Here is a 67,919-nt window from a genome sequence, read left to right on the forward strand (position 1 = left end):
AATGAATTAATCAAGAATTTATATCGAAACCTATTGCTGAATTGATTCTAGCAAAACGCCACTTATTGGCATAATAGGTATAGTAACGATTAATGTTACTCCTCGGCATAGTTTCACAAATTAGGATATGGTAGCTGAATAATGTCACTCATTAGGATATGTTAGCTGTATAAGGTCACTCATTAGGATATGGTAGCTGTATAACGTTACTCATTAGGACATGGTAGCTGTGTAGGGTCACTCATTATGATATGTTAGCTGTGTAAGGTCGCTCATTAGGATATGGTAGCTGTATAAGGTCACTCATTAGGACATGGTAGCTGTGTAAGGTCGCTCATTAGGATATGGTAGCTGTATAAGGTCACTCATTAGGATATGGTAGCTGTATAGTGTAATTCATTAGGATATGGTAGCTGTATAGCGTCACTCATTAGGATAAAGAAGCTGTGTAGTGTCACTCATTATGATATGGTAGCTGCATAGTGTAATTCATTAGGATATGGTAGCTGTGTAGCGTCACCCATTAGGATATGGTAACTGTATAGTATCACTCATTATGATATGGTAGCTGTATAACGTCACTCATTATGATATGGTAGTTGTATAGTATCACTCATTAGGATATATTTACATTTTCACTTCACTCCGCCTCAATGAACATAGTAAACTCAGATCACTTCATTTTCCGTTGAAGATTATGGGTCGCGAGCTTCTGTTCTGAGAGACGAATCACTTTCTTGCCGGCGTGTGAATACATTCACTGAGTTTACAATGGCGATCGAGTTCTGTACCGCCTCAGACTTGAATGCACGTTCATTTTGTGAATTGTATAACATTGTTATAAACGTATATAAACACAAGTGGAATAGCCGCTTTATGTGCTAATAAAAATGCCAGAAACAGGATCTGACAGAACACTGACACTCCCGATAGCACCGAGCTCATGACCTACGTAGCGCAGTAGGTCTAATGTTAGCTGTATCTCGAATGCCATGCTTGATACCATTTTAGTGGTCAGAGAAAATAAACTTCAATTTTAACACTATTTAACAACACAAAATAGACTGTAGCAGCAGTATGCTATATCGAGCACAGGGATACATTATTGTCGTAATTTGACTCAATCTAAACATATGGAGGACAGAAGTTTCCAGCTGTCGAATACCGCGATTTTCAAATCAATGTTTCTTTACTTACTATTATCAGAATTTACATCCCAAAACGGCAGTACGACAATGAAATCCAATATTTCAAGCGCACAATCTACATCATCAGCTAACCTGCGACTAAAATCCACATTGTTACACTTTTTCTGGAGCTCTGAATATCCCGGCTGGACTGCATCACATACGGTCACAGGGGTTCGGCGTTAAATTGTGAGTAACATATGACATCTATAAATAATCGAAATACTAAAATTCCAACATTCATTCAAATTATAAAACCTTACAAAATATTTTCCCAAAGGCTTTAGAGAGTATATAAACTATGTTTTTAATGTTGTGATAATTCACTGAACAGCTGTCGTCACGTTAACCTTGTGCTCATTTTTTTTCCGAGTCCCTGTGTCTCGAGTGACCAAATCACACATATACTATACTGTCAACACTACACTTTAAATTCGTATTCATGTGGGTATTGCTAAGTTTTTATTATACAATATCATAAATATTTGTTATAAATTAATATTTTACCTTGAATATATCGTATTCATGTGTATTAACATCGTAATAATCAAAACGTGTATTATACTATATTTTGTGTCGCCTTGGCGACCAGAATAGCTGACTGTCTGCTGTTCCACTACTGTGCACACATGTACGATAAATATAATAATGTTACAAAATGACATACTAACGTCACACCGTTGTGACTGAATTTTGCAATCTGGTGGCGAGGCTTTTAATTTGGTTAACGTAAATATAAGGATTGATTGTCAATTTTGTTGCTTGCATGGACTGATGAAGGGAAGTGAACCTCGTGCAAATGGTACATGAACTGCTTCGCAGTTCGCTTCATTTGCACGAGGTTCACTTCCCTTCATCAGTCCATGCAAGTAACAAAATTGACAATCAATCCTTAAATGGTAGCTGTATAGTGTCACTCATTATGATATGGTAGCTGTGTAGCGTCACCCATTCTGATATGGTAGCTGTATAGTGTCACTCATTAGGATATGGTAGCTCTATAGCGTCACTCATAAGGATATGGTAGCTGTATAGCGTCACTCATTATGATATGGTATCTGTATAGTGTCACTCATAATGATATGGTAGCTGTATATCGTCACTCATTAGGATATGGTAGCTGTATAGTGTCACTCATTATGATATGGTAGCTGTATAATGTCTGTCATTATGATATGTTAGCTGTATAATGTCTGTCATTATGATATGGTAGCTGTATAATGTCACTAATTATGATATGGTAGCTGTATAGCGTCACTCATTATGATATGGTAGCTGTATAGTATCACTCATTATGATATGGTAGCTGTATATCGCCACTAGGATATGGTAGCTGTAAATCGCCACTAGGATATGGTAGCTGTATAGTGTCACTCATTATGATATGGTAGCTGTATAGTATCACTCATTAGGATATGGTAGCTGTATAGTGTCACTCATTAGGATATGGTAGCTGTATAGTGTCACTCATTAGGATATGGTAGCTGTATTGCGTCACTCATTAGGATATGGTAGCTGTATAGTGTCACTCATTAGGATATGGTAGCTGTATAATGTCACTCATTAGGATATCACATGTATGGTAGCTGTATAGTGTCACTCATTAGGATATGGTAGCTATATAGCGTCACTCATTAGGATATAATAGCTGTATAGCGTCACTCATTATGATATGGTAGCTGTATAGCGTCACTCATTAGGATATGGTACCTGTATAGTATCACTCATTATGATATGGTAGCTGTGTAGCGTCACTCATTATGATATGGTAATTGTGTAGCGTCACTCATTATGATATGGTAGCTGTATAGTGTCACTCATTAGGATATGGTAGCTGTATAGCGTCACTCATAAGGATATGGTAGCTGTATAGCGTCACTCATTAGGATATGGTAGCTGTATAGTATCACCCATTAGGATATGGTAGCTGTATATTGTCACTCATTAGGATATGGTAGCTGTATAGCGTCACTCATTATGATATGGTAGCTGTGTAGCGTCACCTATCCGTATATCTTAGCTGTAAGCATTTCTTCCTAGCATAATAGTGTGTCTCATTTTTATGTGGTTGCTACATAGTTTATCTAAACTGCATAGCGCCGTTCCTTAGGACAGTATAGATACAATTCATTTAATTAACATTAGTATTCTATTTGAATTATAGGAAACGAGTTATCGTGTTGCTATTAATGTCGTGGCTGTCACGTTTATGTTAATTATCCTAATATGATCATTCGACATATTATGTTACATATTAGGACGCAGAGGTAGGAAAAACAAAGAGAAATATCGGTATATTTCATATTTAAACTTTGTGTTATTATCATTCAATATTGAGAAGCATTGCTGCATAATAATTTTATTACTTAATTGAATATATAAATATATCATCGTTAAATTCGATAGAAGTCTATAATTCAGTATAAGAAGACCTGTCAAGGAATTCCAGTAATCGGGTCGTTGTATTGTTTTAATTACGTCTTTTGACATTTTAGCGATTGGGTTAATATTAATGGTATATACAGAGTTTAGTTTTCTATTTTTTCCCTATAATTGTCTAGATATGTCTGTATGTTGAGATATAATTTGTTTCTCGTCCATTTTGACATATGTCAATAGGTTTGTTTCTGTTGAATATATTTGTGTACATACTATACTATTTTACACACAAACTTCATTATCCGTGCGTGTAGATCAAGTATTTGAATTGAAATTTGAAATGCCCCTTTATATTGAATTCATCATAAATCACCCTTCAATCGCCCCTTATTTAATATTGATTATCACAAGACATAAATCATTTCAAAATATCATATTTATCTTAGAATGTTCTTTTCCAGGTCAATGTATTCGTTTTGACTCTCACAATGGCCGAAAGTAAACGTCCCCCGGACCTAGAATCACATTTACTGGAATGTCCCATCTGTCTGGAGCGACTTCAGATACCCGAGTCCTTACCCTGTATCCACTGCTTCTGTCAGGAATGCCTCGGGACCTACATCACCAAGGAGTTGTCAGGGAAGATTGCGTTAGAAACATCCTTTCCTTGTCCTGTCTGTAGGAGGGTGACCCCCCTATCAATCCAGTGGAATCTAAGGACAAATGGGCAGAACAGTTCCCAACTAACTCTGTGATCCAAGACCTCATTCAGCTCAAGGAACGATCGTCTGAACCACTGTACTGTTAACCCTGTCAGACAGATAATCAACGAGAAACAACCACGACGTTTCCCTGGCATTCAACATGATATAAACTTGTTAGAAAGCAAAGTGAAGGAAATCGGAAAGTTCAACATAAAGATTCCGTCAGATAAAGGTAATTGTTGTGCCCGTAGTGTTGTGTACCTTCAATGTGACCAAATAGTGGTTAGTGATGACAACAACAAAAAGCTGAAGCTGTTTACAGACACAGGACAGTTCTTGGACGAGTTGACCATTCGAGGACGTCCCAATGATATGTGTCTGGTAGACAACAACACTGTGGCGGTCGCTGTCGACATTCCTGGTGGTATACATCTCGTGAAAGTCGAGTCATCAAAACTCTCCATGTCGTCTGAGATCAGGATGCCAATCGGTAAGGACTGCTACGGTATAACACATACAGACGGGAGGTTTATCGTGGGTACAAATGAAGGAAGAGTATACAGTGTAACACAGGACGGCGTGGCTGACTTGTTACATCAGTATAACAGTAACTGTTACTTACTCACACATGACCCAGTAAAGGGAGACACACTCGTCAGTGTCAGTAACGACACCCCTGGAGACGTCGCGGTGTCCAGACTGTCGGCTGACAAAGGTCACACGGATGTCATGAAGGTCGGCGTCGTGAAAGGTGCCGTGGGAATAGACGTAGACAGGGAGGGAAACATCTACGTGTGTGGTTATACATCACACAACGTCGTACAGATGTCTGGGAACGGGACACACGTCAGAGAACTACTGACGTCATATGATGGCATGCACAAACCATGGGCAATATCTGTAAATGGTGACAAGTTTGTGATCATTAATTTAACGGACAACCATATCTGGGTCTTTGAGCTTTACTAGCATTAATAACAGACACAATCACGAGCAGATCACTTGATATGTATGTTTACCGTAACAATCGAAGTGCATTGTGACATGTTATGACTTAAAACAGTAATAACAGCGTTTCATTTCCAACTTCAACTGATACACCATCGCCGAAATCGCCGGTTTCCTATTAAATATTAATTAATTATTCCTGTTATCAGACGAAATGCAATACCATAGCTATGCTTATCATTTAATCGTAGTCACAAACAATTTCCATTTGATTTTAACCTTCATATCAATAGTTCGAAGTATATGTGTATTAGTCTGATTTTGTGTTGTACAAACTTGTAGATTGGGTAATATTAATATCATCCCTTTCACTCAGTAAGGTGAGGATTTAACACAATATAAGGAGCTGGGTTGTCTCTCATTTTATATTGTCATATGTAGAGTCACACATCAAGAGATCAAACAGCCTTGTTCATATATAAAATTTGTTTCAAATTGACAGATTGCATTCGATAATAACGTTAACAGATATCATAGGTTACCATAGTGGTTTTTTTTTTTTTTTTTTTTTGCATTATTTCGATTTTTAACTAGTGTGATCAGTGCCATGAGTGATGTAAACAATAATTAAACAATCTCTATTTCATTTTATTATGTTTTTGTCATTATTTAGTATCATTTGTTCATCAGTTATCATCTGATTTTGTGTTGTAAATTGGATACCGGTGACCGTTTTCCTCCGTCACCATAACTTGTGGATTAAATATGACATATGGGGCTAGAATATCACACATGAACGGAAAGCTATACATGATTGAATAAATACATAGAAATATCTAGTTGCGTAATTGGACCATATAACCAGTGACCAAGTAATGTTACTTGACCAGGTTACAAGTGACAAGGTAACGTGACTGGACCGGATTACCAGTGATCAAGTAACGTGACTGGACCGAGTTTCCAGTGACCAGGTAACTTGAATTGACCCGGTTGCAAATGATCAGGAATTGTGAACAGATCTGGTTACCAGTTACCAGGTAACGTGACTGGGCCGGATTACCAGTTACAAATTATCGTAATTGGACCATGTAACCAGTGACCAAGTATCGTGACTTGACCCGGTTACAAGTGACAAGGCAACGTCACTGGGTCTGGTTACCAGTGATCACGTAATGCAACCAGCCCTGGTTTCAAGTGGCAAGGTAACGTGACTGGGCAGGGTTACCAGTGACCAAGTAACTTGACTTGACCCGATTACAAATGATCAGGTAGTGTCACCGGACCTGGTTACCAGTGACCGAGTAACTTAACTGGACCGGGTAACCAGTGACCAAGTAACTTGACTTGACCCGGTTACAAATGATCAGGTAGTGTCACCGGACCTGGTTACCAGTGACCGAGTAACTTAACTGGACCGGGTAACCAGTGACCAAGTAACTTGACTTGACCCGGTTACAAATGATCAGGTAGTGTCACCGGACCTGGTTACCAGTGACCGAGTAACTTAACTGGACCGGGTAACCAGTGACCAAGTAACTTGACTTGACCCGGTTACAAATGATCAGGCAGTGTCACCGGACCTGGTTACCAGTGACCGAGTAACTTAACTGGACCGGGTAACCAGTGACCAAGTAATGTAATTGGACCCGGTTACCAGTGACCAGGTAACGTGACTGGACCGGGTTACCGGGTTAATACAAAACATAATTATATTTAGGTTAGTATGCCTCAGATACGAGAAACACATTTTAAATATCTCTAGCAAAGAATACAAAAACATATAATTAGGTACACTACGTAGTTAACAGTTCAAAATTCTTTAAATATAAAAGAATATGTTGATCAACTTACCGCTTCAGTGAAACAATAACTAAAAAGCAGAAATCGCGTATAACGATATAACTGATGTAACGGAGAATGTAATAAATAACAGAATCTTTTATTAATAAAAAAACTGATAATGTAATCGATAAAGAAATGAATAACGTAATCAATTATGAAATAAATAATGTCATTAAGACGTTACTATGTATGTCATATTAACAACGCAATTATTATTGTATTTACTGATGCAATTTAACATTCAATTTATAACGAAATCAATAGTGTAATTGATAACGTTATTAACACCCATGACCTTTAGAATTCAACGTTGTTTGGGTTTAATATGATAAACATAGAGGCAAAATGGTCTTAATTTTTTGCTTCATGTATTCACAAGCGGTCTAATAAGTCTTTGTTTGATTAACCATTGTCTTTCTGACAGTGTTAAACCATTGCTTATCTAACAATAGGTATGAATCACAGGTATACATTCATGTGTATGTAAACGTCCTGTATTACGTCACGTACCCTTACAAGGAGACATTACTATGATACAGAACTATCCAAGGTAAGTGAGATTTACTTAGAGATCAGCGTTTCACTAACATTGTACAGGTACACTAACTATATATATGACACTTATCTTAAAAGTATCAAGATAATACGTATTGTTTTTTGAATGTGTATCTACATCACATCATACGTCTGTTAACACTGTTTTAAATTGTTATTTACGGATAATTGTTTGATAAGAAGGCAATTATGAAAACCAATCCTAACAATGACTAGATTGAATATCAGTTAGCCTGTCCGTCGAGAGGAAAACGTCACCACGATAATTCATAAAAAACACAGGTGAATATATATTTCTGGCCAATCCATTATAGTCAATATGACCTGGTAATATGATTGTATATGCATAGGTAAGACTTGGCGCTGTAGTAGCTATGTACCCAGACATTTAATCTATGTATAATCTCCCAAATGTTCCTTATAGGAAACCCGTCGTAATGTTATACGTAGTATGATATCTGAACCAACAACACCTGTACGTTTACAATGTTAAATATCGTAACCCATTATTTAAATTGAAGTTTGTCTCGTCAGTCAGATTATTCGATACGATTTTAGGTTAGGTATTTTGTTCACCTATGTAAAATAAAAAATACGAAGATTTGAACTGTTTCTTTAAAGCCCATGAGAACTTATGCAGAGACAAAGCTGTTATATGGAAATGAGCTGCTAAAGGTATGATTTATACAAAGCTCTATTGTGTCTAGGTAATACACAGTCTTCTTGCATACAAAACTCAACTGGAAACTTACTGTTCGTTTGAATGTATTCACACAGGACATATTGGAAAGAATCTGGCCGCATTATGGTAGCCAAAGAACAAGCGTCACCACGAGTGACCTGTTCCCCTGCATTTATGAGGGCAAACTGGACAATGAGACCCCCATCCGTTTACCAAAATCCTATGTATCTGTATAGACAAGCACATATTACCCCCAGCCCACCTCGTTAAATTCATGACAAGGTGAACTTCTCCCTCCATGGTACCAAGGAGTGAGTGAGTGTGTGCGTGTGTGTGTGTGTGTGTGTGTGTGTGTGTGTGTGGGGGGGGGGGGGGGGGGGGGGGCATAAGGTACCGTCAGAAATCCCATTCTTCATGTCAAAAAAACCAACAACCTGCTGTAAATCAAAGCTGGCATGAGTATTTAGGTGCAAGATCCCATGTGCCTCTCCGTCTTCCTCTGGGTTCCGCCACATGACGGGTTTTCATCGTCCCACATCCATACTGCATATATATATATATCCCCATAATTTAACCCTACACTGCCCATTTCTTTCTATACTAGCAATAATCGCGGGGTAGTATTTCACGCCAAATTATAGTAGTAAGGGGAGATAATGCAGCAGCCCTTAAGAATGAACACTTAATTGTATCTATCCAATCTTTTCCATTAAAGTTAACAACATCATTAGACCAGAGCTGAACCAGATCATCTCTGGGGGAGGGTGTTTTTCTAGTTCATTCTGCACTAATGAATCCAATTCACTTCAGCTCATCCCTCTACGTGTCTTTCAATGAATGGATAGCCCTTTTTATCAAGGTTAAGGTTAATACAGCCTGGTCTCCCGGCAGACTCCTTCATACCCCAGTATGGAATTAAGGATCATATGCCCCATATATGGGGTGATTGACCTGGCAATATCTGATGATGTTTGAGATAACTGCAATTCAGACTTACCGTATGTGACGTTATAATTGTCATTAGGCATCAACATTAACAATTAGTGGTTGGTACATCAGGTATATGAATTGGATTTAAGATTAGGGGGGTTTTAACCTACAACACCATGAGGGGTCAGCTAAAAGGTATATACTAGGACGATTGCGGTACTTGCTCTTTACTATAGTTGGAAATTGTCTCCACTTGGAATCTATATAATGAGAATAAACCTTTGATTTCCATCTACCCCACGTTTGGAGTTTTCGCTCAGAGATCCCTCGGGAAGCTGCCTCAGTCGTAGCACCTATTCGAATGGAGTGAGTCCTGCATCGGGCCCAAGGGACACGAGCTAATTATAAAGTTTTCTGTAACATAGTTGATACTTGGTAACGAGTCACAGGTGAACAATTCCTATGTATGAATAATTGGTGATCTGATGCTTGTGGACGAATTAATAAGTATTCATTCATAAGCGTCACAGTACAAATATTTATTTCCGGGTGGACGTTAATATGTAGTGATACCGGGTGACCCTTTTGGTCTGTCTTTTCCGAATAACTACTTTTAAGTGTCTTGATGGAGAGTAAGCTATAGTAATATCCGACACAGACAAGTGGCGTGGATTATATCCATTGATACTAGAGACTAAACAAATTACCAACCAAGAAATACAAAAAAATGCTATATTGATGACCGCGGTGAAAAGGTCTGACTCAAATTTAGATAAACAGACAAATTGAAGGGAGGTAACCAATTGCCTGAGCTGAGGTAGGATAATAGGGAGACACCGGTCCACCCGCTTGTTACTCCGCTGTGTTCCACCTAGTTTTTTATAACAATAAAAAACTGTGTAGAATCCTGCTGACCTTGTATTTTTGTTCATGGGCTATTCCACTAATGTCTGTTGAAATTGTAGATGCTGAGTATCTTTGCAGTGACACATATAATATATATTGTATTAACTGGTGTGGCTGGACAGGCCATGCACATGACAAATTATATGAGGACCTGAATGTTTGGAAGCATTGCATATGTACATTTTCTATGTATTATCAACTATAGCAATTTTAAGCAATATGTTAGCTTCTGTAGTTCATATTTCCCATAGATGGGCAGTTATAGGGGTGGAAGAGGTGCCGCTGCTGGAGCTGCACGACAAAATTTTGCCTACTGTTGGCGAGAAATGGCATAAGCTATAATATTGTATTTGCAAGAAATATTTTCGGCCCTGGTATTTAAATTTAGTTATAAGCTCAACAAAACTAACGGCCGAATGATAGACATAATATCTTTTGATTTTGAAGATTTTTTTTATTGATAATTTTCAACACAGCCTCATTTTCACAATGGATCAAGACTTATTTATTTTTCATCTTACAGTCCCATAAACTGATAGATACATAAACTGGAATTAACTCTAAAATGGTTATATCACTAAGGAAGCCCCTACTTAACCAAGCTGTAAGCCATGATCCAAACGCCCATGCACATTGAAAGTACACACCAAATCTTTTTTCTGGCCACCTGCACTATCAGTGTATAATTCTGGAGATCCTGAACATTTCCATTGTCTATCAGGAATTACAGTCACACCATTATACTTTTCTTAATACGATAGCCAGCGTTTTACATCTGTCTTCATTGCAGCATTAACTCTTTATTCTATGATGCGGCAGATTCACACCAACAGTAGTATCAATGATACGTCGACAAAATGCACGACCAGGGGAGATAACTCGGCATGCATTTAATGTATGTGTGTTTAATTATACATCGTGTACAAAGACATCTAGTGTATTTGTGTCTAATTATACATCGTGTAACAAGACATCTAGTGTATGTGTGTATAAATATACATCGTGTACCAAGACATCTAGTGTATGTGTGTATAATTATACATCGTGTACCAAGACATCTAGTGTATGTGTGTATAATTATACATCGTGTACAAAGACATCTAGTGTATATGTGTCTAATTATACATTGTGTATAAAGACATCTAGTGTATGTGTATAAGTATACATCGTGTACAAAGACATAATTTATAGTGTATGTGTGTATAATTATACATCGTGTACAAAGACATATAATGTATGTGTGTATATTATACATTGTGTACAAAGACATCTAGTGTATGTGTGTATAATTATACATCGTATACAGAGACATAATGTATGTGTGTATAAGTATACGTCATGTCAACAGACATCTACTGTTTGTGTGTATAATTATACATCGTGTACAAAGACCTATAATGTATGTGTGTATAATTATACATCGTATACAGAGACATAATGTATGTGTGTATAAGTATACGTCATGTCAACAGACATCTACTGTTTGTGTGTATAATTATACATCGTGTACAAAGACCTATAATGTATGTGTGTATAATTATACATCGTGTACAAAGACATAATGTATGTGTGTATAAATATACGTCGTGTAATTAGACATCTAATGTAAGTGTGTTTTAGTATCCGCTTTGTACTAAGCATCTAACTGTGTGTTTATATTTATACGTCGTGTACCAAGCCATATCAAGCTTTGTTGTAGAGACCAACCAACCAATTGTTTTCCCATAGACCTTAGTGTTAACGTTTTGGATTATTTCATTCAAATTCTTGAATTGAATATGACAATTATGGTTTATAACAAAAGTTTAGGGTCTGATATAACACCTAATCAAAAAAAAAGTTGGGTCCTTCAGCTCAAATTTTCTCCAGGGTAGCCATTTTGAAAATAGGTGAATTTCGCAGTAAAAATTCTCAAAAATCTTAAATTTTTACCTGTTTACTATTATTACGTGAACTTTTGGGAAAAAAACCAATCGGACTTCAGAAATTTATATCAACATTTCTTATTGATAGTTACCTATCAGGCTACATATCTATTTTCTCACTTCATAACATACTGGCCAATCAGTGGCTGCCAGACATTTTATCCTTGGCTGAACGTTCTATACACAGGGGCTGTTTCAAAAATATATTTTTTCAATTGGTTGGTTGTTCCCTGTATGGTCGAAACCCAAATACAGGTAAAGGTGGGATTTTTTGTTCAGTGTTTGTTTCCGTAACCTTTGTTTTACATATATAATGCATTAAAACCATATACAGACTTCTGATTGGTTAAGCTTTAATATTGACAAATCTTAATGATAATCCAGATATTGAATTTGTCTTTCGATATCACTTATTGATACATGATTTTCGAGACCTAAAAGTCATGGGGTCAACTGCTCGAACACATTGGTTTTCGTTTTAACCTGCTTTCCTCACACCATGTGACCATTCACATGCTTCCATCCGGTCCAACGTGCAATTGTGATTGATATATTTTGATAGAATGCTCTCTCCTTTGTGCGGGATGCGTGCGTGAAGAGTGTTCGTGTATGATCGTCTCCTTGTGGTAACATGACTTGATATACTTATTGTTTCTTTTTGTAAGGTAAATTAATTTAACATTTACAACTTGTGGAATGTCAATTAATGATACGGTAGGTTACGTTTAGCACTTTCTTTTATGTATGTTTAATTTGTTTTTAAATTTAAAAACAAATGAGAAATAATTTGAGAGGAAAATGAGAGAGAAAGGGTGAGTGGAAATTGAGCGAGAAAAGGGAAGATGAGATTGAGAGAGAAATGTGGGGTGGAAATTGAGAGAGATGTGGGGAGGGAATTGTGTGATAGGTGGGGAGGGAATTGAGTAAGAGAGGGGAAGATGGAAATTAGAGAGACAAGTTGTGTTGGAATTGAGAAAGAGGTTAGGAGGGAATTGTGTAATAGGTAAGGAGGGATTTGAGTGGGAAATGGGGGAGTGAAAATTGAGTTATAAGTGGGGAGGGAATTGTGTGATAGGCGTGGAGGGAATTAAGTGAGAGAGGGGTCTGAATATTGAGTGAGAGATCGGGAGTGAGAACTGAGTGAGAGGTGAGGACAGAATTGTGTTCGAGAAACGTTAATCCGACCTATGAGAACCCGGTAGACCAAACTAAATTCATGTCGCATAACGTAGGGTTTAAAAAGCCCAAACGGATTGATTCTATTTTTAGGTATAACTGTCAATGTTGTTTTGGAATTTCTGCTTTTACGGTATTATATAGATAATCGAATAGCATTGACATACCAGGTTAACGTTATACATACAGACACGAGGTAAGCAAAACTGAAATTATTGAAATTATATTTAATATGGTAATTGAGACATATGTTGTCATATCCGGAATTATGATACCGCCCGCCGCCAGTGATCTGTATATTATACACAACAAGGAAGTAAAGGAATGACTCGTCGCTTTGAAACGATCGATGGCTTTATCGTAGTTTAAAGCATTCTAAGGTGAGTATTACGTCTGACAATGACATTGATACTCAGACGTATTGTATTATAAACAACAGTGTTGTATACGAAGCGAATGCTGGCCGAGTTTAGACGGGTGGCTCAGTAGCACATTGTAACAAACGTTTCTTTCACCTAGGTAGACAGGGTCCGATTTTCTCTTCCCTTTTGACTCCGGCTTCCCCCAACCATATGACCCCTCACACGCTACATTCTGTTCAATCAAGTGTGATAAATTTAATTTGAAAAAAAAACTTGCTTGGTTTGTTTAGTAATATTTAACGTCCTATCAATAACTAAGATAACGAAAAGACTACGGCCTTCTATATGTGCGAGACACATGTGTGAGGTGTATTTGCTTGATGAACTTTGCGTGCGGAACTGATATACAAATTGCTGCGTAATTGTTAAGTAAATAAAGTTTTCATTTACAGCTGGTGTAATATTACTTATTAGGATATGGTGGCTTTAGTTCAGCACATTGTTAGGTCGCCTGAGACAAAGTCTCAAGTGACCTATTCTAATCGCCTTTTGTCCGTCGTCATGCGTCGTCCGCAAAACAATTTACATTTTCAACTTCTTCTAAACTAAATGAAATATGGCAGGAAGCTTCGATGGCCAAAGGTCAACCAAAATTGTGAATTGACTGACCCCCAGGGGCTGATGGGTAGGGCCAAAAATGGTCAAATTGACTAAAATTTCAGACATCTTCTCAACTTCAAGATATCGTAGAATCAACAACCCTTCACAGATAGAAAATTCTTAAGGTGCTTTGCCAAAATTGTGAATTTCATGACCCTGTGGTCTCAAGTTTGCCCATAGAAAGGGGGTAAACATTACTATAGTTTATATTGGAAAATCACATTTTTAACTATCATTTGTTACGTTTCTAGTGAAATTCATTCTAACTTGTGTAACATTATCTGCACGGGATGGCGGTTTAATGGTATGACCATGTTGGCCTTGACTGACCCCCAGGGGCTGATGGGTAGGGCCAAAAATGGTCAAATTGACTAAAATTTCAGACATCTTCTCAACTTCAAAATTTCGTAGAATCAACAACCCTTCACAGATAGAAAATTCTTAAGGTGCTTTGCCAAAATTGTGAATTTCATGACCCTGTGGTCTCAAGTTTGCCCATAGAAAGGGGATAAACATTACTATAGTTTATATTGGAAAATCACATTTTTAACTATCATTTGTTACGTTTCTAGTGAAATTCATTCTAACTTGGTTAATATTATCAGCGGGGGGTGACGTTTTGTTAGTATGCACCTATTGGGCCCGACTGATCCCCGGGGCTGATGGGCTGGGCCAAAAAATTCAAATGTTTATTAAATGAGAGATTATGAGGCCCGGCAAGTCTCGGTAGAAACAGATAAATCTTCATCACACTCTCAGCCCTGGTCGATATGTCATCACAGACAAAGGATAAGGTGCAATAAGGGCCATTTTTGGCCCCAAAATTTAGAGAAATAAACTGTGACAATTAGTTTAAGTGTATGCCTCAATAAGAAGTTGAATAAACGTAGTTCTAGGGGACAATTTTCGTTTTTTTTTAAATAATTGTCAAAATCTAACAAAAAATGAGTTTACTTGACGCCGATATGCGGGATTTAGGCATTTTGTTGGAAATTTCACTCAGAAAAACTTAAATTTGAGATTGGCCGCATGGATGTCCCAGCATCATATTTTGCCAATGGAATAAAATAAAAATGTTACGTGCATGTGTTGAATTTTATGCTGGGACATCAATGCGGCCAAATCCTAAAAAGAAAAAACGACGATTGCCCCCGACGCTGTTGCCATGAGGTATACTGTATTAAAAAAACGACCGGAAAGCACGGTTTTCAGAAGTCCGGAAGACAACTCAAATAGAAAATAATCATCTTGTTAAAATCAAAACAAAATTCATTTTATCCGTATTGTTGTTCAAAATAATATGTATAATTTATATTTTCGAAATAAATATAAAATATTGACTTTCAAGGCATATTTTTATCTCGCAAAACATAAACTTAATTCCGGAAAGCGTCACCACCATGGCTGTTTCGTTATATTGTAATAGACCGGCATCGAAGACGTGTTTGTTTACATTATTTCGCGATGACAGAAGAGAGAACTGATCGTCCTCCTTGAAGTTTGGCTGATGGATTTGTTCAACAGAAGATGTTAGCAGTAGAAACAGGTATTTAAGCGTTGATCTGTTCCCAAAATCTGACCAAAGTGCAAGTTTCTTCCGTATAAAGTGGCCTTTTCTTTCAGTCCTGTCATTAACATACACATACAATGTACAGTGCTGCTTTCGATCGCTCGGTCGCCGTGGCTTTAACTACGACAGGCCCAACAGTACATCCCCTAGTGTTTGCTGTTTTTCGTTATCAATAAAGAATTGTTTTTATGTTATTATCATGGTAGATCTATACAAATCATTTGAAAAGAAAGAAAATTATGTGTTTCTTCTGCTGCCCCGACGCGGGCAGACGACAGCTGCAAAGTGTTTCAGTGTTTACATCTTCAAAAACGGCTACACTGACCGTCGTAGGACAGGTTTATTAGAAGATTATGTATAAAATACCATGATTTTTACAATAACTGTAATGTTAAGGTACTCGCACAGTTTAAATAGTCGAAAATCGAAAAATGTGGTTGTAAATGGAACGTGAAAAATTTACGCTGCTGGCTTTTACTTCCAAACGTATAAATTGCATTTAAACTTTGAATTATGACATTCCGCCAGCGTGGTCGAGGGGTTGAATGATTGGCCGCAGTGCACAAGATCGCGGGTTCAAGACCGCTTGACGTCATATTTTTTTTCTTTTGGAAATTAAAATGACCTTTTTTTCTTTCTCTCTCTTTTTTTTTTAAATCTTCCAAGTATGTCTGTGAAATTCGTTTTATAATTTAATATTAAAAAATCAAATAATTTTACTTCTTTTAAGCCAAATCTAGATCAGAATTTTGTCTTTTAAAAAAAAAACAAAAAAAAAACATGATTTCCCAAATTCAGTGTTATATTTGTGTTATTAATGTTTTTATGACCTGATTTGAGTTTTCACTTAAATTTTGGTTATGTGACATTAACCAGGAATGCAGAAAAGTATTTAAGCATTTAAAATAGGTCAATACTAAATTATTTAGTACAATTAATGTATTAAAATCATTTCAAACTAGTTTTCATTAAACCCTGTTGTATTTTCTCGATTAAAAAAGCATGGGCTATACTATATATATATATTAACCACTAAATTGACAAAATATGTAAAAAGAAATTAATATTTGTTAACTTATACTAAAATATTATTTATGATTTGTATTGCAGAATGCCAGGGACCGGGCCTAAGTCTTTTCAATGCGTTGCTTGTGGCAAACGTACACGGCCAAAAGAAAGAAGATTTGTGAACACTGATGTCTACAAAGGCTTTATTCAGCATTTAACCATAGAAGTTGCAGCAAATGATGTAACATGTCAAACATGTTTTGTGAAATACAAAAGGTCAGCAAAAACTGTGAAACCTAAGTTGTGTGAAAATGTGACCGATAGTGAAGATACACCAAAAGATCCGAACTATGTTCCACCGCCTAAAAAACCTAGAAATGATAACCAATTTAAAAGTCCTCAAAATATTCCATTACCCATTTTGTCATCTGGTAACAGTCATTCCACCTGCTGTATATGCAAAAAGAGAGGTTCAAAATTGATGACAGTTTCCATCGACTGCAGAACTAGACTATTTGTAGAAAAGGGTCATCTGCTTCTAGCTGGATCTAGATGTTGCTGTAAACACCTTGATTCAGATAAATATTTCAATGAAGAGGCACTTTGCTCTGTGACCGACAACTCGACGAATTCTCAGGAAGGCAGCACATATTTCAATAAAACTGATATTTCGTCACTAATTGCAAACATAAGAGCTATTGCAGTGCGAAATGAACGATACCGAATTGACTTTGATAATAACCATTCTTTAACTGATGCTGATTATCAGAATCTCACAGGCATTACAAAAGCTGACTTCAATGACTTGTGCTTACTTTTATCGAGTAGCACATCCATTAGATGTACAAAAAACCGAACAAGTAGAACATGTATTGCGTTATTGCTCGTTAAATTGAGAACAGGTATGTCAAACCGACTACTGTCCACTTTATTTAATATAGGAAAATCTAGTGTGCGCAGGGCGATTATGAGTGCAAGACAATTTCTTTCTGTTAATTTCACACCAAGAAATGTGGGATTCCAGCATGTAACACGAGATGACGTAATTGAACACCATACAAGACCACTAGCGCAAGAATTGTTTGGCACCATGATCAACAAACCCGCTATATTAGTTGTGGACGGCACATACATATACATTGAAAAGAGTAACAATTTTCAATTTCAACGAAGATCTTACAGCATACATAAAAATAGACCACTCGTCAAACCCATGGTAATCGTAACAACAACTGGGTACATCGTTTCTATTCTGGGACCATATCACGCCGATTAAAAAAACAACGATGCTTCCATACTGAAACACAATATCAAGACCAACATGGAGAACATGAAGGATTGGCTGCAGACAGATGACCTCCTAGTTGTGGACAGAGGATTTAGGGATTCCCTGGAGTTTCTGAGTGAACTCGGAATAAAGTACCAGATGCCAACATTCCTTCAGAAAGGTCAAAAACAACACACAACAGAAGAGGTAATATTACAAAATATTCAATGTTATTACTATGAGTATAAACCTACAATTTAATTAAGTAATACAATTACCTAGAGGTTGTTCCATTGCAATTCTTCTGTGACATAAACAATTATAATTAGTGTTGTGTTGATGCTCCCAACATTACCAAATATTGTGCAGTCATCATACATTTTGAAAAAAAATGTATGGAATGTAAACATAAATAGGTATTGAACTTTTATACATCATGTCAATATGAATGCAAGATGTTTGCAGACAAACGCATCATATAGAGCTACTGAGAACTGTATCCATATTATTTACATGTTTATACACTTGTTGGGGAACATCTATCACTTTGATTAAATATGTTCAGAATGTCATAAATAGAAAAAAATATTTAAAGTGTTTGTGTTATGTTCTGTTCCAGGCCAATGCTTCTCGACTCGTTACAAAAATACGATGGATAGTCGAGTCAGTAAATGGAAGGTTGAAGCAGTGGCGATATCTTCAGAATGTCATGCCGAACACACAGATACCAGCCATCGGCGACTACGTGCGGCTTGTTGCAGCCCTGTGCAACCGCTACCGAACACCACTCAACACTGGCACAACTGAAGGTGACCAACTGGTAGCAGCTAAGATGAAGGTAATAAAAACTTAAATAGATAAACTAGGATACACTATATCTCATGAGTCGGACTGTGTATTACCATAATTTTTGTCACTAGAGTTGATTAATTTTACATTTGTAGAGACATCTCTTTGCAAAAACTTAACATTATCGTTATATCAAAAAATGGTTATAAGATTATTTTGAGTCTGGAATTGTGGCATGAATGATGAATGGATCAAAGTATCTGTTTCTTGTTTTAGGTTCTGGCGTCCAAGGGGAATGCTCTTCAGCAGCGTGTCCAGGAGGAGAATCTCGACACCCGAAATCACTCCTGGAAATCTATAGATGTTGCCGATGCTGTTGACCAGTTTCCCTCCATGTCAGAAGAAGACATCAGAAACCTGACTATAGGAGTGTACCAAGTGAAGCTTGCTCGTTCTTACACATCAGAGCACTTAAGCGAGGACGGCGACTACACAATCATGGTTAATGATGAGGTTAATGGTATGCTACGTGCCCGTATTCAAAGTCGACACACCAGTGCGAAGAAATATCTTCTTTGGATTGAGTACAGTCCCGCTGTTGTTTTAGGCTGGTTTTGTCAATGCAAGACTGGAGCTCGAGTTGTCGGCACATGCGCACACGTATCAGCTGTTGTTTGGTATCTGGGATATGCACGACATGTGGGAAGTGTTAGGGGCGTAAAAGACTGGTCTGCATTTCTGGAAGACGCTGCTAAGGTTCCAGAACTTGTAGACGGATCTGATAGCGACAATAGTGACCCTGGAGGAGTGATAAGGTGTACGGTTTATTTTGGTGGATATTATGACATTGATATTTTATCATTTCTCATCGGACGTAATGTTGATTAGATGTTTTTTGTATCAGCTATGTGGTCACACATGTTAGTGGACATTTTGGTAAATATCTATATTTTCTCAAATGAAATCACTTAATTCCTGTAATATCAGGATTCATTAACCATTGGAAAATTATGTTCACCTTAATCATGCTACTTTGATTATATCTTGATTAACATGATATTTTGATGATATTCTATGACAACATTTTTTTTTATATTCTGATAACATGCTATTTTGTTATTTTCTTGACATGATCCTTAAATACTCTTATGCCATAATGTTTTGTTGATAACATGATCCTTTAATATTCTGATGTCATGCTATTTTGTTGATAACATGGTCCTTTAATATTCTGATGCCATGCTGTTTTGTTGATAACATGATCCTTTAATATTCTGATGCCATGCTGTTTTGTTGATTACATGATCCTTTAATACTCTGATGCCATGCTGTTTTCTTGATAACATGATCCTTTAATATGCTGATGCCATGCTGTTTTCTTGATAACACTATCCTTTAATATGCTGATTCCATGCTGTTTTCTTGATAACACTATCCTTTAATATGCTGATGCCATGCTGTTTTCTTGATAACATGATCCTTTAATATTCTGATGCCATGCTGTTTTGTTGATAACATGATCCTTTAATACTCTGATGCTATGCTGTTTTGTTGATAACATGGTCCTTTAATACTCTGATGCCATGCTGTTTTGTTGATTACATGATCCTTTAATATTCTGATGCCATGATGTTTTGTTGATAACATGATCCTTTAATATTCTGATGCCATGCTGTTTTGTTGATAACATGATCCTTTAATGTTCTGATCTATTTTGATGACATGACCATTTGCTATTCTGATGACATGTTATGATTTTTTTATTAGATATTTTGATATCCCGATGGCATTCTATATTTATTGTTGATGAAACAATACTTTGATATTCTAATAACATGCTATTTCATTGTTTTGATACTTTGATGATGTGTATAATAGTTTGATGGCATGATATGTTGATATGTGTTGATGATATTATTCTAATGACATGATATTTCAATATTTTTGTTTATACATATGGTATCAAATGATAGAATTGGTTCATATAATGACTTATTGTTAATAATGTCATATAAAGTATTAATATAAAATATTTAAACTGTTTCTTGGACTTTGTTATTCATCCTGCTGCAATGGAATTTTGTCAGAAGTGCTTAATATGTCATGAACATGAAACAGTCAGTCACTTTGATGAGAAATATCCATCAATGTACAATTCACAACGTACAACAACTAGTGGTTGTTCACCCCCTAGGTTAGTGGGAAGCTAGTGATCATATCCTTCAATTTTTACCACTAAACCATTTAACCAAAGACTGACACGTTACTATTATGGTATTGTATGTGATGTTACAACCCTACTGTCTGTCTAACTTCCCTGATAAATAGCATTTTAACGGTTATTTAAAAAGTTATTTACTGATTCTTACGTTGTTTAAATCAACTTGTGATGTTTTGAAGTAATTTTGATGTGGTTGCTATGGTAAATATGTGGTTGCTAAGATCAAAATAGCCTTCTATAAAGTATCCATACCTCTATGAATGCCATGTACAATACTGAGTATACTAAAGGAAAAAACAAATAGTGTATTTATTGTAATTCGGTCCAGTAACAAGTAATTTTTATGGCAGAAATCATTGAAATTAGCAAAATTAGCATGCCTTTGTTGTCAGGCTGGTTGCTAGGCAACATAACACGGAAACGCATTAAATTTACTTTTTTTATAAAGCCCATATATCTATGCACCTTTGTTGCAAAAACAAAGAAAATCTATGATGGGGCCAAAAATGGCCCTTATTGCACCTTATCCTTTGTTACATTAGAATTTTTACTACTAGGTCAATGGAAGACGGGTCGAGTAGATGATGAATTGAGAGAATTATGGGGGAGGGTTGATTGAAAGAGGAAGTGGGGAGGGTGGGAATTCATATAAGGACACCGGAGGGGTGAATCGAAGCGATGGACAGAGGAAGAAGAGTGAGAAACGGCAGAGAGGAAGAGAATTAACAGAGACGAGAAATTGGATGATTTAGTAAGGGAGACGGCTACAGGGAATGAATTAGGAGAGGGGCAATTGTAATATCTTCTTTTAATGATGTCATCAAATGTAAACCAAAATAAATAAAAAGTTGGATGCTGTAGCGACACAATTGCTCTTGTTGTTTACAGAATTGTGAATCATAACAGGATGAAGAGTGAAAATGAATGTTTAACAAATACGAATATAAGTAAATTGTAAAACGTGTGGGGAAAATAATGTTGTGAGATTTCCTCTTTTTCAGGTTACTGTATATCCTTCGTGAACCTTACAATGGCTGAAGGTGGACACCCACAGAAACTCGGAAACCTTGATGATGACGCAACGGAAACAATCTTCATCGAGAAACAACCTCGACTTATTCTGGACAACCATTATGATATAGCATCACCATTGTTTGGACGTAGAGTGAAGGAAATCGGGAAGTTCGACATAAAGACTCTGTCGGATAAATGTACTTGCCTTGCTCGTGGTCTTGTATACCTTCCATGTAATCAAGTAATGGTAAGTGATGACACCAACAGGAAGCTGAAGCTGTTTAAAGACAATGGACAGTTCCTGGACGAGTTGTCCATACAAGGATATCCCAATGATCTGTGTCTGGTAGACAACAACACTGTGGCGGTCGCTGTCGACAAACCTGGTGGTATACATGTCGTGAAAGTCGAGGCATCAAAACTATCCCTGTCGTCTGAGATCAGGATGTCAAACAGTAAGGACTGCATCGGTATAACACATACAGACGGGAGATTTGTCGTGGGTACAGAAGGAGGAGGAGTATACAGTGTAACACAGGACGGCGTGGCTGACTTGTTACATCAGTATAACAGTAAATGTTACTCACTCACACATGACCCAGTAAATGGAGACACACTCGTCAGTGTCTATAGCAACAACCCAGGAAACGTCACGGTGTCCAGACTGTCGGCTAATAAACGTCACACGGACGTGATGAAGGTTGGCGTCGTGAGGCATCCCTTCGTGATAGACGTAGATACGGAGGCAAACATCTACGTATGTGGTCATACGTCACACAACGTCGTACAGATGTCTGGGGACGGTTCACAAGTCAGGGAACTGCTGACGTCCTTGGAAGGGATGAAGTATCCAATGGCAATTTCTGTAAATGGTGATAAGTTTGTGGTCACTAGTTATGATGACAACCATATCCGGGTCTTTGAGCTTTACTAACGTTAATAACATACACAAGCACGAACAGATCACTTGAGATGTATGGTAACCATAGCAATCGAAGTGCATCGTGACACAGTATGACTTAAAACAGTAATAATAGCATTGTATGTCCAACTCCAGCTGATACACCATCGCCGAAATTGCCGGGTTCCAATTATACCTTTTATCAAAGGAAATGTAAAACCATTGCTGTGATGATTATTTAATGGTACAAACAATTTCCATTTCATTTTGTGCTTGATATCATTAGTTCGAAGTATATGTGTATAAGTTATGGTCTGATTTTGTGTTAATCAACTTGTAGATGGGATACTATTAACAACATTCCTTTGTCTCAGTAAGTTCTAAATTAAATTCAATATAAAGAGCTGGACTGTCTCTCGAATTTTGTCATATGTAGAGCCACACATCAGGAGATCAAACAGCCGTGTTTATGTATGCTATTTGCTTCGGGTTGACAGATTGTATTCGATAATAACTTTAACAGATAGCATACATTACCCTTGTTTTTTTTCGTTATTTTGATTTCTAACTACGGTGTGATCAGAGTCATTAGTGATGAAAACCATAATTAAACAGTTTATATTTAATTTTATACTTTGTTGTCATTGTTTTGAATCATGTATTCATTTCTTATCGCTTTGTTTTGTAATGTACACCTTGTAAATCGGATACTGGTGGTCGTCTCTCTCCGTCACAATGATATGTGGATTTAATATAATATAGAGAGCTGGTCTATCACGCATGGCGAAAAACTACACTCGATTAAAAAAAACAACAGTTATCTAGTTGCGTAGTTGGACCATGTAACCAGTGATCAGGTAACGTGACTGGGTCTGGTTACCCGTGACCAGGTAACATGACTTGAACGCGTTATTAGTAACCAGGTAAGGTGACTGGACCAGGTTACTGGTGGCAAGGAAACATTAATAGACCGTGTTACAGTGACCAGGTAACGTGACTGCATCGGATTACCAGTCACCAGGCAACGTGACGTGACCCGGTAACCAGTGACAAGGTAGCGTGACTTGGACGGGCTACACGTGAACAGGTAATTTGACGGGACTGGGTAGCCTGTGACCAGGTAACGTGACTAGGCAGTAAAATTACTGTAGAACATTTACGATTCTACAACAATGTTATAATGACCAATTTAAAAGGCTAATTCTTTGTATATATGTATGCAAACCAAATGTTAACCACACTTGAATACCTTATGATATTGCAACCAAAAAGTATAAACATATTTTGAAGACAAATATAAATATTCGAGATTCGAACTCGTTTCCCTTATACTTTCATCGTAACCACTTTTTTATTTCCACAGAGATTAAATTCATTTTACTTTCCTCGTCAATAGGGACCAGGGAGTTAGATGCATCATGGTTCCTCACAATGCATAACTAACATATCTATATTTTTATTTTACCCACTCTCTCTTACATTCTTACATTTAAAAACAAATGTCTTAAGAATCATTTAAAACTGTTTGTATATTACACATTTGGTCAGGAAATTACCGGTGAACAGGTTGTGGAAGATTTCTAATAGAAGTAGATATTGACCGTTGGTTGATACTATAATACAAATAGATAGTATATCGCCAGAAATAACCGTGAATTGATGGTGACTTGGTAGGGGGACCTTGCATGGAGAAAACTAAACATGACGGGCCTGGACGAAATATCACTGGTGACTTGGGAAAAAGGTAATGGAAGAATGCCGTATGCCAGCGAGTGGGAATATTCTAGGAAATTTAATGGACACAAGGATACCAATGGTGACAAGGTAGAGTAACTGTAAGTTTCAAGCGACATGGTTGTGGTACTGGTACACGAAAATGCTCGTTACCGTGTAGCTAGACTGGACCGGCAGATTACCAGGTTGGGTGACTGCCCATGGCCTTTACGATTACTTGTGACCTGGCCGCCAGGTCACGGAGTTTAATGTGACCAGGAAACGGCATTAGTGCGGGAGTTTAATGGTCGCCACCTGGAGGGTCTTGTCAGAGAGTTTAGGTGACACCAGGTGGCGGAAGTGGTCCGAAAGTATAATGGTGGCCAGGTGGCGTAACTGATCCAGGAGTTTAATGGACGCCAGGTTGCGGGTCATGTCAGAGAGATTAGTGGACAACAGCTGGCGGACCTGGTTCTTGACTTTAATGGTCTCAAGTTGGCGGAACTTGTTTGGGAGTTTGAATGGTCATCGGGGGTTGGAAATGGTTTGGGGGTTTAAAGCTGGCTAGGTAGCGGAAATGGTCCGGACAAAAATGTGAAATATGTTTATATTACACGGCCATCGATCAGCCATTTATATTCAGACAATGTTATTAGTTCTGTCATATTAACCAGAGAATTAATAAAACAGGTCGAGGCCTAATAACAGGGTCAAGAAAAGTTAATATAATAATGTGTCAATTCAGAAATGGAGTGAGTCAGCTAAATTATGATCTGTTTAAAGATCATTTGAAAAATACTTCAAATTGTTCATGTGGTTATAGAATTGAAAACTCCTACCAGTTCTTCTTTGAATGTCCTCGCTTTACTGATGCTAGACAAACTCTATTTCAAGATTTTACATTAATTTATATAGACTTTATAGATGCAATGTCTTTAGATATAATTCTAAATGACAATCAAGAAATTAATCATGTACAGATCCAGGATTTATTTGAGTGTGTGAATAGATACATTTTTGCTACACAACGGTTCAAATAGCTGATATAGACATATAATTAGAAGAATATTTATTATAAATTGTTGATGGTGTTATAGTAATTCTATGATGTTGAAATAATAGTATTAACCCGTAATGGCTGGTAAAATTATGTTATTATGATATTATTATATACAAAATAATTACCTGTGTTGATTGACTACTGGGCATCACTTGCCAGTGGACTTTATGTTGTCATGATTCATAAGGTATATACGTATACATGTACTATGAGATAACTAATTTAAAAGTTATGACATAATATATTTAAGTATTGTAGTTATTGTGTTACACCAAAATAGCACTTGTATTCTTAGTATTTGTTGTTTTTGAACCACAGTGTAAGTATATGGTATATGTTAATGCCCACCAGCTCATAGTATCTTCTAAATATATACAATTAGTTTTAAAAACAATTATATAATTACATGCATGCAATGTCTGTGAATGTATCATGTGTGTTAATGTGTATGAGAAAGTAGTATGTGTTCTAATTGTCTAGTTTTTTTTTTTTTTTTTTTTTTTTGTTGTTTTTTTTTATTTAACTTTCCCCCATTTATTTACAATATCTATTAATTTTCTTTCATTATATACTGAAAGCTAGGTAGAGAGCTTATATAGGCTATGCCTGTTGCTTAATTCCCATTGATTTATCAATAAAATATGTTTGAAACAGAAAAAAATAGGGTCAATCTGGAATTGGTTCATTGACTAATGACACGTTTATTTATAACATAATAACAACAATAAATCGAATAAGAATGCCTTATATTTAAGTCAAATTCATATGAAAATAAACTCAGTGAGTACTAGAATTAAAACATTACACGTAGTGTTTATTGACTTCATAAAAATTCCTTCACTTATTTGGAACTATACTATTCAGCGGATTAATACTAATACGGCAAGTAAATAGACGGAGTGAATAGGCATATATAAATGGATGAAAATGTATGTTAAAGAACATTCTCGTTTCTAAATGAAAAACATTAATAGTTCATCTCGTGAAGTAGAAACTTTGAAACATTTGAAAAGTATACAAGTGTCGACTCTTATCGTGCTTCATGTTTTCATCACACCCAGTGAAAAATTACTATTATTCATCAAGATAAAAACAAATACCATGATTCCAACAATTACGTCAGGTTAGTCCTCACGTACGGTACCTACGAGTGCTATCATAAGGATTTCATACATAATTTTATCGATTTCTGCAAAAACATAAAAAAAAGAACATTTATTATAGTTGAGTTGGGCGTCTGTCCGTAAAACGACGGTCGATTTTTGTTATAGACCATGAAATAATAGAAGCATTCATATAATCATTGAACATAGATATAACGTTATAAAGAGGTATGGCGCATATTGGCCTGTTTCGACCTAATGGTTACCGTTTTCAAAAACAAACAAAAATATTGTTAAAAACTGAGTTTTTGGATACAGACCTTAAATCTATAACATATAAAACAATCTTATTTGCGAAAAATTCGTTTGTTCATTGCAATGGATATTTCATTAAATGACCGTAAAGTTGCATCATCTGGCTATTTGCAACTTTCGAAGGGGGGTTTCCCACTTTCATATAATTTTTTGACATAGAGCGCATCGGAAGACCAACTTTTACAATGTCTTATTTAATTCTTTGTACCAAAAGACAACTAAAATTATATTCTTAAAAAGTGGTCAGCTGATGCGCTGGTATCGAAAAATTGAAAAATCGTAGTGGATAGAATATTTTAATTTTCGTATTAACTAAACTGACTATAACTGATAACATAAAAGTTCACCATCCCGTGAGTCCGCATAGCTCATATGGTAGAATAATCCGGTTTCGAGTTCGAATCACCAAGATGTATTTTATTCATATTTTGTTGTTTCTGAGAAAAATACTATTTAATTTTTCTTTGTCATATTTGAAAGATTTTTTATTTAACATTAAATGCATATATATATAAATGTTAAGAAAAAATGCACTTGCATAAAAGTAGAGTGAAATCATAACAGATTTACTCTATATCATTCAAAGTAAAATGTAAATGAACTGCAGCGTCGACCACAGGCATACATGGATAAGTAGTGCAAAATTCCTATTTAACATGTCAATTATACTTGTTTTCATAATCCGTTCACAACACCAGCGCGCCAATGGACCATGACGATCTATTTTGGTACTGTGTGAATCACTGGGGTCACGTGATATTTTGCCTGTACTTTTAGCCATGACCATCGCTGTACGTGGCCTAGGTCAGGATAAGCGGAAAACGACCATCAACAAAACTTACTTATATTACATAATTTTAAAACATCGCAAGAACCAAGAAAACACCTAGTCTGGTAATCTAATACCTCATGTATTGTAAAATATTTTTATTTCGCATCGGATTTATCTTCGTGTTGATACGCGAGGAGAGTCAATTGCGAATTTAAATTCTTCGCGATCATATATAAAAACAATAACATTTTTGGATGGCGGTGAAGCTATCGGTTACCGATGTAGGAGTCTTACAACGTCCATGGTCATCATTCGCGAATTAAAAGTCATTTCTAAATCAGCGTTCGCAAAATCATGTATTCGCGAATATGACAGTTGAGATACATGTCAGGTCGCGAAATAAAGTATCCGCGAAATCTAAGTGATATACAGTATATCTAGTCTATTGACATGTGATAATGCGGCCGATGTTTGTCGGTTATCGGCTGTAGTAGGTAGATAGCCTTCACAATTATCAGTCAAATACAGGTTTTTATGCTGTATCAGCACATTATTTAAAAAAGTCGTTATCGATACAGAACACAAACCATACAGAGGAACAAGGTACGGAGTAATACGGTACGTATATATTATACAGTATAACGGAGAGATACAAAACATAGAATACACGGTATGACAATTAAGGGTACATGGTACTGTAAAACGGATGTGGTATTCATTTATCATTGTAACGGTTAAGGAGTGCAATCAACTATATTACAATATCCATAAAAATAAATCAAACCTTTCATTAATTGTACTAAATTGCAGTCTTTTTGCTGAATTTATCACTTTATACTATTTTAATTTTCTGTAATGAATTTCGTTACCGCGAGTTGCTATTTTTTGTATATGATCTAGAAGTAAAGAGGCGAGGTTCAAACCAAATGTAATGAAAACCTCTAGTGATTCCATATAAATGGTTATGCTTTCATCGACTGCTGTTGCGTTGTTTTCTTAATATGCGTTGGGAATTGATAAATGAATGTTTTCCTGTCCGTATATGATAAAGATTCAAAGGATATTTAGCTTAAAACATATTCCGTATTTAATCTGCCAGATCAGCGTTTATAGCAGACGACGTTGACAAACGCATTATTCGTATTGAAACGGCACTGATGATTATGTGGCAACTTCGTTTTTGACGTGAATTGATAGTGCCAACATTTGATATTCGTAAAGTTTTTTTTTGATTGGCACCCTTAAAAAGTAAAGGAAAGGCTAACTAGTTCAGAAAGCTCCTCACATTGAAAAGTGCCCGGCGGCAATGTTTGTTGACACATGATGCCTCTAGTTGTATTCCGACACTGGAATGTGCAACACAAAGTGTAGATATTGATTTACATCTAAATTGCTGAGAGGGAGGGGGACAAGGGTGGGGAATTGCGAAATAAACTGAGGGGGGGGGGGGGTAATTAAAAGAGAGAGGGGAATTAAGAGAGATACGGTACATGGATTGGGAAATAAACGGAGCAGGATGATTGAGAGGTGTATGATATTAATTGAACTCATTAACGAATGAAATTGTTATTTTCACACAAACGTAACACATCGTCAAGACAAACACTTGATTATAATGTGTTGATTCAACGGCCTATGACATCAGTAAATTATGTCTAAAAGATCAAATGTGACACAGTTGTCCGACCTATGAGATCCGGTAGTCCAACCTATATAGTTCAGCAGTCCCACATATGAGATTAAGAAATCAAACCTATGAGACCCTGTAGTCAGATCTGTGAGATCCAGCGGTCCGATATATGAGATCTAGTAGTTCGACCTATAATATCCAGTAATCCGAAGTATGAGACCAAGTAGTCCGAACTATGAGATTCGGTAGTCTGATCCATATGATCCAACTATCCGACATACACCAAACTGTAACGCATATTTTAACGGGGTTGGCAACTCTCTAAATGTATGGATGAATGTTGTCTTAGAAATGTTGTTTATTAGACAAAATTCATTGATTTGAATTAGTTACATCATTAATGTGAATAGGTGTTATCATTAAATTGAATGAGTGATATTAATTAGAATGAGTGATGTTATTAACTTGGATTAATGATATCATTTATTTCGATGAGTGACCTAATCAATCTGAATGAGTGATATCATTAATTTAACCAGTGCAATAAATTAATTTGAATGAGTGATACCATTAAGCTTAATATGCGATATCATTTATTTGAATGAGAAATATAATTAATTCAATAATTTATATCGAATGAATAGTGAAATCATTAATTTGTGGAATGAGTCATAAGTCACATCAAGTAGGTTTTCATTCATTCAAATGATTTATATCTCGGGGAAATGATCCCATCTATTTTTATGTGTGATATAATTAATTTGAAAAATGAATCTAACTTATTTAAAGAAGTAATGATACGTAATTCAATGTATCCAGTTTCCAACAAATCTGCATATTTCAAAAACAAGTTTTTTACTAAAATCCTATATTGTTTTATGTAGCTAGAATTACGAAATGAAATAGAAAATATCAAACTGATCATATTTATTTCAATGAACCACATATCTGGATTCAGTAGGCATCAATGCTGTGCCATCGTCCGATATGGGTTGTCTATGCGTGAATCGATTTAACCGTCATCGATGAATGACGTCATCAAGTCAATAAAGAATGAAGTGTAGTGAGGGGCGATAACTCATTAGAGTTATCGTTCCTTACGGAACGTAATGATAATACGAGCTAATTCGCCTATTTTGCCGATATAATAGCGATTTGAGGACAGAAAAATTGGCACATATAAGCAAAGGGTTGAACTATGTTGAATATGTCAATTATGGAAGTGATGATAAAGCAATTTATAGATGCTTGAACATTTAATAATTCATGAAATTTCAAAGTCAACCATTTTGTAAAATTGTTATAGCTAAAACCTGGTAACTCTTTGATTTTGTCAAATAATTTCCCATCTTATCCTTTTTTGTAATAAGTTGAAATTAACTTATTTCAAAAGATAAAAGATGCATGACATCTTTCTATACACCAAAAACAACTGAATTTTACTTAATGTGACATAATAATTGACAATATTTTAGCTTCAAATTGTCAGAACAGCTTTTTTGCATGTTGTTTTCTTTGGTGCATAAAAGTGAAGGGTTTAAATATTTTTGGAAATTTAATCATTATGTATTAAAGCAAAAGATGTTATAATTTGTCACTGTCCTAAGAACCATCTAAATAAAGGCCAGGTCAGAGACTTCAAAATTTAAAGCATTACTATAGATATTTCATTAAAAAATTGGAAAAAAAATCCATTACTGAAAAAGAATTGTTCAGTATACTGCTAGGGTGTACTGAAGTATATGTATAGTAGTTTCTTGAAAGTTCGTGTCATTGTAAGCTGATATGTATGAGATATGATTCTCGAAACGTCGTACTATCAGCTGATCAAGACATCAAAGCATCAACTAACGACACAGTAATTTCATTAAACAAACAAACAAAATAAAAAATATTAAATAATTACATATTTAAATTTAATTAATTCAATAATTTATATCGAATGAATAGTGAAATCATTAATTTGTGGAATGAGTCATAAGACACATCAAGTAGGTTTTCATTCATTCAAATGATTTATATCTCGGGGAAATGATCCCATCTATTTTTATGTGTGATATAATTAATTTGAAAAATGAATCTAACTTATTTAAAGAAGTAATGATACGTAATTCAATGTATCCAGTTTCCAACAAATCTGCATATTTCAAAAACAAGTTTTTTACTAAAATCCTATATTGTTTTATGTAGCTAGAATTACGAAATGAAATAGAAAATATCAAACTGATCATATTTATTTCAATGAACCACATATCTGGATTCAGTAGGCATCAATGCTGTGCCATCGTCCGATATGGGTTGTCTATGCGTGAATCGATTTAACCGTCATCGATGAATGACGTCATCAAGTCAATAAAGAATGAAGTGTAGTGAGGGGCGATAACTCATTAGAGTTATCGTTCCTTACGGAACGTAATGATAATACGAGCTAATTCGCCTATTTTGCCGATATAATAGCGATTTGAGGACAGAAAAATTGGCACATAAATTCGGATGATACTTCGAGCCATTGTAAAACTCGACTCGATCTAGGTTTGGGTGTATCTGGTATCCCGTGGAAAATCGTTTTTGTGAGATAGTTTGGGTCAAACATGCCTAAATCGATATTTTGACCAAGAGGTTCTGTTTAAATCGCCCTCAAAATTCAGAAAAAAAAATCCATATATATATATACAATGCTCGTACAAAGAGATAAATGTTTCCTGAAGAAAACTGTCTGATTAGTTTTTCGATATCTTCAGCAGAACGATTTCAAGATTGTTTTGAAAATGGCCTATTTGTTCGACCTTCTCAGTATTTTTCCACTCGACTGGGGTATTTACCTATAAATAGGCTGCCAGTTTTAATGACGCTAGACCGGCGTTTCCTTTCCGTTTAGCACGGTTGGAACAGATAGACCGGGGCGGCATACACAGTTATAAGCATTAAAATCATTACGAATCAACTGGTTTTATATTTGTTTATATTTGTTTTGCGCTAATCATCTTGATTATGTCTTTTAAAGCCTGCATTAACATCAACAGGTCCGTTAAAATTGACGTATGAAGTTTATATGTAATAGAAATTATTAACACACTTGGAATGGTCGGCTTGACCGCATATATAAAGGACGACTATAGAAATAAAGCCATCCTGAACTTATCGGGTATTATCTCTGAAATGATTCCCCGAGGAGTTCCGGATGGAACAACAACGGGGACTTCACGCCGCTTACTCGTTCAACTCCGGGCTTTAGCTGCAGTCTAAGTGAGTTGTATTACATTTTCCCGTCAGGACCAGGACTTTTTGATATTCTATCATATTAAATGTGACATTGGAGGCTATAGTTGTTCTACTATGACCATATTTGTTGCTTTCCAGGATCAGCCGGCCTAGTGTAAAAGCTACGTGTTCATTAACGTTTTAGAGACAGGCGACGTTTAAATATGTAATTATTTAATATTTTTTATTTTGTTTGTTTGTTTAATGAAATTACTGTGTCGTTAGTTGATGCTTTGATGTCTTGATCAGCTGATAGTACGACGTTTCGAGAATCATATCTCATACATATCAGCTTACAATGACACGAACTTTCAAGAAACTACTATACATATACTTCAGTACACCCTAGCAGTATACTGAACAATTCTTTTTCAGTAATGGATTTTTTTTTTTTTCAATTTTTTAATGAAATATCTATAGTAATGCTTTAAATTTTGAAGTCTCTGACCTGGCCTTTATTTAGATGGTTCTTAGGACAGTGACAAATTATAACATCTTTTGCTTTAATACATAATGATTAAATTTCCAAAAATATTTAAACCCTTCACTTTTATGCACCAAAGAAAACAACATGCAAAAAAGCTGTTCTGACAATTTGAAGCTAAAATATTGTCAATTATTATGTCACATTAAGTAAAATTCAGTTGTTTTTGGTGTATAGAAAGATGTCATGCATCTTTTATCTTTTGAAATAAGTTAATTTCAACTTATTACAAAAAAGGATAAGATGGGAAATTATTTGACAAAATCAAAGAGTTACCAGGTTTTAGCTATAACAATTTTACAAAATGGTTGACTTTGAAATTTCATGAATTATTAAATGTTCAAGCATCTATAAATTGCTTTATCATCACTTCCATAATTGACATATTCAACATAGTTCAACCCTTTGCTTATATGTGCCAAAGAAACCATGTGCGAGAAACCTGTTCACACAAAATTTACTAAAATTATGTCAACTGTTATATCACATTATATATATAGTTAATTAACTAATTTAGGGTGTGGAACCATGTTGTATTTGTGTTTTATCTTAAATTTTTAATCAGTTATTAAATAATTACCAATATTTTGTTATCACTATTTTGTAAGATAGTTATTCTTCAAAATGTCATCTGCCCACAGGTAGCAATTGGTAAATTTTGAAATATCTTTGCTGTAATACCATACCAACATATTTCAACCTTTCACTTACATATACCAAAGAAAACAATGTGCAAGAAACCAATTCTGACCAATTTATACTTAAGTTTTTTGAACTATCATGTATTTATTGTGTCGCCCAAAGTTAAATTCAATGTTGGGGAACCATGTAATTTTTTTTTATCTTTTGAATTTAAAATTTACTTATCTAAAGGTATATTATAGAAAATTATTCCATACATTCAAACAATGACCATGATTTTATGATAACACTTCTACAAAATAGTCTTCTTCATAATGTCATCTTCACACAGGTAAAATACAGTAACACGGGGACTAGGATACATGTAAATAGTGTATATTTTTCTTTTTTAGGCCAACACCACTCTACATGTATGCAAATATTTACATAAGGAAGCTTAAGGGTGTTCTAAATAGTTGGCCAAAAACCGCAGTTAATTTCCCTCTATTTTGTACTGAAGAAACAAATTCAGTATTTTGAAACTTTACATGGAATCTGGTTTTAATTTCACATTTTAGAACTATTCTCTTAATATCAAACTATTTTGATATTGGGATAACACCATTTTCTTTAATTTTCACATCTTTTACAATTGCAACTGTGACAAATAAGAATTAAAAAGTTTTAAACAGTTACTGTAAACGAGGCCTTAGACCGCAAGTAATTATCCTCTATGTCCTACTTTAAAAAAAACTTCATTAAAATGTTTTTGAGACTTTGCATAAAATATAGTTTTCATTTCATTTTGTATAACTATTCTCTCAATTTCAAGGCATTTATATATTAAGAAACAAATTTTCCATAATTTTCACTTCTTTGGTATTACATTGTATTGCCACTGTAAGAAAGTTTATTAATTATTTATTATTGAGGGACCGAGTGGTTAAGGTGTCGCAACACTTTATCACTAGATTCACTAGCCCTCCACCTCTGGGTTGCTAGTTCGAAACCTATGTGGGGAAGTTAACTGGTACTGACTGTAGGCTGGTAGTGTTTCTCCCGGTACTCCCGCTTTCCTCCACCTCTAAACCTGGGACGTCCTTAAATGACCTTGGCTGTTAATAGGACGTTAAACCAAATACACCAAGTTTGTTAATATTATATTTATTGAAAAAGTATAGAAAAGTTTGAACAGTTATCCTGCAGAAGAAAAGGGAAGCTGACAATCAGGCCGGTATGTGCTGTTGTAGTTGTGTTTTTGGGCAAGACCACTTTACCCTTATTGATCCGGATGATTTTTACCTCAAATGATGCATGACATTTTTAAAACTTAGAATACTGCAAGTGCATTTGTACCTGAGCTGAACTTAGTTTGGTTTGTCTGCTGGTTTTATCACCACACATATGGTTCAGTCATGCTAGATCATTTTGAGACTTGGTCTCCTTGTAGTAGTTGGTGACTACTTCATTGAACAACACACTAGAACCCTGATTTTGAAATCATATTATATAATATGCATGACATTTCTTAATCTTTGATTGCATATGTCACTATTTATGGATTAGAATACTGCGAGTACATCTGTTATTAAGCTGAACATAGGTTTGCTTGCTTATTTATTTTATCACCACGGTTCAGTCAGAATCATTTTGAGGCTGGGTCTCCTTGTAGTAGTTGGTGACTACCTCATTAACAACAGACAAAAGGCCCTGAACTTATGCTTGGATAGATGCCAATATTGATGTCTCATAATCAATTAAAGTGTCATATTCTAGAAAACTGTAGAATTTTGAGAATAATTATTATATAGGAGGTACCAGTGATATATCACTGTATTGGAGGTATATATTGGTATAAGAGGTGACTACCTCATTGAACAACACACCAGAGACCCTGAACTTATGCTTGGATAGATGCGAATTGATGTCTCATAATCAATTAAAGTGTCATATTCCAAAAAACTGTAGAAAGTGTGAGAATTATTGCACTGGTAACCCCCATAACCTTCAATTTCCTGATGCCAGTATGAATTTTTAAACTTAGATAAATGTCGTGTGTGTCAATTAAGTGCAAATGAGGAAATTCATTGGAAGTGAGGACAATTGGTGCAAGTGAAGGTATTAATGCTAAAGGAAGGGAATTTATTTGTATTTATCTGTCTTTCATGTTCAAATAGAGTTATCGCCCCTCACTACACTTCATTCTTTCTGTGACATTCCTTTAGGTGTCACCCCACTAGTTAAACATTAGAGAGTAAAGTTTAAATATAATGAAATATAGCTTTCTGTAGAGATAAAATCAAAAGGGTGTGCTTGTATATTCACAGAAATGAAAATGATAACAGAAAAGAGAGCAAACTGGAATATTTAATCAACAGCTCCCCCGTCCGTGAAATTATTAAATCATAAAAGTTGTTAGTAATATGACATTATTATTATACAATTTCTCTTTATTCAGTGTTGACCCTCACTATGGCCGAAGGTGGACGCCCTCCAGAACTGGATTTACACTTACTGGAATGTCCTATCTGTCTGGAGCGACTTCAGAAACCCAAGTCCTTACCCTGTTTCCACTGCTTCTGTCAGAAATGTCTCGGGACATACATCACGAAGGAGTTGTCAGGGAAGATGGCGTCAGAAGCTTCCTTCCCTTGTCCTGTCTGTAGGAGGGTGACCCCGCCTGTCAATCCTGTGGAATCTAAGGACAAATGGGCAGAACATTTCCCTACTAACCCTGTGATCCAGGACCTCATTCAGCTCAAGGAACGATCGTCTGAACCACTGTACTGTAAACCCTGTCAGACAAAAGGTAACATGACCAATCCTGCGAAGTTTTGGTGCAAGGACATGAAGGCGAATTTTTGTGAAACTTGTAAGACACAGTTTCATGATATCATACACAGTGACTGTGACATCTTGGATATAACCGGATATGGCGGAGGTCGACCAAAACAGGAAAAGTCAGCCCCTCGATGTGACCAACACGATGAGAAGAATGTTTGGTATTGTGAGGACCACCAACTCTTAGGATGCCAGATATGCGTTTTTGAAAACCACAGAAGTTGTGAGGAAGTGACAACAACGATAAAATATTTTCAGAAAATAAAAGATGGGTCACGGCTAGAAGACATGCAAGACATGCTGAAGAAAAACACGGAGGTTATTGGCATAATAGTGAAGGACTTTGACGAACAACTTCAAAGTCTGGTACAGAACCAGGAAATAGCACTACAGAGTATCACCGATCTCCATCAAAAGGTCGATAAACGGCTAAAAAAGCTACAGAAAGACGTCACAGACAAGTTGATCGCGTCGTTTAAAGAAGAGAAGATAAACATGGAGGCGTCATTACGGCAGTGTGAACGTCTGATGAATAGTATGATGAATACCATGAAGTCGACTGTTACTGCCGTAGAGGGAAATGACCACATTGAGACGATAGTGCTGTACCGGAGAGGACAGGCAGAGGTGGAGTCGTGTAAGGCCATGATAACGGAGATGGGAAAGTCGTACATGTCCGTCAGCATCAAACATCAGGTTGTTAGTGGACACGGAAATCTTGATGACGACGGAATGGGAAAGATCATAATCGAGAAACAACCACGACATTTCCCTGGCAACCATTGTGATCTAGAACCACACTTGTTAGAAAGAGAAATGAAGGAAATCGGAAAGTTCAACATTAAGATTCCGTCGGATGAATATAATTGCCGTGTCTGTGGTGTTGTGTTCCTCCCATGTGATCAAATCGTTGTAAGTGATAACTACAACAATAAGCTGAAGCTGTTTACAGAAAAAGGACAGTTCCTGGACGAGTTCACCATTCAAGGACGTCCCACTGATCTGTGTCTGGTAGACAACAACACTGTGGCGGTCGCTGTCGACAGTCCTGGTGGTATACATGTCGTGAAAGTCGAGGCATCCAAACTCTCCCTGTCGTCTGAGATCAGGATGTCAAACGGTAAGAACTGCTTTGGTATAACACATACAGACGGGAGGTTTATCGTGGGTACAGAAGGAGGAGGAGTGTATAGTGTAACACAGGACGGCGTGACTGACTTGTTACATCAGTATAATGATGACTGTTGGTCACTCACACATGACCCAGTAAAGGGAGACACACTCGTCAGTATATATAAATGCAACACGGGAGACGTCGTGGTGTCCAGACTGTCGGCTGACAAACGTCACACTGACGTGATGAAGGTCGGCGTCGTGAGTTGTCCCAGGGGAATAGACGTAGACAGGGAGGGAAACATATACGTGTGTGGTTTTATGTCACATAACGTCGTACAAATGTCTGGGGACGGGACTCACGTCAGGGAACTGCTGACGTCATCGGACAGTATGGTGGATTCATGGGCAATATCTGTAAATGGTGACAAAGTCGTTGTCACTAGATATCATAACGTGTTCGTAAGTGAAGAGGACAATTGCATCCTGGTTTTACAATTCAACTAGTGTGTTAAAACGAAAACAATCACAGTCTAGAAATGTATTGTTTACTTTAACAGTCAGCGTCACTCGTTGACTATTGTCAGTGTTCTGTCGGCCTTAGTTAGTTATTAGTTTATCGCCTACATGGCCCCGCCCATTGCTAGGTTTCGTCTCGTTGACTATTGTCAGTGTTCTGTCGGCCTTAGTAAGTTAGTTGTTTATCGCCTACATGACCCCGCCCATTGCTAGGTTTCGTCTCACAAACAGTGTTTTTTTTCGGCAGTTGCAGCTAAGTTTCTTCTCACACGATCAGCCCTGACCAATCTGTCGCCAACGTTTGTTACAGATATATTTCTCCCAATGAATCAAGTTAATTGGGCGGAGTAAAGAGAAGCGTGACTCCATACGTTAATAGGGGAGGGATGAATTTGAATAAGTATGGGGGAGAGGTAAATAGGACAGCGTATGGCTTAAATCGAGAAAAGAACACGAGAGGGCTGAATTGAGAAAGGAGCAAGATGTTGTTGATTTAAAGACGAATGGGGTGTGAATTAGGAGGGGAACTATGCGGGGACATGAATTGGGAGAAGAACGGGGAGGAGTGAATTGACAGAGGAACGAAGGGTTAGGTGATTTGTAGGGGGTGGGCAGAGGATGAGCTGAGGGCAGGACACGGTGAATTGTGGTAACGCCTACTGTGGAAAGCACAAGGTTGGCAACTCCGTCACAAGGGAAACGGCACCCCATCTCACTTCAATCGATTTAAAAACACAAATCTTCAAACCAACATGGCGCATACTATTTACTACCGCCATCTTCAAAATATTAATGTCTAACCTAGCCTTTCAACTCCGTATGTAAATGAGGAATCAAGCTGAGGAAGCAGATTGAAAAATGGTGTTATGAAGGAGGAATTCGGCGATGTTTTCACGGATTAGTGTGTTTTGTATGTACCAATTCGTATTGAGTGACACGGTAGGTTAAAGATGCAATGTGCGCTGTGCCAGTTTGAATAAATATGATTTTTAATCGATTGAAGTGAGATGGGGTGTCGTTTCGTTCGTGACGGAGTTTCTGGCCTTCACTATTACACAGTACACATACCACTTTCATCATCTTTTTTTAATTTTCATTTTCTATGTAGGCGCCTGTAATCAGTCCCCCTCCCATTTCGCTTACCGAGGTCAGAGTTGCTCAATTATCGGATTGATGCTCTTAACTGTCCATTATCGTCTTGTTTATTTCAATATTTTGAAAATGATTGAAATGAAATAAATGCAAGATTAAACGAAACGTGCTCGTCATCTAGATACTGGATTCGGAAAGGACCCTGTTAAAAAGGAACACGTCATCGGGTTTATTGGAAAGATACTCGTAAACAGAGATGCCGAACATTCATCTTCATTGTCACCTGCCAAGGATTATACGTAGCGAATGCTGGCCGAGATTGGTCGGGTGGCACATTGGTACAGTGTAACAAACTAGGCTGTCCTGGATCAATTTTCTTCTTCATTTTGACATTTTTTACGCTTCCATCTGGTCAATCATGTGTGATTGACATACTTCGATACAACTTGTTTGTTTTGTATAGTAGTGTTAGTAATGTGTAAAGTCCTATCAACAACTAAGGTAACTTAAGGACACGGCCTTCCCTGTGTGTGAGACGCATGAGTGAGGTGTATTTGTTTGATGATTGTCTCAGTGTGGTACTGGACTTACACTTACTGGAATGTACTATCTATCTGGAGAGACTTCAGAAACCAAAGTCATTACCCTGTCTCCACTGCCTCTGTCAGGAATGTCTCGGGATCTAAATCACCAAGGAGTTGTCGGGAAAGATGGCGTCAGAATCTAAGGACAAATGGGCAGAACATTTTCCTACTAACTCTGTGATACAAGACCTCATTCAGCTCAATGAACGATCGTCTGAACCACTATACTGCAAACCCTGTTAGACAAATGGTCACATGACTAATCCCGCGAAATTCAGGTGCAAGGACATGACAGTGAACTTTTGCGATGATTGTAAGGTGCAACACCACGATATTTTGCACAGTGAATGTGGTATTTTAGATATCAGTGGATATGGTAATAAGCGGATACATCAGGAAAAGTCAGTCCCTCGATGTGAACAACACGATGAGAAGAAGGTTTGGTATTGTGAGGACCACCAACTCTTAGGATGCAGCATATGTATGTTGGAATTCCATAGACGTTGTGAAGAGGTGACAACAGCTATAAAGTATTTTCAGGGATTAAAAGATGGCAGACATGCAGGACATGTTGAAGAAAAACAAAGAGTTTATTGAGTTAATAGTGAAGGGTTTTGACGAACAACTTCAAAATCTGGTACAGAACCAGGAAATCGCACTACAGAGTATCATACAGGGTATATGCGTATATCGTTTCGGGTACAGTCATATCGTACGGGGTACATGTGTTCATCGTGTTGTGTACAGTGATACCGTACAGGGAACATGTGTTCATCGTGTTGTGTACAGTTATATCGTACAGGGTACAGGAATACATCGTGTCGGGTACAGTGATACCGTATAGGGAACATGTGTACATCGTGAGTGTACAGTGATATCGTACAGTGTACATCGTGTCGGGGACAGTGATATCGTACAGTATACATTTGTACATCTTGTGTAAAGTGATATCGTACAGGGCACATGTGTACATCGTGTGTACACAGTGATATCGTACATGTGTACATCGTGTGTACACAGTGATATCGTACATGTGTACATCGTGTTGTGTACAGTAAAATCGTACATGGTACATGTGTACATCATTATGTGTAGAATGATATCGTACAGGGCACATGTGTACATCGTGTCGGGTACCGTGATATCGTACAAGGTACATGTGTACATCGTGTGGGGTACAGTTATTTGGTTTGATTTGCTTATATTTAACGTCATATTCACAGCCAGTGTAATTAAGGACGTGCCAGGTTTTAAAGGTAGAGGAAAGCCGGAGTACCCGGATAAAAACCACCGGCCTACGGTCAGTACCTGGCAACTGACCCACGTAGGTTTCGAAGTCGCAACCCAGAGGTGGAGGGCTAGTGTTAAAGTGTCGGTACACCTTAATCACTCGGCCACCGCAGGTACAGTGACATTGTCAATGTGTACATTGTGTACAGTAAAATCGTACAGGGTATATGTGTACATCGTGTGTGTACAGTGATATCGTGCAGTGTACAGTGATATCGTGCAGGGTACATGTGTATATCGTGTGTGTACAGTGATATCGTGCAGTGTACATGTGTATATCGTGTGTGTACAGTGATATCGTGCAGGGTACATGTGTATATCGTGTGTGTACAGTGATATCGTGCAGTGTACAGTGATATCGTGCAGGGTACATGTATACATCGTGTGTGTACAGTGATATCGTACAGGGTACATGTGTATATCGTGTGTGTACAGTGATAACGTCAGGGTACATGCATACATAGTTTCGGGTACAGTGATACCGTACAGTGTACATGTGTACATCGTGTTGGAGACCGTGCTATCGTACAGGGTACATCGTGTTGTGTACAGTAAAATCGTGCAGGGTACATGTGTACATCGTGATGTGTACAGTGATATCGTACATTGTCCATGTGTACACCGAGTGTGTACAGTGATATCGTTCAAGATACATAGAGGTTCCCCAACGAGCGGATATTGTTTATCATTTTTATCCAACTCGAGTTAGTTAATTTTCTAATTTTGAAAAGACACGAGCTTTAGCGAGTGTCTTTTCAAAATTTGAAAATTAAGTAACGAGAGTTGGATAAAATGATAAACAATCGTCACGAGTAGGGGAACTTGTTTATCCAATAACTTCTTTACTTACAAATGTAAGCATGTCAAGTTCAAATTCTCCCAACGTAGCAACTAAATTCCGTGAACCAAATCACTACGGGACAAAATATAGTTCGTTATGAACGAAAGCTTATCATCTATTTTAGATGCACGACTCATATCTTCTGTACTATATTTGTAAATGATATTATTTTACAAAACGAAATGTCAGTTTGAAAGTCCTTGTATCTGTCTTATTTATTAATAATTAACTTGTTTAAATAACTCAGCTCGAAATATTCTAAGACGACACCGTCATCGATATCGCGAAGTTGAACGTCACCGCTGAATATTAGATTCAATTATCGGTCCTTTCCTGGATTTCGTAGGTATGTTATTACTGGTTATTGTGATGTTAAATGTTCATTCTGAGAGTCATTCATTCAAGACATCGTGCATTTCCACAAATATTTCGGAAGCCGAGCTTGAGTGTTGAGCAAGCCTAACAATTAACGTTATGTAGTCTAGTTTACGTGTGTCAGTGTGTTTACACGAAATCTCGTCAGTTTACTGACATGAGACAAATGTTCAAAGATAATTTTTAAATTTTTGTGTTTGGGATAAATATATTCGTAATAAAGGTAAGTGGAATGATAAAAAAACTTGTGTTTTTTCGTTGATTTTTTTTATGTTCCGTACCGAATGACACCCAACTAAAAGGGGAGCTACCTAACAGTTACGTTAGATGGTGCGACCGCTTCATTCAAATGACTACGATTTAGAGACAGCGATTTAACCATTTTTGTATTACATTTGTTCATTGTTGTAATAATTCATCTTTTGCTATCAGGATCCGCTGCATATCTAGAATCAAGTGTGTGTGTTGGGGGGGGGGGGGGGGGGGGATCAGTTTTCGCTACTTGGCTACTTGTAGGCCTATAATCGATGCAATATCTCGCCTCCGTCGTCTATTTTACCATCATCAAATTATATTTCGTACGACTCAAACCCCAGATTAATCGACGTTTCCATGAGGACACCCGGGGACCCCTCTCATCCAGTTTAATATGCTAATGTTGAGCACCAAAAAATCCACAAAACGTGTCCATGCTAATCTTTAGAAGACAGACGGCAAAAAAAAAGAGAAGATAAGTGAGAGTAGTAAAAACATCCGTGGTCAAAGGCCAGAGGTTAGCCAATCAGATTCGTTGGAGGTCACAAGTGACCAATTGGAGGCTTAGAAAGTGGTTACACACTGCGGTGTGTAAACAAAACATTAACACACTGCTACGAATTTTATCACGTGCCATATCAGTTGTGAAACAAGCGTGGTTATGGGATAAATGTGTAAATCGTGTCGGGTGCAGTGATATCGAACATGGTACATGTGAACATCGTGGGTGTACAGTGATGCCGTACAGGGTACATATGTACATCGTATTGTGTTCAGTAATATCGTACAGGGTAAATCTGCACATTCTGTCGTGTACAGTAACATCGTACAGGGTGCATGTGTACATCGTGTGTGTACAGTGATATCCTACAGGGTACATGAGTATATCGTGCCGGGTACAGTGATATCGTACAGGTTACATCGTGTTGTGTACAGTAAAATCTTACAGTGTGTATGTGTACATCATGATGTGTACACTGATATCATACAGGGTACAAGTGTATATCGTGTCGGGTACAGTTATATCGTACAGGGTACATGTGTACATCATGTCGGGGACAGTGCTATCGTACAGGGTACATGTGTATATCGTGCCGGGTACAGTGATATCGTACAATGTACATGTGTATATCGTGTGTGGACTGTGATATCGTACAGTGTACATGTGCACATCGTGTATGGTACAGTGATATTGTGCAGGGCACATGTGTACATCGTGTCTGGTACAGTGATATCGTACAGGGTACATGTGTACATCGTGTGAGAGTAGACGATGTCTGGTGAGTCTGTGGTGAGACAGGAGACGATGTCTGGTGAGTCTGTGGTGAGACAGGAGACGATGTCTGTTGAGTCTGTGGTGAGACAGGAGACGATGTCTGGTGACTCTGTGGTGGGACAGGAGACGATATCTGGTGAGTCTGTGGTGAGACAGGAGATGATGTCTGGTGAGTCTGTTGTAGGACATGTGATGATGTCTGGTGAGTCTGTGGTGTGAGAGTAGACGATGTCTGGTGAGTCTGTGGTGAGACAGGAGACGATGTCTGGTGAGTATGTTGTAGGACAGGAGACCATGTCTGGTGAGTCTGTTGTAGGACAAGAGACGATGTCTGGTGAGTCTATGGTGAGACAGTAGACGATGTCTGGTGAGTCTGTTGTAAGACAATAGATTATGTCTGGTGAGTCTGTTGTGGGACAGGATATGATGTCTGGTGAGTCTGTTGTAGGACATGATACGTTGTCTGGTGAGTCTGTTGTAAGACAAGAGATGATGTCTGTTGAGTCTGTGGTGAGACAGGAGACGATGTCTGGTGAGTCTGTGGTGAGACAGGAGACGATGTCTGGTGAGTATGTTGTAGGACAGGAGACGATGTATGGTGAGTCTGTTGTAGGACAATAGATGATGTCTGGTGAGTCTATTGTGGGACAGGAGTCGATGGCTGGTGAGTCTGTGGTGAGACAGGAGACGATATCTGGTCAGTACGTTGTAGAACAGGAGACGATGTCTGGTGAGTCTCTAGTGGGACAGGAGACTATGTCTGGTGAGTCTGTTGTAGGACAGGTGACGATGTCTGGTGAGTCTGTTGTTGGACTGGAAACGATGTCTAGTGAGTTCGTTGTAGGACAAGAGACGATGTCTGGTGAGTCTGTCGAGGGACAGGAGACGATATCTGGTGAGTCTGTGGTGGGACAGGAGACGATGTCTGGTGAGTCTGTGGTGGGACATGAGACGATGTCTGGTGGTCTGTGGTGGGACATGAGACGATGCCTAGTAAGTCTGTTGTGGGGCAGGAGACGATGCCTGGTGAGTCTGTGGTGGGACAGGATACGATGTCTGGTGAGTCTGTGGTGGGACAGGAGATGATGTCTGGTGAGTCTGTTTTAGGGCAGGAGACGATGTCCGTTGAGTCTGTGGTAGGACAGGAGACGATGTCTGGTGAGTCTGTGGTGGGACAGGAGACGATGTCTGGTGAGTCTGTTGTAGGACATGAGACGATGTCTGGTGAGTCTGTGGTGGGACAGGAGATGATGTCTGTTGAGTCTGTGGTGAGACAGGAGACGATGTCTGGTGAGTCTGTCGAGGGACAGCAGACGATGTCTGGTGAGTCTGTGGTGGGACAGGATACGATGTCTGGTGAGTCTGTCGTAGGACAGGTGACGATGTCTGGTGAGTATGTTGTGGGACAGGTGACGATGTCTGGTGAGTCTGTTGTAGGACATGAGTCGATGTCTGGTGAGTCTGTGGTGGGACAGCAGACGATGTCTGGTGAGTCTGTTGTAGGACAGGAGACGATGTCTGGTGAGTCTGTTGTTGGACAGGAGACGATGTCTGGTGAGTCTGTGGTGAGACATGAGTCGATGTCTGGTGAGTCTGTGGTGGGACAGCAGACGATGTCTGGTGAGTCTGTTGTAGGACAGAAGACGATGTCTGGTGAGTCTGTTGTTGGACAGGAGACGATATCTGGTGAGTCTGTGGTGAGACAGGAGACGATGTCTGTTGAGTCTGTGGTGGGACAGGATACGATGTCTGGTGAGACTGTTTTAGGGCAGGAGACGATGTCCGGTGAGTCTGTGGTAGGACAGGAGACGATGTCTGGTGAGTCTCTGGTGGGACAGGAGACGATGTCTGGTGAGTCTGTGGTGAGACAGGAGACGATGTCTGGTGAGTCTGTTGTGGGACAGGATACGATGTCTGGTGAGTCTGTGTTGAGACAGGAGATGATGTCTGGTGAGACTGTTTTAGGCCAGGAGACGATGTCCGGTGAGTCTGTGGTAGGACAGGAGACGATGTCTGGTGAGTCTGTTGTGGGACAGGAGACGATGTCTGGTGAGTCTGTGGTGGGATAGGAGACGATGTCTGGTGAGTCTGTTGTTGGACTGGAAAGGATGTCTAGTGAGTTTGTTGTAGGACAAGAGACGATGTCTGGTGAGTCTGTCGAGGGACAGGAGACGATGTCTGGTGAGTCTGTAGTGGGACAGGAGACGATGTCAGGTTAGACAGTGGTGGGACAGGAGACGATGTGTGGTGAGTCTGTGGTGAGACAATAGACGATGTCTGGTGAGTCTGTGTTGAGACAGGAGACGATGTCTGTTAGTCTGTGGTGAGACAGGAGACGATGTCTGGTGAGTCTGTTGTAGGACAGTAGACGATGTCTGGTGAGTCTGTGGTGAGAAAGTAGACGATGGCTGGTTAGTCTGTGAAAGGACAGCAGACGATGTCTGGCGAGTCTGTTGTAGGACAGGTGACAATGTCTGGTGAGTCTGTGGTGGGACAGGAGACGATGTCTGGTGAGTCTGTGGTGGGACAGGTGACGATTTCTGGTGAGTATGTTGTGGGACAGGTGACGATGTCTGGTGAGTCTGTTGTAGGACATGAGTCGATGTCTGGTGAGTCTGTGGTGGGAGAGCAGACGATGTCTGGTGAGTCTGTTGTAGGACAGAAGACGATGTCTGGTGAGTCTGTTGTTGGACAGGAGACGATATCTGGTGAGTCTGTGGTGAGACAGGAGACGATGTCTGTTGAGTCTGTGGTGGGACAGGATACGATGTCTGGTGAGACTGTTTTAGGGCAGGAGACGATGTCCGGTGAGTCTGTGGTAGGACAGGAGACGATGTCTGGTGAGTCTCTGGTGGGACAGGAGACGATGTCTGGTGAGTCTGTGGTGAGACAGGAGACGATGTCTGGTGAGTCTGTTGTGGGACAGGATACGATGTCTGGTGAGTCTGTGTTGAGACAGGAGATGATGTCTGGTGAGACTGTTTTAGGCCAGGAGACGATGTCCGGTGAGTCTGTGGTAGGACAGGAGACGATGTCTGGTGAGTCTGTTGTGGGACAGGAGACGATGTCTGGTGAGTCTGTGGTGGGATAGGAGACGATGTCTGGTGAGTCTGTTGTTGGACTGGAAAGGATGTCTAGTGAGTTTGTTCTAGGACAAGAGACGATGTCTGGTGAGTCTGTCGAGGGACAGGAGACGATGTCTGGTGAGTCTGTAGTGGGACAGGAGACGATGTCAGGTTAGACAGTGGTGGGACAGGAGACGATGTGTGGTGAGTCTGTGGTGAGACAATAGACGATGTCTGGTGAGTCTGTGTTGAGACAGGAGACGATGTCTGGTGAGTCTGTGGTGAGACAGGAGACGATGTCTGGTGAATCTGTTGTAGGACAGGAGACGATGTCTGGTGAGTCTGTGGTGAGACAGGAGACGATGTCTGGTGAGTCTGTGGTGAGACAGGAGACGATGTCTGGTGAGTCTGTCGTAGGACAGGTGACGATGTCTGGTGAGTCTGTTGTAGGACATGAGATGATGTCTGTGGGGTCTGTTGTGGGACAGGAGACGATGTTTGGTGAGTCTGTTGTAGGACAGGTGACGATGTCTGGTGAGTCTGTTGTTGGACAAGAGACGATGTCTGGTGAGTCTGTAGTGGGACAGGAGACTATGTCTGGTCAGTCTGTTGAAGGACAGGTGACGATGTCTGGTGAGTCTGTTGTTGGACTGGAAAGGATGTCTAGTGAGTTTGTTGTAGGACAAGAGACGATGTCTGGTGAGTCTGTCGAGGGACAGGAGATGATGTCTGGTGAGTCTGTGGTGAGACAGTAGACGATGGGTGGTTAGTCAGTCGAGGGACAGCAGACGATGTCTGGTGAGTCTGTTGTAGGACAGGTGACAATGTCTGGTGAGTCTGTGGTAGGACAGGAGACGATGTCTGGTGAGTCTGTTGTAGGACAGGAGACGATGTCTGGTGAGTCTGTGGTGAGACAGTAGACGATGGGTGGTTAGTCTGTCGAGGGACAGCAGACGATGTCTGGTGAGTCTGTTGTAGGACAGGTGACAATGTCTGGTGAGTCTGTGGTGGGACAGGAGACGATGTCTGGTGAGTCTGTGGTGGGACAGGAGATGATGTCTGGTGAGTCTGTTTTAGGGCAGGAGACGATGTCCGTTGAGTCTGTGGTAGGACAGGAGACGATGTCTGGTGAGTCTGTGGTGGGACAGGAGACGATGTCTGGTGAGTCTGTTGTAGGACATGAGACGATGTCTGGTGAGTCTGTGGTGAGACAGGAGACGATGTCTGGTGAGTCTGTTGTAGGACATGAGACGATGTCTGGTGAGTCTGTGGTGAGACAGGAGACGATGTCTGGTGAGTCTGTGGTGAACCAGGAGACGATGTCTGGTGAGTCTGTTGTAGGACAGGTGACGATGTCTGGTGAGTCTGTTGTTGGACTGGAGACGATGTCTGGTGAGTCTGTTGTAGGACAAGAGACGATGTCTGGTGAGTCTGTTGTAGGCCATGAGACGATGTCTGGTGAGTCTGTTGAAGGACAGGTGACGATGTCTGGTGAGTCTGTAGTGGGACAGGAGACTATGTCTGGTCAGTCTGTTGAAGGACAGGTGACGATGTCTGGTGAGTCTGTTGTTGGACTGGAAAGGATGTCTAGTGAGTTTGTTGTAGGACAAGAGACGATGTCTGGTGAGTCTTTGGAGGGACGGTTGACGATGTCTGGTGAGTCTGTTGTAGGACAGGAGACGATGTCTGGTGAGTCTGTTTGGACAGGAGACGATGTCTTGTGAGTCTGTGGTAGGACAGGAGTCGATGTCTGGTGAGTCTGTTGTAGGACAGGAGACGATGTCTGGTGAGTCTGTTTGGACAGGAGACGATGTCTTGTGAGTCTGTGGTAGGACAGGAGTCGATGTCTGGTGAGTCTGTTTTAGGACAGGAGATGATGTCTGGTGACTCTGTTGTAGGACATGAGACGATGTCTGGTGAGTCTGTGGTGAGACAGTAGACGATGTCTGGTGAGTCTGTGGTGAGACAGGAGACGATGTCTGGTGAGTCTGTTGTAGGACTTGAGACGATGTCTGGTGGGTCTGTTGTAGGACAGGAGACGCTGTCTGGTGAGTCTGTGGTGGAACAGGAGACGATGTCAGGTGAGTCTGTGGAGGGACAGGAGACGATGTCTGGTGAGTCTGTTGTAGGACAGGAGACGATGTCTGGTGAGTCTGTGGTGGAACAGGAGACGATGTCAGGTGAGTCTGTGGAGGGACAGTAGACGATGTCTGGTGAGTCTGTGGTGGAACAGGAGACGATGTCTGGTGAGTCTGTTGTAGGACAAGAGATGATGTCTGGTGAGTCTGTGGTGGGACAGGAGATGATGTCTGGTGAGTCTGTTGTAGGACAAGAGATGATGTCTGGTGAGTCTGTGGTGAGACAGGAGACGATGTCTGATGAGTCTGTTGTAGGACAGCTGACGATGTCTGGTGAGTCTGTTGTTGGACTGGAGACGATGTCTGGTGAGTCTGTTGTAGGACAAGAGACGATGTCTGGTGAGTCTGTTGTAGGCCATGAGACGATGTCTGGTGAGTCTGTTGAAGGACAGGTGACGATGTCTGGTGAGTCTGTTGTTGGACTGGAAAGGATGTCTAGTGAGTTTGTTGTAGGACAAGAGACGATGTCTGGTGAGTCTTTGGAGGGACGGTTGACGATGTCTGGTGAGTCTGTTGTAGGACAGGAGACGATGTCTGGTGAGTCTGTTTGGACAGGAGACGATGTCTTGTGGGTCTGTGGTTGGACAGGAGTCGATGTCTGGTGAGTCTGTTGTAGGACAGGAGACGATGTCTGGTGAGTCTGTTTGGACAGGAGACGATGTCTTGTGAGTCTGTGGTAGGACAGGAGTCGATGTCTGGTGAGTCTGTTTTAGGACAGGAGATGATGTCTGGTGAGTCTGTTGTAGGACATGAGACGATGTCTGGTGAGTCTGTGGTGAGACAGTAGACGATGTCTGGTGAGTCTGTGGTGAGACAGGAGACGATGTCTGGTGAGTCTGTTGTAGGACAGGAGACGATGTCTGGTGGGTCTGTTGTAGGACAGGAGACGCTGTCTGGTGAGTCTGTGGTGGAACAGGAGACGATGTCAGGTGAGTCTGTGGAGGGACAGGAGACGATGTCTGGTGAGTCTGTTGTAGGACAGGAGACGATGTCAGGTGAGTCTGTGGAGGGACAGTAGACGATGTCTGGTGAGTCTGTGGTGGAACAGGAGACGATGTCTGGTGAGTCTGTTGTAGGACAAGAGATGATGTCTGGTGAGTCTGTGGTGGGACAGGAGATGATGTCTGGTGAGTCTGTTGTAGGACAAGAGATGATGTCTGGTGAGTCTGTGGTGAGACAGGAGACGATGTCTGGTGAGTCTGTTGTAGGACATGAGACGATGTCTGGTGAGTCTGTTGTAGGACAGGAGTCGATGTCTGGTGAGTCTGTGGTGAGACAGGAGATGATGTCTGGTGAGTCTGTTGTAGGACATGTGATGATGTCTGGTGAGTCTGTGGTGTGAGAGTAGACGATGTCTGGTGAGTCTGTGGTGAGACAGGAGACGATGTCTGGTGAGTCTGTTGTAGGACAGGAGACAATGACTGGTGAGTCTGTTGTAGGACATGAGACGATGTCTGGTGAGTCTGTTGTAGGACAAGAGATGATGTCTGGTGAGTGTGTGGTGAGACAGGAGATGATGTCTGGTGAGTCTGTTGTAGGACATGTGATGATGTCTGGTGAGTCTGTGGTGTGAGAGTAGACGATGTCTGGTGAGTCTGTGGTGGGACAGGAGACGATGTCTGGTGAGTCTGTTGTAGGCCATTAGATGATGTCTGGTGAGTCTGCTATAGGACATGAGACGATGTCTGGTGAGTCTGTCGTGGGACAGGAGTCAATGTCTGGTGAGTCTGTGGTGAGACAGGAGACGATGTCTGGTGAGTACGTTGTAGAACAGGAGACGATGTCTGGTGAGTCTGTTGTAGGACATGAGATGATGTCTGGTGGGTTTGTTGTAGGACAGGAGACGATGTCTGGTGAGTCTGTGGTGGGACAGGAGACGATGTCAGGTGAGTCTGTTGTAGGACAGGAGACGATGTCTGGTGAATGATATTTAGAATTGAAGGATGTTGATGTTAAAATTGTTATGTTTTAAATGTGTTGACGTTAACATCTTTAGGTTTGGAGGATGTTGACGTTAACATTTGTAGGTTTGGAGGATATTGACGTTAACATTTGTAGGTTTGGAGGATGTTGACGTTTACATTTGTAGGTTTGGAGGATGTTGACGTTTACATTTGTAGGTTAGGAGGATGTTGACGTTAACATTTTTAGGTTAGGAGGATGTTGACGTTAACATTTTTAGGATTGGAGGAGATTGGAGATAATTTCTGTTTCGTGCCCCATTCCCGACACTGGACTGTTTTCTATAACAACGTTCCGGGTTGTTTTTCACTATTTGTTTATCTAAACAAATACGACTAAACGAAAGAAACTATCAACTTTCTGCACTCTAACCCATGGATGGGGTGTTGATTTCCGCTGGAGACGGGCTCTTCTTATTGAGTTGACCAGTAACAATATTTCGTCAAGTCGAAGGTTTCCACACTGCATGGTACACTGTAACTGGCGTCACAAACATCATTGTTTATATTCAGGTATTTGTCAGTTAGTCTCAAAGGATGGAAGAAGCTTCACAAAAGGCTACAAAGACATTGTCATTATTCCAGCTGCAAACTTGCACATAGCTTTGTGAAGTTGACTTGTCATCATCATAGCCTTAATATCAGCCGAAAACTTGCACATTACTTAGTGAAGCTGACATGTCATTATCATATCCTTGATTTCAGTCGAAAACCTGCACATTGTTTTGTGAAGTTGAACATTTGTTTACAGTCGTGGCCTGGAGCAGTTATATAATAAAAATATCAACAATAACACCTTTATGTAATTTGTAAAGTTTAATCGCTGTATGACATAATCGTAAAATAATTAAGATGATATAATGGTGAACAGCATTATATGGTCACATAGGAAATATGGGGAAAAAAATGAAAAAAAAATAAAAATAAAAAAAGAATTTTACCTATCAAATCTGAATTCTACTAACTAATTATGATGGATATCATTAAGGCTGTGTATACTCACTAATACTGACGGTAATATATAATAATATATTTTATAGTCACTAATGAAGATGGTTGAAGTAATATTTTAAATACTCACTGATCCATATAGTAATGATATATAGTGCATTGTCACTGATCCGGACAGTGACTGTAAGTAGTGTGCATACTCAGTAATCCAGATAGTGATAATTGTACATATTCACTGTTTTGGGTAGTGATATAAAATACGGTATATACTCACTACTCCGGATAGTGATAATACATAATGCGCATGTTCACCTATCCGGATATTGATCAGTGGTATGATGGATACTTACTAATGCAGATAGTGATGGTGGTTATTGTACATATTCACTAAACCGGAAATTGATTAGTGGTATGGTGATACTCACTAGTCCTGTTAATGATCAGTGGTATGGTGGATATTTACTTTCCCGGATAGTGATCAGCAATATAGTGGGAACTCACTAATCCGGATGCTGATAAATGACATGGTGGATACTTACTTATGCAGAAAACGGTAATGAATATTGTGCACACTCAGTAATCTCGATAGTCATCAGCGTTGCGTTGATATTCAGTAATCCGGATAGTTTTCATTGGTGTGGTGGATGTTCATTAATCCGAACAATGGTAAGCGATATGGAGATCCTCACTAATCCGGATAATTATGATGAATATTGTGCATACTCCCTAATCCGCATACTGATCAAACTTATTGTGCATACTCTCTTATCCGTATACTGATCAAACCTACAGTGTATACTCACTAATCCGTATACTGATCAAACCTCTAGTGTATACTCACTAATCCATATACTGATAAAACATATAGTGTGTACTCACTTATCCGTATACTGATCAAACCTACAGTGTATACTCACTAATCCGTATACTGATCAAACCTCTAGTGGATACTCACTAATCCGTATACTGATAAAACATATAGTGTGTACTCACTTATCCGTATACTGATCAATCCTATAGTGTGTACTCTCTAATCCGTATACTGATAAAACATGTCATGTGTACTCACTTATCCGTATACTGATCAAACCTACAGTGTATACTCACTAATCCGTATACTGATCAAACCTCTAGTGGATACTCACTAATCCGTATACTGATAAAACATATAGTGTGTACTCATTTATCCGTATACTGATCAATCCTATAGTGTGTACTCTCTAATCCGTATACTGATCAATCCTATAATGGATACTCACTAATCCGTAAACTGATCAATCCTATAGTGAATACTCTCTAATCCGTATACTGATAACACATATAGTGTGTACTCACGTATCCGTATACTGATCAATCCTATAGTGGATACTCACTAATCCGTATACTGATCAAACCTTTAGTGGATACTCACTAATCCGTATACTGATCAATCCTATAATGGATACTCACTAATCCGTATACTGATCAATCCTATTGTTGATACTCACTAATCCGTATACTGATCAATCCTATAGTTGATACTAGTTGGGTGACTCCTGAAGGATGTCACAGAAAGAATGAAGCGTAGTGAGGGGCGATAACTCTGTTTCAGCAGTTTTCATCAAAAATCGCTCAATATCTAAATTTCAACCAATGAGAAGACTGTGTTAAAGGTTGGGCCGCGGGGCCGAGTGGTTAAGGTGTCCCAACATTTTATCACTAGCTGTCCATCTCAGGGATGCGAGTTCGAAACCGACGTGGGGCAGTTACCTGGTACTGACCGTAGGTCAGTGGTTAAACAAAAATAAGTAAAACTGTCTTATTGCCAAGGAAATGAAACCCATAAAGTTGAATTTGCTGTCCCATAATACCCCTATTTCATTGAAATCAGACAATATCTAAATTTGGACCAATCAGAGGCCAGGAAATGACGACCATTTTGGTAAAATGTGAAAATGAGGTGACCAGAGGGACCGGTGTCCCATGATGTACATACATATCAAATTTCATCAAAATTGGACAATATCTTATTTTGGACCAATCAGAGGCTGGGAAATAGCAGTCATTCTGTTTAAAAAAAAGTTAAAGTGAGGTTCAAGAGTAACCGGTGTCCCATGATGTACCTATATACTGTACCAAATTTCATTGCAATCAGACAATATCTAAATTTGGACAAATTTCCTCGAAAAAGATAGGATTAACTCTTTCAGATAGGAATATCCAAGATTTTATGGGAATTGGCTCGCCCCAATATTAATCTTCGAGAAAATTGTTAATAAATCACACTTGCACGAGGAAAATCCCATTTTTGTATGAATTCCCCAGTGGAACACAATGATACAAATGAGAGAAGGAAAATTGTTTGTTTGTTTGACAAAGCCATTTCTTTAAATTGATATTTCGAGACTTTCCCCATAGTTTAAAGTCAGTATCAGTGTCTTTGTCAGTGGTCCATGTCGAGCAAATGGGGAGATTACCAGGTATCTATTTTTTTGTTATTTGAAAATTTTGCAACTTCTTCAGTAGTGTTGGGAATCACTAATAAGTTCATGATCAATCATCATCATATTGATAATTGATCGATCATGAATAGAACTTTAGGGAAATATCTAAAAAAGCATTAATATGAATGGTACATTATAATTACCCAGGTAATTTTATATCAAGAACAGGTGAGCAAGTTATCTCCCTTTTTCTATCACAGATGAAAATTAGGAAATTAGCAAGTTTTTAAATTGTCATATGTGAATTTGAACAATAATTCATGTAAAGGAAGCTTAACCATGCATAATTAAACATGTTTTTATTTTTAAATATCTTTTTTCAACCTTTTATCAGGTAGCAGTGTACACCAGTTTGCCCAGTTTCTGAAAATTAAGTGGCAATTATCTCTTACTCTTATATATATTTGCTTTGTTAGCTTTGTTTATCACCCTGTGAATAGCCAGCTGAGTCAGTTTGAGGCAGGGTCTCCTTGTAGAAGTTAGTGACTACCTCTGAACAACATGCAGGAGACCTGTCTGTCCACATGCCATCCAGGAAATGGTGCAATAATTTATGAAAATGAAGCTTACCAAGCAAAATAAATAATATTTTCTTTTCAAATAAATGATTTAAACTTCTTGTAAGGTAGTAGTGTAGACCAGCTTGTCCGGTTTCTGAAAAATAAGTAGCATCTTTAAGTCTGAGGCTGGGTCTCCTCGTAGTAGTTGGTGACTACCTGACTGAACAACATATAAGAGGCCCATTGCATGCCATCCAGAGCAATAAGGGTAAAATGGTCTTGCCCAAAGACACAACCACGACAGCACATACCGGCCTGATTGTCAGCTTCCCTTTTCTTCTGCAGGATAACTGTTCAAACTTTTCTATACTTCTTCTATATATATAATACTAATAAACTTTGTGTATTTGGTTTAACGTCCTGTTAACAGCCAAGTTCATTTGAGGACGTGCCAGGTTTAGAGGTGGAGGAAAGCCGGAGTACCAGGAGAAACACTACCGGCCTACGATCAGTACCAGTTAACTTCCCCACGTAGGTTTCGAACTAGCAACCCAGAGGTGGAGGGCTAGTGATAAAGTGTCATGACATATCTTAACCACTCGGCCATCGCGGCCCCTCAATAATAAATAATTAATAAACTATCTTACAGTAAAAATTGTGGAAAATTTGTTTCTTAATATCTAAATGGCTTGAAATTGAGAGAATAGTTCTACTAAATGAAATGAAAACCATATTTCATACAAAGTCTCAAAAACATTTTAATGAAGTTTTTTTAAGTATAACATAGAGGGTAATTACTTGCGGTATAAGGCTTGCAATTACAGTAACTGTTTAAAACTTTTTAATTCTTATTTGTCACAGTTGCTATTGTAAAAGATGTGATAATTAAAGAAAATGGTGTTATCCCAATATCAAAATATTTGATATTGAAAGAATAGTTCTACAATATGAAATTAAAATCAGATTTTATGTAAAGTTTCAAAATTCTGAATTTGTTTCTTCAGTAGAATATAGAGGGAAATTAAGTGCGGTCTTTGGCCAACAATTTAGAACACCCCTTCTAATGTAAATATATGCATATGGTGGTGTTGGCCTGAAAAAAGAAACATATAAACTATTTACATGTACACTAGTCCCTGTGTTACAGTATTTTGCCTGTGTGGAGATGACATTATGAAGAAGCCTATTTTGTAGAATGGTTATAAATTAAAATTCTGGTCATTGTTTGAATTTGTCGAATAATTTTCTATAATACCTTTATATAATTGAAGTTTATATAAAGGTATGATTTTACTAATTGCTACCTGTGTGCAGATGAAATTTGGGAGAAAAACTATTTTGTAAAATAGTGATAACAAAATATTGGTAATTCTTTAATTTTGACAAGTAGTTTTCTATAATACCTTTTGTAATAAGTTGAAACAGATTAAAAAATTCAAAAGATAAAACAAAAATACAACATGGTCCCACACCCTAAATTAGTTAATTAAATTAATGTGATATAACAATTGACATAATTTTAGTAAAATTTTGTCAGAACAGGTTTCTCGCACATGGTTTTCTTTGGCACATGTACATGTAAGCAAAGAGTTGAAATATGTTGATATGGAATTGATAATAAAGCAACTTATAGATATTTGAATATTGACTAATTCATGAAATTTCAAAGTCAACTATTTTGTAAAATTGTGATAGCTAAAACCTGGTAGCTCTTTGATTTTGTCAAATAAGTTTCCATCTTATACTTTTTTTTGTAATAAGTTAAGAAATTAATTTAATTTTAAAAGATAAAAAAAAATGCATGACACCCAAAGCAACATAATTTTTACTTAATGCAACATAATAATTGACAATATTTTAGCTTAAATTTGTCAGAACAGCTTTCTTGCATATTGTTTTCTTTGGTGCATAAAAGTGAAGGGTTTAAATATATTTGAAAACTTATTTCATATATTTATTAATGCAAAAGATGATATAATTTGACACTGTCCTAAGAACCATCTCAATAAAGGGCAGGTCAGAGACTTAAATTTCAAAATTTAAAGCATTAGAATATAAATATTTCATTAGAAATTTGAAAAAAAAACTTCTATTACTGAAAAAGAATTGTTCAATATACTGCTAGTGTGTACTGAAGTACGTGCACAGTAGTTCCTTGAAAGTTCGTGTCATTGTAAGCTAATATGTATGTGGTATAATTCTCGAAACGTCGTTGCTCCTCAACATAAACAAATATCAGCTGATCAAGACATCAAAGCATCAACTAACGACACAGTAATTTCATTAAACAAACAAACAATAGAAAAAAATATATATTACATATTTAAACGTCGCCTGTCTCTAAAACATTAATGAACACGTAACATTTACACTAGGCCTACTGCCAGTACTGGAAGCCTACAGAGACCGGACAGAAGTATTCGGACAAACGCGTCGTAATATTTACCGCTCAATTTCGCGCGGCGCATAAAAATAAGGATAAATCCAGTTTGGAGGCTTGGTTCGCGTAATACTATACGTCATCGGAAAGAAAGATGACGTCACGCGGAATGTTGTGGCGGTAAAAATAAATTGCGTCGTCTGCTGACGGAATCGCAGGAATTCACGGAAGTAACATGGGTCGTCGTGGTAAAGAATTGACATCAGGCTTAAGAAAAGCGGTGGTAGCGATGATAGAAGGTGGGATAAAACAAACAATTGTTGCAGATAGGTTAGAAATACCAAAATCTACAGTTTCTGATATTTGGAAGCGATATGTGAGACGAGGAAACACTGAAAATACACATCGATGTGGAAGGACGCCATATTTGACAGATCGCGACCAGAGAAAGCTCTTGAAAGTTGTTCGTGGAAATAGGAGAAAATCGTTGGATGAAGTAACAGCCGAATTAAATGACTACAGGAACATTGTAAATGATGTACAGGTTAGTAGTAAAACAATTGACCGGAATTTAAAAAATCAGGGATACCGTAGAAGGGTAGTGAAGAAAACTATGGTTGTTCGTGAAGTCAATCTGAGAAAACGTGTGTCATTTTGTTTTGAGAAAAGAAATCTGACTGTAGAAAACTATTGGAAAGATGTTATTTTTTCTGATGAAAGTCAAATCGTGATCGGCAACGACAACAGAATTTTTATATGGAGGCGAAAAGACGAGGCATACCGGTCAGCCTGCATCTGTCCGCGGTCACACCGGAAACTTTCCGTGATGATTTGGGGGTGTATTACCCATAATGGAGTTGGTACTGTTTGCAGTGTAAATGGAATCATCAATGCCCTAAAGTATATTGAAATTTTGGAAGAAAATCTGTGGCCAGTTTTAGCGAGACACTTTGCAAACCAAAACTATATTTTTCAACAGGACAATGCTCCAGTTCACAAGGCTCGTGTTGTGTCTGAATATTTTACAAACCACGATATTCCCGTTCTAGAATGGCCCCCACAAAGTCCTGATTTAAATATCATCGAGAATGTGTGGTTAAAACTAAAAATACGACTAAAGGCAATGGTCAACAACATCACTAATCAAACAGAGCTTTTTGACGCAATACAAACCATCTGGCAAAGCATTGATGTAGAATATGTTCAAGGCTTATACCAATCGATTCCCGCCCGTCTGAAGGAAGTACGGAAGTCCAAGGGTCAGATCACCAAATATTAGGTCAGTATCACAACACATATCATTTTTATAAAGAGTTTTATTTTTCTAGCGAGATGTGCACATGACGTTACGGCGGCCATTTTGTCCGAATACTTCTGTCCGGTCTCTGTACGACTCGGTAGGCTACGAGTTTAGATTTGTTATCGAAAAGAATTGAACGCTGGTCTGGGTTGACGATGAATACTGATCCTGGAAAGCAACAAATATGGTCATAGAAGAACAACTATAATCTCCAATGTCACTTTTAATATGACATAATACTAAAAAGTCCTGGTCCTGACGGGAAAATGTAATACAACTCACTTATACTGCTTGGAGTTGAACGAGTAAGCGGCGTGAAGTCCCCAGTGTTGTTCCATCCGGAACTCCTCGGAGAATCATTTCAGCGATAATACCCGATGAGTTCAGGATGGCGTTATCTATAGTTGTCCTTTATATATGCGGTCAAGCCGACCAAACCAAGTGTGTTAATAATTTCTATTAAATATAAACTTCATACGTTAATTTTAACGGACCTGTTGATGTTAATGCAGGCTTTAAAACACATCATCAAGATGACTCGCGCAAAACAAATATAAAACCAGTTGATTCGTAATGAATGTAATGCTGATAACTATGTATGCAGATCCGGTCCATCTGTTCTACCGTGCTAAACGGAAAGGAAACACCCGGTCTTGCGTCATCAAAACAGGCAGGAAAATACCCCAGTCGAATGGAAAAATACTGAGAAGGTCGAAAAAATAGGCCATTTTCAAAACAATCTTGTAACCGTTCTGCTAAAGATATCGAAAAACTAAACAGACTGTTTTCTTCAGGAAACATTTATCTCTTTGTATGTGCATTGTATATATCTCTGGATTTTTTTCTGAATTTTGAGGGCGATTTAAACAGAACCTCTTAGTCAAAGTGACGATTTTGGCATGTTTGACCCAAAATATCTCATAAATACGAATTTCCACAGGGATACCAGATACATCCAGACCTAGATCGAGCCGAGTTTTACAATGGTTCAAAAGCCCATCAAAATTGTATGTAACGAGTTATCGCCCCTTACTACACTCCATTCTTTACTGATCAATCCTATAGTGGATACTCACTAATCCGTATACTGATCAATCCTATAGTTGATACTCACTAATCCGTATACTGATCAATCCTATAGTGAATACTCACAAATCCGTATACTGATCAATCCTATAGAGGATACTCACTAATCCGTAAACTGATCAATCCTATAGTTGATACTCACTAATCTGTATACTGATCAATCCTATAGTGAATACTCACTAATCCGTATACTGATCAATCCTATAGTGGATACTTACTAATCCGTATACTGATCAATCCTATAGTGGATACTCACTAATCCGTAAACTGATCAATCATATAGTGGATACGCACTAATCCGTATACTGATCAATCCTATAGTGAATACTCACTAATCCGTATACTGATCAATCCTATAATGGATACTCACTAATCCGTATACTGATCAATCCTATAGTGAATACTCACAAATCCGTAAACTGATCAATCCTATAGAGGATACTCACTAATCCGTAAACTGATCAATCCTATAGTTGATACTCACTAATCTGTATACTGATCAATCCTATATTGGATACTCAATAATCCGTATACTGATCAATCCTATAATGTGTACTCACTAATCCGTATACTGATCAATCCTATAGTGGATACTCTCTAATCCGTAAACTGACCAAATATATAATGTGTACTCACTTATCCGTATACTGATCAATCCTATAGTGGATACTCACTAATCCGTAAACTGATCAATCCTATAATGGATACTCACTACTCCGTATACTGATCAAACCTATAGTGTTTACTCACTTATCCGTATACTGATCAATAATATAGTGGATACTCACTAATCCGTATACTGATCAAACCTATAGTGTTTACTCACTTATCCGTATACTGATCAATACTATAGTGGATACTCACTACTCCGTATACTGATCAAACCTATAGTGGATACTCACTAATCCGTATACTGATCAAACCTATAGTGGATACTCACTTATCCGTATACTGATCAATCCTATAGTGGATACTCACTAATCCGTATACTGATCAAAGCTATAGTGTTTACTCACTTATCCGTATACTGATCAATCCTATAGTGGATACTCTCTAATCCGTAGCTGACCAAAGATATACTGATCCGGAGAATGACTAGTGTTATGCAGATACTCACTTATGCTGAATATTATCAGTGATGTGGTGGATACTTACTAATCCGGATAGTGATGATGAATATTGTATAAAAACACTAATCCGGATAGTGATAACGGATATTGTATAAAAACACTAATCCGGATAGTGATAATGGATATTGTATATAAACACTAATCTGGATAGTGATAACGGATATTGTATAAAAACACTAATCCGGATAGTGATAATGGAAATTGTATAAAAACACTAATCCGGATAGTGATAATGGATATTGTATAAAAACACTAATCCGGATAGTGATAATGGTAATTGTATAAAAACACTAATCCGGATGGTGATAATAGATATTGTATAAAAGCACTAATCCGTACAGTGATAATGGATATTGTATAAAAACACTAATCCGGATAGTGATAACGGATATTGTATATAAACACTAATCCGTATAGTGATAATGGTTATTGTGTAAAAACACTAATCCGGATGGTGATAATGGTTATTATGTAAAAACACTAATCCGGATAGTGATAATGGATATTGTATAAAAACACTAATCCGGATAGTGATAATGGATATTGCATATAAACACTAATCCGGATAGTGATAATGGATATTGTATAAAACACTAATCCGGATAGTGATAACGGATATTGTGTAAAAACACTAATCCGGATAGTGATCAATGATATGCTGGATATTCTCTTATCCTGATAATGATCAGTGATGTGACGGGTACTCATTTATCCAAATATTGATCAGTGATACGTGGATACTCACTAATGAAGAGAATGATCAATATTATGGTGGATACTTTATATTGATATTGGATTGTGTGCATACTCACTATTCCAGAAAGGATCAGTGGTATGTTGACTATTCGCTAATCCTGTAAGTAACAATGAATAATGTGCATACTCACTTATCTGGATAGTGATAAGTGATACAATGGATATTCATTAATCCGCCTAGTGATCGGTGATATGATGTATATCTAGTAACCCGGATAGTGGACAGAGATGTGGCTGATACTTACAAATGCAGATAATGATACAGGTTATTTTCCAAACTCACTACTCCGGATAATGAGCAGTTATAAAATGTATACTCACTAATCCGGATAGTTATCAGTGATATGATGGATAATAATTTATTTAGATAACGATACTGAATTTTGAGCACATTCCGTAATCCTGACAATAACCAATGGAATGTTGGATACTCAATAATCCGGATAGATATCATTGATATGGTGAATATTCAATATTCCGGATACTGATCTGTGGAATTGTGGATATTCACTTAAATAATCCGTATAGAGATCAATGCGGATACGACGAGTACTTACAAACGGAGATAGTGATACTGCTTATTGGGTATACTCACTAAGTGATCAGTGGTATTGTAGACATTCAGTAATCCTGAGTGTAATCAGTGATATTGTAGATATTCAGTAATCCTGAGTGTGATTCAGTAATCATGAGTGTGATCAGTGGTATTGTAGATTTTCAGTTATCCTGAGATTGATTCAGTGATATTGTAGATATTCAGTAATCCTGAGTGTAATCAGTGATATTGTAGATATTCAGTAATCCTGAGTGTGATCAGTGATATTGTAGATATTCAGTAATTCTGAGTGTGATCAGTAATCCTGAGTGTGATCAGTTATATTGTAGATATTCAGTAATCCTGATTGTGATCAGTGGTATTGTAGATATTCAGTAATCCTGAGTGTAATCAGTGGTATCGTAGATATTCAGTAATCCTGAGTGTGATTCAGTAATCCTGAGTGTGATTCAGTAATCCTGAATGTGATCAGTGATACTGTAGATATTCAGTAATCCTGAGTGTGATCAGTGATATTGTAGATATTCAGTAATCCTGAGTGTGATTTAGTAATCCTGAGTGTGATTCAGTAATCCGGAGTGTGATCAGTAATATTGTAGATATTCAGTAATCCTGATAGTGATCAGTGGCATGGTGGAAATTGATTAAACCGGACAGATATCAGTGCTATGTGATACTCACTCATCCATATTCTGTTCAGTGATATTATGGATACTAACTATTGTAGATAGTGGTAATGAATATTGCGCATATTCATTAATCCGGATAGTGATACGGGATATTGTGTATACCCACTAATCCGAATTTTGAACAGTAGTGTGAGGATAATCGCTAATCGTGCAAATGATCAGTGGTATGGTGGATACTTACTAATCCGGATAGTGATCAGTGCTACGGTGTATACTCACTAATCCGGATAGTGCTAAGTGGTATTGCAGCTACTCGATGATCCTAATAGTGATCATGTAGAGATATTGAGGGTACTCAATAATCCGAATAGTGTTTATGGATATTGTGTATACTCATTAATTCGGATAGTGATTAGTGGTCTACTTGATACTGACTAATCCGGAGAGTAAAACTTAAGATTGTGCAAACTAACTAATCCGTATACTGACAGTGATAAAGTGGATACTCACTAATCGTGATAATGATCAGTGGTATGGTCGATACTCACTAATCCGGATAGTAATAAGACTTTTAATAGATACTCACTAGTCTCAATAATGATCATGAATTGGTATGATGGATACTTACTAGTCCGGATAGTGATGAGTGAAATAATAGATATATAGCGATAATTGGTATGTTGGATACTGACTAAACCGAATAGCGATCAGTGGTATTGTGCATCCTCACCAATCAGGATAGTTGTCAGTGACAAAGTGATAAAGTGAAATGAATAATGTGCATACTCTCTTATCCGGATAGTGATTACTGTTAAAGAGGTTACTCACTTGTCTTGATAGTTATCAGCGATATTGTGAATATTCACTAATTTGGATATTTATCATTGGTATGGTTGATCGTCAATAAACAGAAAAGTGATCAGCAATATAGTACATACTCACTTATCCGGATAGTGATGCTAGTTAATGTGCATTTTCACTATTCCGGATAGGGATAAATGATTTAGTGGGTACTCACTATTCCGGAAAGGGATAAATGATATGCTGGATACTCACTTATCCTGATAGTGATCATTGATATGATGGGTAGTTAATAACTCAGGTATTGAAAATTGATATTTTGCATGCTCACTAATCCGAAAAATGATTGGTAATATGGTTGATACTCTTGGATAGTGATAAGTGATATTATGGATACTTATTAATCGTCAATAAACCGGATAGTGATCAGTAATATAGTATACACTCACTTATCCGGATAGTGATACTGATTAATGTGCATACTCACTAATCCGGATAGTGATCAGTGATATCGTGCATACTCAGTGATCCTAATGATGATCAATGGAATGTTGGATATTCACTAAACCTGAAAGCTATCATTGATAGAGCGGATACTCTTTAATCCGGGTACTGATCAATGATAAGATATATGATTACATAATGAGATAGCGATAATGAATGTTGTGCATACAAAATTATCCTTATAATGATAACTGGTATGGTATATACTCGCTAATTATGATATCATCAGTGGTGCGTCGGATATTTTGTAACCCAGATACAGTCCATTGGTGTGGTTGATACTCAATAATCCGGATAGTGATATGTGGTATAAAATATAGTAACCAGTCCTAATATGTATCGGGTAGTGATATGATGGTACTCCCTAATCATGATTGTGATCAGTAATATAGTGGATACCTACTAATCCGGATAGTGAAGTTGATATTATGTATACTCACTAATCCGCATAGTGATCAGTAGTATACTGATGGATAATAAATAAGTCATGTATAGGTAAGGGATAGTTTGCATGTTCACTTATAGAAAAGTGGTCAGTGATATGATGGATACTCACTAATCCAGATAGTAGTCAGTGATATAGTGGATACTTACTTATCCGGATAGTGGTTAGTGATATGATGGATACTCACTAATCCAGATAGTAGTCAGTAATATAGTGGATACTTACTTATCCGGATAGTGGTTAGTGATTAAATGGATAGTCAATAATCCAGTAAGTGATAATGAATAGTGTGCATCCGGACAGTGGTCAGTGATATGATGGATACTCACTAATCCAGATAGTAGTCAGTGATATAGTGGAAACTTACTTATCCGGATAGTGGTTAGTGATTAAATGGATAGTCAATAATCCGGTAAGTGATAATGAATAGTGTGCATCCGGACAGTGGTCAGTGATATGGTTAGTATTCGTTAATCCTAATATGTAATCCTGTGTATTGTCATGGTCACCTATCAAGACTTTTTTAAAGTGACAACATGCATATTCATCTGTCAGGATGATTTGAAATAATATTGCTTTTGCGGATTGATATAAGTAATATGCATTCCTTCTAACCCAGGTGGTTATAACAAACAGAGTTCATACTCCTTAATCCGGATAGTTCCATGTTTAACTAATATTGCACTTACTCGCTAGTATAAATGATTACATGTAGCCTTGAACATGTTCATTTATCTATACTGCTAAAGAAATATTGTGCATACTCATTAATCCGAACTGTTTTATTTTATAAGCTATATTATGCATGTTCATCTATCCGGACGGTAATACGTATATTTATATATACCAAGTAATCCTGACATTTATCAATTGCATTAAGCATATTAACTAAACTGGATATCAAGTAATCCAGAAAGTTATCAAAAACATGGGAACACTATGAGCAAGCCGGAATTCCTCTAGCGATTATTTTGAAATCGAATTTCAAACAATCATGAATGCATATAATTACATGCACATCATATCTCCAGTAACATTATGTATACGCAATATCCCTACAGTAACATAATGTATACACAATATCCTTACAGTAACATAATGTATACACACTATCTCTACAGTAACATAATGTATACACACTATCCCTACAGTAACATAATGTATACATAATATCCCTACAGTAAGATAATGTATACACAATATCTCTACAGTAACATTATGTATACACAATATCCCTACAGTAACATAATGTATACACAATATCTCTACAGTAACATAATGTATACACAATATCTCTACAGTAACATAATGTATACACAGTATCTCTACAGTAACATAATGTATACACAATATATCTACAGTAACATAATGTATACACAATATCTCTACAGTAACATAATGTATACACAATATCTCTACAGTAACATAATGTATACACAATATCCCTACAGTAACATAATGTATACACAATATCTCTACAGTAACATAATATATACACAATATCTCTACAGTAACATAATGTATACACAATATCACTACCTTAAGATAATGTATACACAATAACCCTAAAGTAACATAATGTATACACAATATATCTACAGTAACATAATGTATACACAATATCCCTACAGTAACATAATGTATACACAATATCTCTACAGTAACATAATGTATACACAATATCACTACCTTAAGATAATGTATACACAATATCTCTACAGTAACATAATGTATACACAATATCTCTACAGTAAGATAATGTATACACAATAACCCTACAGTAACATAATGTATACACAATATCCTTACAGTAACATAATGTATACGCAATATCCCTACAGTAACATAATGTATACACAATATCTCTACAGTAAGATAATGTTACACAATATCCCTACAGTAACATAATGTATACACAATATCCTTACAGTAACATAATGTATACATACTATCTCTACAGTAACATAATGTATACACAATATACCTACAGTAACATAATGTATACACAATATCTCTACAGTAACATAATGTATACATAATATCTCTATAGTAACATAATGTATACACAATATCCTTACAGTAACATAATGTATACGCAATATCCCTACAGTAACATAATGTATACACAATATCTCTACAGTAAGATAATGTTACACAATATCCCTACAGTAACATAATGTATACACAATATCCTTACAGTAACATAATGTATACATACTATCTCTACAGTAACATAATGTATACACAATATACCTACAGTAACATAATGTATACACAATATCTCTACAGTAACATAATGTATACATAATATCTCTATAGTAACATAATGTATACACACTATCCCTACAGTAACATAATGTATACACACTATCCCTACAGTAACATAATGTATACACACTATCCCTACAGTAACATAATGTATACACACTATCCCTACAGTAACATAATGTATACACAATATCCCTACAGTAACATAATGTATACACAATATCTCTACAGTAACATAATGTATACATAATATATCTACAGTAACATAATGTATACATACTATCTCTACAGTAACATAATGTATACACAATATCTCTACAGTAACATAATGTATACACAATATCCCTACAGTAACATAATGTATACACAATATCTCTACAGTAACATAATGTATACACAATATCTCTACAGTAACATAATGTATACACAATATCTCTACAGTAACATAATGTATACACAATATCTCTACAGTAACATAATGTATCCACAATATCTCTACAGTAACATAATGTATACACAATATCCTTACAGTAACATAATGTATACATACTATCTCTACAGTAACATAATGTATACACAATATACCTACAGTAACATAATGTATACACAATATCTCTACAGTAACATAATGTATACATAATATCTCTATAGTAACATAATGTATACACAATATACCTACAGTAACATAATGTATACACACCATCCCTACAGTAACATAATGTATACACAATATCTCTACAGTAACATAATGTCTACACAATATCCCAACAGTAACATAATGTATACACAATATCC

The 67,919-nt window shown here is 37.7% G+C and overlaps 3 protein-coding genes across 3 annotated transcripts; all 3 read left to right on the forward strand.

Moving 5' to 3' along the window:
- Positions 1–13,515: 13,515 nt before the first annotated feature.
- On the forward strand, positions 13,516–23,440 carry LOC117315443. Its single transcript, XM_033869630.1, has 2 exons — positions 13,516–13,614; positions 22,113–23,440. Exon 2 carries the CDS (start codon positions 22,142–22,144, stop codon positions 23,057–23,059), a length of 918 nt encoding a protein of 305 aa, XP_033725521.1. The 5' UTR covers positions 13,516–13,614; positions 22,113–22,141; the 3' UTR covers positions 23,060–23,440.
- Positions 17,135–19,778, forward strand: LOC117315819. The gene is made up of 3 exons (XM_033870219.1): positions 17,135–18,308; positions 18,721–18,939; positions 19,167–19,778. The coding sequence occupies exons 1-3, from the start codon at positions 18,156–18,158 to the stop codon at positions 19,776–19,778; spliced, it is 984 nt and encodes a 327-aa protein (XP_033726110.1). The 5' UTR covers positions 17,135–18,155.
- Positions 23,441–24,727: 1,287 nt separating the features above from the next.
- Positions 24,728–39,853, forward strand: LOC117315820 (E3 ubiquitin-protein ligase TRIM56-like). Its single transcript, XM_033870220.1, has 4 exons — positions 24,728–24,850; positions 25,145–25,283; positions 36,444–37,946; positions 39,732–39,853. Exons 1-4 carry the CDS (start codon positions 24,728–24,730, stop codon positions 39,851–39,853), a joined length of 1,887 nt encoding a protein of 628 aa, XP_033726111.1.
- Positions 39,854–67,919: the final 28,066 nt, after the last annotated feature.

The sequence above is a fragment of the Pecten maximus genome, chromosome 17 (assembly GCF_902652985.1).
Source record: "Pecten maximus chromosome 17, xPecMax1.1, whole genome shotgun sequence".
Lineage (NCBI taxonomy): Eukaryota > Metazoa > Mollusca > Bivalvia > Pectinida > Pectinidae > Pecten > Pecten maximus.

Coding starts and splice junctions, on each gene's coding strand:
- LOC117315819 (XM_033870219.1), top strand. CDS start 18,156: ATGGAGAACATGAAGGATTGGCTGCAGACAGATGACCTCCTAGTTGTG. Junction 18,309..18,720: donor AACAACACACAACAGAAGAG/GTAATATTACAA, acceptor GTTCTGTTCCAG/GCCAATGCTTCTCGACTCGT. Junction 18,940..19,166: donor TGGTAGCAGCTAAGATGAAG/GTAATAAAAACT, acceptor TTCTTGTTTTAG/GTTCTGGCGTCCAAGGGGAA.
- LOC117315443 (XM_033869630.1), top strand. CDS start 22,142: ATGGCTGAAGGTGGACACCCACAGAAACTCGGAAACCTTGATGATGAC.
- LOC117315820 (XM_033870220.1), top strand. CDS start 24,728: ATGACGGGCCTGGACGAAATATCACTGGTGACTTGGGAAAAAGGTAAT. Junction 25,284..36,443: donor GTCATCGGGGGTTGGAAATG/GTTTGGGGGTTT, acceptor CTCTTTATTCAG/TGTTGACCCTCACTATGGCC. Junction 37,947..39,731: donor TGAGATCAGGATGTCAAACG/GTAAGAACTGCT, acceptor CTCGTCATCTAG/ATACTGGATTCGGAAAGGAC.